Consider the following 72089-nt stretch of genomic DNA (forward strand, 5'->3'; position numbering starts at 1 on the left):
TTATTTGATATTTAATTAACATTTGGAAAAACCACATATGGACAGCAAATCACAGGTAGTAAAAGTAAATCTAGGACACTGAGAATATGGTGCAGAACAGATGAAAGCTTCTTTTTAATGAGAAAAGCAGGCTGTTGGAATGAGGATTGTTAATTGGACTTGCTCAAGGCTGTTCACATACACAAATATGTGTGTTGGAGGAAATTCATCCTTCTCCAAAGCACTTCATATATTTTATCCCACGGCTCATTCTCAGTCTTTACCCGTTGTGGTTGCATTAACTTGAAAACAGAACGACTCTAATAATGCTATATATGGTCTCCTAGCCACCAAATAATCAACTTATCCATACGATTAAGATAGATTTTTGTCATCTGATGCTGAAATTCTGGTTTCCCACCGCAAGTCTGCGCTCAAAGAGTACGAGTAAATTATACACAGCACTTTCACCTTTAACCCCAACTTTAAATATAAGATCACACTAGCTCAATTACCCTAATCCTCATGGGGATCATTCAGTAATCATCAAGACACAAAATAATGAAGCAATGACCACATTCAGATCTATAATGTGCTCTGGGAATGACCTCATATCCTGATTAGCGGTTAAATAATTATGCATCCTTATATCAGGAACATAAATTTCCCCCTGAATGCATGAAAATCTGTAAATCTGCCAAAAGATCCACCGCAGACTCACAAAAACAACAAAGAGCATTAGGATACATCTATTTAATAATCAATGAAAGTGTCTTTAAAGGTGTATCTTATTATCAAATGCAACTGTTTTCATAGTGGTTTTTAGTTTGTGAGCTTTATTAAATTTATTAAAAGCATCAAAAAGCAACAATGTTAAAAAAAATATCTCCATAAATGTACTGTTATATGACAGTTTTATAGTAAATAAAAGATTCAAAAAGTCAAAATTTGTTAACTTTGTGTATAAAGAAAAATTCATAATCAGAAAACAACATGTATGTTTTTCTTCAGATTTGACTTAAGAAGGAAGTCTTTGTTATCTTCACATATAATTAAAAATACCTCATTATTGCTGCAAATAAACACAATATGTCTTGATTTTTTAATCCATATCTTGATTAATACACATTGCATTTCTGCTGCCAGACTGTTCAAGTTTCTTCTGACATTTTGTTGTGGTTGGAAACTTAAAAACAGAACCTCTGCTCTGAATGACATCAGAATATTAATGTGATTTTAAGTAAAAGCACCTCTTGTGTTCTTCACGGAGCCCAATTAAACATCATCAGTCTTAACATATCAAACCAGTTCTGTGTATTTTGTGTTTTTCACTAAACTTCCTAAACATAACGCACAGTAAGGAACATAAGATATGAAGTGTACGTCTCTGTACAGTTCTGTCTCCTGGTGCTGGATATGTACTTATCCTAAATATTGTTTGACCTTCCCTGTGCCCGGCTATTACTCTCCTGTGAGTCCCCATCAGCGCCCCCCCCCCCTTTTTTTTTTTTTTTCCACAGATGGATTTTTTGTTGCATTAATCCCACAGATCAGGTGGGTTTTGTCAACGTGTTAAACTTTAATACTTTGGGTCATTTATCTTTACGGCCAAGCCCGGGGTCTGTCAGCAACCAGACGAGCTATTTCCTCATTTGGTTTGGGAGCAAAGTGGTGCAGGAGAGAGCAAAGGAGGAGGAGGGGGGAGGGGGGTGGGAGCTGTGGTGGTGGTGGTGGTGGTGATGGAGTGGGGTGTATTGCTGCTCACCACTTAATGAAATCCTGATGTGAAAAGGGGGAGAAAGACTTGGGGAAGAGGTAGAGGGGTGATCTTGGAGGTCGAGGCACCGCACCATCTCCAGAAAACAGCGCCTCTCCAGAGATGTGGCTTCACTTACTCATTTATTTTTTTCCTTGTTTCAAGGATCAGCTCTGGCTCATAAAAGACCACTGGACGATGTACCCCTCCTTACCTCTCGGACGCTGCATCAGGGACCCGCCGGGCGCCCAAGTGGACAAGGATAGAATTGCAAGTGATTAATTTGTTGAAGGTTCCTCTGGACCATGGTGTGCTCACACAAGCATTTATCTTCATTTGCCAAGATATGTACAGTGACATGAGAAAATAGGCCTTAAGAGTCCTGAACAGGGAGTCCAAGAGTCCAGCAGTGTCCATGTTTTTTTTTTTTTTTTTTTTTCTTGCATTGTGGAAAACAACAATGCAAGTAAATTTGTAAAACAAATTCTGTCAGTTGTGTATTTGCCTCTTCTACACTGTCTCTCATATCTTATTTGGAGGGAAGTGTGTTCTCAGCAGATGTAAAGCACCCTGAGGTAACACAAATCACACAAAAGAGTCGCTTCAGTTCAACATGCAAAGGTTTTAAGACGTACACAACATCAACGTAATGAAGGATGGTTCTGTGGTCAATGTTCCTCATGTAGCAGAGAATCAAAGATATTGCTTTAACAATCTATTCCTGGGGTGTTAAACATATGGCCTACGAGCCAAAACCAAACCGCCAAATAGTCCAACCCGGCCCATGGGATGAATTTGTGAAATGTAAAAATAAAACCAAGATATTAACAATCAAAGGTGTTAAAGTCATTATAGTTCAGGGGCCATATGCAGACCGATATGATCTCAAGTGGGTCAGACCAATAACCTACAAATACTGACAACTCCATTTTTTTGGCCTTTGTTTTAGTGTAAAAAAGTGAAATTACTCGAAAATGTAAACTATCCTTTTATGAAAAAAAATGTGAATAAGTTGAACAAATATGAACAACATGAAATGAAAAGAGAGAAATAAGGGCTTTTTTTTTTTTTTTTTTTAACAGTATTATACCTGTTACTAAATGTTTTGTGTTTTTGTAGATCCACTGTGATCTGTAAATGATAAGCTGAGGCATAATATTGTTAAAATTACATGTATTTTTCATTAGATATTTCAAGTTGTTCATATTTGCTCAGGTGATTTGTATTTTTTAAAGGAAAGGTTGTAGATGTAAAATATTTACTTTTTCACTCTAAAACACAAAGAAAAGTTTGGAGTTGACAGTATTTATAGGTTATGAATTATTAGGGGTGTAAGAAAATATGGGTTCCACAATATATCACGATATTTCATTTCATGATACTGTATCGATATTAAAAAGTACTGTATCAATATTCTTAGGTATTTATTCAAATGCAGATATTGTGGAGGTTCATTTTAGTTTTTTTTTTTGTTTATATTTTATTTATTATTATTTAACACTCTTATTAAATACTATTAGTTCCTTTGTTGGGATTGCACAAAAATAATGTTATGATGTTAGTTATGAACTAATAGAATATGAACATTTGAGCAGGATCTTAATCTGTAATGTCTGTAAAACATAATTTGAGTTTAACACAGGAAAATGTTGTGATATAGCATTAGATCCTGTTAAAAATGCGTTTAGTATTTATGCATATTTCTGGTGTATTTCCTTTCTTCCAGGAAATAATCTTTTAAAAAATAAGCAAAACCAATAAAAAAATGGCCTTTTTAACAGTACTGTGATATATTGTATCGTGATCCTAGTATTGTGATTTGTATCGTATCGCCAGATTCTTACCAATACACACCCCTATTAATTATGTTATATTATTTCACTGGTCTGGTCCACTTCAGATCTCACTGGGCTGTATGTGAACAAACACCTCTGATCTAGTAAATACACAACAGCCCGAAAGTCTTTAGTGAACAAATGGAAAAGCAGTGGGTTTTTATCTGCCTCTATGTTAGCAGTCGTTGGCCTGAACTGAGTATTAATGTTGTGCAGAACCACAGCAGTCTCCAATCACGCACAAAGATGTCTGGATCTGTACACGATGGGTGACAAATTAAAGGAAAAACCTGATGTTCGTGGTCACCTTCAGGATGATAAAGCTCACATCTACAGGGAATGAGGACTCCCTGAATGATGTGGTGTGTGAGTGGTGAAAAGGATATGAATTATACACTGTGGCGTTCTCAGTCACCAGATTTAAACCCAAATGAACACTCATGGAACTTTCTGAGGATGTTAGACAGCGCTCTTCTCCACCATCATCACTGTCAAGACAAAACCTCAGAAGGTCTTTTGCATGAGTGGTGATCATCTGTTTGGTATCAGCTCCGATGTGATCCAGTCTGTTCTGGAGGCATGTGCTGACTGAATTATGTTTTTTGGGTTTTTTTATATATGTATACAGTCGCAGGAAAAAATTATAAGACCATCAGAAGTCATCAAAAACAATGGTTATGCAATCACGTACTAACTCCTGTGTGTATCATGTGACTAAAACAGACCGAAAAGAAAACATGGGATGCCTAAAAGCACTGTTTTTGGTAGTACAATGATGTGATTATTGATATAGGGAATAGGTCAAGGTCAAGTTTATTTATATAGCACATTTAAAACAATGCAAAGTGCTTTATAAATCTGCAGATTCAAATGCAAGATATATTAAAAAGTAGGAAAAGAATAAATACAAGATATACTAAATAAAAAGAGATGTGTCTGAAAACAAAATTATTCCAACTTTATGGGCAACATTATATGTTTTTGTATTTCCATTCAATTCCCAGCCTATGAAAATCATTAAAGCTACTTTTATATTGTATGTCATATGAGATACAATACCCTCCGGTAATACTGGTGGTTCAGGTTCTACACAGATATAATTACTTAGGCTGTTTGTTAATACCTCCTTATAATCGTCTTTATTAAAGATACAGTTGCAGAAAAAAAATATTAGACCATCAAAAGTCACCAAAAACAATGGTTATGCAATCAAGTACTAACTCCTGTGTGTATCATGTGACTAAAACAGACAGAAAAGAAAACATGGAAAGCCTAAAAGCACTGATTTTGTCAGTACAATGCCTTAGATATTGATGGAAGAACTGAAGTGATTTTGGTTATTATCAAGAAAACCATAGAAAATGGCTAGATATCAGCTCTGAAATTAAACTATTATGAGCTATTTTTGTTGATATCATTATATTTGTCCAAACAAATGTACCTTTAGTTGTACCAGGCATTAAAATAAACAAGAAACTGAAGAAAAACAGGGTGGTCTAATAATTTTTTTTGAGACTGTTAATCTAGCTAGCATTAGCGGCAATGTTTTGATATGTGTATTACTGCTATGAAATGGACAGAGTTTATTTTGATATATGACAATGTTATGGAATGGATAGAGTCTGTTTTATAGGTATTGGATTTTTGTGTTTTGTGCAGGCTTTGTCAGAAAATATCTTGATAAGTATAATACTTGTTGTTACTTTGGGGAGCTGACATGGGAATTTATAGCCAGTAAAAAGATAGGGTAAGGAGGCAGGAGTATATAAGTTGAACTTCATCCTGCTCCTTTTCGATGTGTTTTTATTTCTTTTTTTATATTGATTTTTCTTGTATTGAATATACAGGGTGGGGAAGCAAAATTTACAATATTTTGAGGCAGGGATTGAAAGACAGTGTATAACCAATTAGTTTATTGAAAGTCATGAGAATTTAAATCTTCAAATCATATTTTACTGCATTTCTAACGGTCTTGTTGTCTACCTCAAGTTCAATTGCCATTTTTCTCATGGATTTGGTTGGATCCTTTAGGATTTTGGATTTGAGAGCTTTAATAAAAGCTTTGGTACGTTTTTTGTTGCTTCCTCCACTTCCAGACTTTCTCATAATAGTTTTGCTCATAGTCATTTTCTTCTTTCCATTATAAACAGTCTTTATGGACACTCCAACTGTTTTTGAAATCTCCTTTGGTGTGACGAGTGCATTCAGCAAATCACACACTCTTTGACGTTTGCTTTCCTGATTACTCATATGGGCAAAAGTTTCTGAAAAGGTATGGATAATAGTGTTAGGTATGATTATGACATCAATATATGTTTGGTTTCAAAACAATTGACGTAGTGCCTGCTGAGAAAAAACAACTAAATGTTCATTGTACATTTTGCTTCCCCACCCTGTACGTATGTATAAGAAATTGAAGAAAACAAGGGGTGGTCTAATAATTTTTTTCTGCGACTGTATCAGTACAATGAAAAGGATATTGAGTGGTTATTTAAAAAAAGCTTTAAATGTTAGCTGAAGTAAAATACACAGTTGCTTAAATGATAATGGCAGTGGGGTAACAGCAGTTATTTTCCACAAAGAGCAAAAACATGTTTGATGGAAAGATTCACTTTTATATTTCTTGTTTCTTCCAACACTAAACCTCAACTATTAATCCATTTTGCCTTAGATGATTGTGATGATCTAAGTAACTTGAGTAGGTTTAAGGACTTCCTTTTATGGCGTGTTGGCTTTGTGCCACAAACAATATGAATCTAAGTGAGTCTTGTATCAGATTCCGCACCCTGTGCCTCCAACCACCGGACTAATTACACAGTAATGATGCTAATCAAGAGTTAAACAAAAGTAACATTCAGCCTCAGTGCTGTAATCCTGCTTAAAGCCTCCACATATCCTTCTTTATGATCATAAACGGACCCTGGTGAGCCATTAGAGAACAACAAGGACAACCACCGTCCACTCTCCGGAGACACTCGGCTGGAGTTTCAGGCTGTGGAACAAAATTAAGCCACAGAGGTCTACTGTGATGTTCAGAGGTGTGAGGGCCCAGATGATCCTCTGCACCTCCTCTGGGCTGGAAATCCAAATGGTGCATAGAGAAAGGAGATGAGTGTTGGGTTTTTAATACAATCACATGAACTGTATGATGGAACAAATAACATGTGCTAAAAAAGCAAGTGTTCTATTTAAAATGTAACTTCTGCTGGTGATATTCTTATCTTATTAATACTGAACACATTTAACCCTGTACTAATCATACTCCTGTGAGTTCTCAGAATGAGGGTTAATTCTGAATTTTACAGATGATCCTTTAAACTATTTTATCTCCGTTTTTTGCAGTTTCTCATTACATTATAGAACATTTGTGTCCACCAACTCCACATTTGTTCACATCAGTGTTATCAGTGGTGATCAAATAAGCAAAAACCTTTCAAAAAAAATTCATGGGAAGGAACGCTTCTCGGACCAAAAAAAGAGTTTGTTCGAGGTGCTCTTTGGAAAAAGGGATTCAAAAAGTAGATATCAACTGAAAGAAAAATCCAACGCATTGAAGGGTTTTTGGGTCTAGATATGACCGTGCCATGTCAATAAAGGCATTTTAATGTTTACAGAGAGTGCCTTGGATTTTTCTTTCAGTTGATAAGCAAAAACCTTTATTATTTATCTCAGAGTGTTGAGGTGTAAGTAATACAGATAAACAACATATTTTTGACATTAATAAAGTACAGTATTAACATAAGCATTTGCATTTTTATGTGATTTAATATAATAAAACATGTGGAAGAATGGTACTGTTTTTCTTGATGCCATTATGGTTAAATAGTTGTTATTGTGTTTTATTGTTCATTGTGTATCATGCATGTGTTTTATGTTGTTTGGACCTTGTATGGCTGCTACCTTGGCCAGGTCTCCTTTGCAAAACAGATTCCTAGTCTCAGTGGAACTTTCTGGTTAAATAAAGGTAAAATAAAGATAAATAAAATTTGATGCTGATGCATGCAATGGAATTAACCCTTTCATGCATACTGGTCACTACAGTGGACAGCTATTCTTCTCTTGTTAAATTCATGGGTTTTGTTGTTTTAGTTTCATATCATCCAACATAGTGGACACTTAATGCATCATCCCATACACTGCAATTCACACCATTACTGTAACTTTGTTGTTCTTGATAAACCTGATCTGCAGTAACATGTTTTAGTGTAAATCAATTGTTAATTGTTATAAGACTAATAATAAAAGTTGTCTTAATCAAAAAGTTTTTTGTTTTTGTTTTGCATATCATCTCCATGAAGTCAGTAATAACTGGTATTAGAGTATGTTAAAATGTGAGAAAACATCAGTTACATGAAAAATGTTATTATTTCATAGTTTTCACACAGTATGTCACTTTCAGATGATGGGTTTTAAATACATGTTTCTTCGCTTCAAAAATTAAATGCATGGTGTTCAGCAAAGTGGACATTTTTGTAACTCCATGAAAAATAAGTTCATTAAAAAAAAAAAAAAAAAAAAATCACATCGTTTTTACATGCCTAATGAGGAATAAAAACAGGAAAAAAAAAAAAAAAAAAAGGAAAGAAAAATCTCTACTAAGGATCTCATAATTCATGTATGAAAGGGTTAAATTAATGCTGGACTTTTACTGTTTTATGTACAGTATAAAAGTCAAATTGCCTCAATATGAAGGTGTACAAATATAAGATAAAATGTTATATATCCACCTAAGATATGATGAGATTAGACGAATAATAATCGTAAATCTATATCAAATGAACCTCATCAACACATTTTTAATCTTCCCAAAGCCATACATTAAAAAGACAGATCTGAAGGGGGATGAATGTACAGGAATGTTTTTGGATGGAAACCAGCGACCAATGAGAAGAGACGCCGTCAAGTACGTGACCGACGCATCAACCCCCCCCCCCCCCCCCCCCCCCCCCAAACAGAGCGTGAAGCCGCTGTGAGACGGAACACCTGTGCGTCTCAACCGATGGAGCGGCGTCAAACTGTTAGGATGCGTTGGAGGACGACGAGGAGAGAACATTCTCCACGTGTGACACCTGCATCCACTGTGACGCTCTTGTAATTCGATATTGGCCTGATTTTAGACGCGGGGGATGCGCGCAAATACGCACAACACAGCAGGTGGATGCGTCGGATGAGAGTGATGCGTTATCCTCCACTTTTACGCACAAACACACTGTTATTTCTTGGTATTTTTTTTCCAATTTTGTTGGATTTGGAGGAAAATATAAGCTGACGTGTCATTATTATTATTATTATTTACTGATCAAATTTAGATTATTTATTGCTGTTCTTTCTATCCCTGTTGTGTGTGTTTTTTTTTTTTTTATTTTGGTTTGCTCCATTACGCCACAGTGAAACCTCCACGTCTGCTTCAGAGGCTACTTGGGTAAAAATAATACCCGTTGTGCGCACGGTCAATGCGCACGGCCCAGTAATTTGACAACAGACGCGCTGTAGCCGTTCATCAACACACACCTTCATCAAACACTTCAATCAGCTGCACGGTTTTTACAGTGGAAACAGGCCGGACAAGAATGGAAACAAACACACCCACAGCGCCCTGAGCAGCCTTCTCCTGTATCATGTTAAACTGAGAGGCGTTTACAGCTGTTTTGTTTCATAATACAGGACGACATGCTGCGCTGTGAGAGCTGCCTCTGTACAGCAGCGGTAGAGACGAAAACACAGTCTGTAGAAGGCCTAGAAATATGAACCTATGGCTAATAATTAACGCACACCTCTAATTATTTATGTTATATCTAAGAATTCCGAAAAGTGACATGGAAGCTTCTGAAAACACAATACAGGCCCATGTGATGGATGTGATGGAGTCTGCACCTATTTTATTCCTATAATTGTTCTTTCTGTTATTGATTATTTAATTTATTAATAAATTCTTTAATTAATTCGTTTGGAAATATTTTTGTGATTCATAATTAACGTGTCAAAACCCGTAAACATGATTCCCTCCTGTTTATTTAATGCAACGCAATTTCTTTTTAAAGATTATTGGAGAAAGATTTTTTTTTTTTTTTTTTAATTTCATATCAATAAATAATCTGTGAAGGAATATATGTGTGCATGTTTTCGCTGCCTTTCACCCAATAATGACGGAATATTTAGAATAAAATACAAAAAAAAAAAAAATCGGCCTATTTGTATTTTTTTCCACAATGTGAAGTGCCAAAAATATAACAAAATCGAAATGAAATAACTCAATAATAAGGTGTCTCTCCTCCGCTCCAGGAAATTATTGTTGTGGAAAAATCCACCTGCGTCTCGGCCGAGCGGTAACGCGTTACAGCACTGTTACAAATTACATTTTCCTGAAAATTATTGCAGTTGTTACTTTTGTCATCACTTTGTCTGGGTGTCCAAATGAAGGCCGGGTTGGACAGACTTTACGCATTCCCCGGTATCCGCCGTGGAACTGCTCTGAATTAATTTGGTGATTAATGGCACCGAGGCTGACCTTTACCGGGTGGGAGTTTTCCCACTGCTGTGATTTTATCGAACTAAAGGATGAGACGAACACTTCACATTTGGCCTTTCTGATTATTAAAAAGGAAAAGTGGGATTTTAGAGTGGAAGGAAGGAGGAAAAGTTGTGGTCTTTGTTGATAAATCGCCCCCCCAACAGAAGAAAAAAAAAAAAAAAAAAAAAAAAAAGGATGATATTCCATTTGAAGTGACTCAATCATGTAAAGAAGTATTTTTTGGATAAAGGAGCTCCGTACTGATAGGAGGTAAAAGCGAAGCGAATCATCCAATTAAATCCCCCAAGAGCTGGTGATGGATGATGTCAGCTGCTCTGCTTCTAATTAACGGTTAAATTAAACCAAAAAAAAAAAAAAAAAAAAGAAGGAGAAAAAAAAAACAACTTTCGGACCTGCGCTGCCTCACTAAGACCTAAAAGCCCTTTGGATCAGAACTGAGAAGGTAAAATATATTAGAAGATACAGCTAAGGGTTGTTTTTTATTGTAGTGATTTAATATAAATAAAAATAAAAAAAATTAATATATAAATAAATAAAATAACCAGAAAACAAAATAATGTAGCATTCGTACGTCAAACCAGGTCAATGTAGGGTAAATTAATTTCCCTCAGTCTTAAAGTCATCATTGCTCTGCTTTTAATTCTCACTTTTTAATGATCATTTATTAGGATAAAGTGCAAAATAATACTCCTAAATACCCACTGTAATCTGAATTACAACCCCTCTTTTTTTAATGTGGTTGTAATTCAAGTATAAATGGCACATGACATGATAATCACCGTGGTGTTATTCTTTTCCAGACCTTTTTACTTGTATGTTTCACAGCTGAATTGAACCCCCCAAAACTCCTGCTTGTTATGGAAAAATATATATTCAAAGCAGCCACAAAGGGTGGACCTCCAAGGCAGTTAATAGAATGTCCTGCTGTTTTATAACTCTGTCCCTAAACCAATGTCACCATATGCTCCTGTTGGCACAAGACTCTCCGGAGCGGCTTCCTGGGCAGCAGGTTTTATCCAAATGGGTCAGAATGAGCTGAGTGCATTGGAAAACACAAAACATACTCCATGTTTTTTTCATTCAAAGCTCATTAAATATTCAAAATATGCACATTTTTTTCAAATCAAGGAGAGATGATGTTTTGTGCAAGATGCAGATTTTAATCTTAGGTGTTTTGTAAAATGCTGCCATGCTGGAAAAAAAGAAAAAAAAAAAACAACCTCTTTATTAAAACAGTAGTTAGTTCTAGTAGCAGTTTATGCGTAATCTCTAAAAGCTTAAAACGAAATTGGATCCAAAGTGGCGACAGGAGCCAAATATAATAAATCTGACAAGTCTTAATAAAAAATAAATGAATAAAAAATAAGAAGTGCATTTCCTCTCAATAAACATACCTGCTGCTCTCCTCGGCGTTCATTCGCACCCGTTTTCTGTCTCTAATCCGTTTCTGTCTTTACATCCTAAACCTCCTTCTGCAAAATTCACATCGTGCGTCCACGGAGTCTGAGTAGCAGCACGGCGTCACCTTTATTTGCCGCTTGTTTCACGCTACAGCATTGAATTACACTGTAACTCTGCCTTTACCTGCAGGGTCACACTGGCACACGAAACAAGGAGAAAACAATAAAACACCGAGAGAAAAAAGAATCATAAAAAATAAACAAATCACAAGAAGAAAAATAAATAAACACCACAGACAAATCCAGCCCTGGCATAGGCTACATACAGTTTTTGTTCTCTTTTTTTCTTTTTCTTTTTTATATAAGAGCCTGTGGTTACAGTGTAAAATAATCCGAAGCAGGTTTAATATCCCTTATGAAAACGATGATCTGTAAAATAAACATATAAACATGAGCCTCGTTACCTTCTCCACATATTCAGTCATAAAGAATAAAAATCCCTCACCTGATTTATTAAACAATGGATCAACCTTAAACACTTGTCTTTATGTTGACAAATATTTTTAATAAATTTTCAAAATGGGTCCGTAAATGTGCTCATGGCTACTCTCAAGTCAAATTCCCTTGGAACACAGTGCATATAATATGCACATTTTTTGCATAACGCTCTGTGCGTAATTACGCACGAAAACGGCTAAATGAATATCACGGCTGGAGCCCATTGTTGGCTCGGTTTTTCCTCCAAACTTTCCCATATTGCAAAGATGCTGCTGGCTGTATTTTAATAGCATTCAACTTTCCCTTTCTAGAAGAACACAACCAGCAGAGGGAAACAGATGCATAAACATTTTGAGGCATCTCTCTCCTCGGCTGCAACAGACTCCTCCTATCCCTCACGTCCAATTAGTTATTATGGTCCGGCCCTTTAAGACGCAGCAGCGGGTCAGCAAGTAGTGTAGTGTTTCTCTAATTGAACTTCGCCCAATCAACAATAACTCGTTAGCAGTCGCTTTCTTTTTCTTGTTGCTTGAGACAGCTTTTTTCCCCTTGCAGGGATTCACCCCCTCCAGTCTGTTATTTCCTAAAGATCTACATGGAGCTTGGCAGAGGAACTGCGACTCTCTGAGGGGAATACAGTCCGGCTGCCTTTACAACTACGCCCGAAGCATGGTTATTTTGGAGGAAAGCTCTCAGGCGAGCTAAGTTGCGGCATTCGGTTTTAAGTGACAAAATACAGAGGGGGCATACGAGAACACCGAGCGCCGAAGGAAACACTTGTGGACGCTCCAAACTGCAAGTTGAATGAAATAATCAACTTTTTTTTGCAAGTAGCGATTCTTCGGGACTGCGATGACCTCCAGTAAAGACATGAAGGCAGGTTCTGTGTTGCAGTCCAGCAGCGAAGAGAGGAGGCGGGCTCCCTTGGACCAGCTCCCGCCGCCAGCCAACTCAAACAAGCCTTTAACGCCTTTCAGCATTGAGGATATTCTAAACAAACCGTCGGTTAAAAAGTCGGTCGCCAGTATCTGTCCGCCGAGAGTGTTGGAGAAAGTGACGGGCTCCAACTCGGCGCGGAACGGGATCACCACTCCCTCGTCGCCGCTGTGCGCACTGGAGGAACTGGCCAGTAAAACATTTAAAGGTCTGGAAGTCAGCGTTATCCAGGCGGCAGAAGGTAAACACACACTAGATTATGTGTATTTGTGTTGGTTTTATCTATCAGGAGAAAAACCTTCAAGGCAGAGGAAATGATATTAAATAAAAATAAGGGAGAATACTGTGAGCTGGGTTTGTTTTGCATTTGGAGTGGATATAAGAGGGCAGCTTCAGGGGGAAAGAGCAGAAAATACGGCTTTTACGCACGTAAATCTGCATGCAGATGATTTCCAAATGGTCATAAATAATAAAATTCCTTTTGCATATTGGTTAGATGTCAGTGGACTGTTATGGCCTGGTGTGTGTAATGTTCATACAGACACAGATAAGAGTCAAAGTGTGAAATTCTGTTCCAGTTCTGCTACTAAAATAACCCACTGCACAATAATGTTGAATTATGTTATCTTTTGGATGGAAGATCTGCCAGTTGGAGGAGTATTTGTATTTTTTTTTTAATGATAGATTCACATTTATAGCAGAGTTAAATGCAGAAAATGGCTTTTGGTAAAGTTTGTCACATTGGTCTACGTTCAAGTGAAATTAAGAAGAAGAAATGCAATGTTTGCCTCAGAGAAAACCACAACATCCAGCTTGTAAACAGAAGACAGGCCTGTTCTGTAATGCACACTGTTGCTGGTACAGTTGTAGGAAAGTCACCCTGTTGTGTGTCTTCTTTTTCCCACCTCTCCAAGGTCGTGAGCATCTAAACGCTTTCGGCCAAAGACAGACGTCGAAAAAGAGGAGAAAGTCACGGACGGCCTTCACGAACCACCAGATTTATGAACTGGAGAAGAGATTTTTGTATCAGAAGTACCTTTCTCCGGCCGACCGTGACCAGATTGCGCAGCAGCTGGGTCTCTCCAACGCGCAGGTCATCACCTGGTTCCAGAACCGCAGGGCCAAACTCAAGCGGGACCTGGAGGAGATGAAAGCGGACGTGGAGTCACTAAAGAAAATCACCCCACAGACCCTGCAGAAGCTGGTCACCATGGACAATATAGACGATCCCCAGGGTGGAGACCCAGGGGCGAGATCACCCAGTATCTCCCCGACCTCCCAAGGACACCGGGCCTTCCCACAGTCCCCCTCCTCGTCCAGAGACCAAACCACGGATGAATTCTCGGAGGACGACGAGGAAATAGAAGTGGACGATTGACAGTCAGGTGGCGTGAGATTTTCATAACCAACAACAAAAAAGAGTATTAAAATGGGGGCATTTTTCTTCCCAAACTTTTGCACGGATATTGTCAAAAAGGAGAATATATACATATATAAACATTTCTGGATTTTTTCCCCTCCTCCTTTTCTCAATTTTAATTTATTATTTGGACTTGTAAAACCACCAGTGTTCACCGAAATATTTGAGGAATATCTGGTTTCCTTCAGACAGACCCAACAGTTATGGTACAGGAAGACTGAAAACTTGTCTAAACATTTTTTTTTTTTTTTTAAGTATTTTACAGTCGTTTAAAGAAGGGGTTGGAGATTTGTGCAATTATTTTGTTTTGTCATTTATTCGCATTCTTCTGTAAAAGGAGTCAGATTTGCCAAATTAACCCTTCCCACCCCTTATTCTTTTTCCTTTTTTTTTTTTTTTTTAACCAGTCCGTGTTAAATCCTCTGGTTAAACCCTAACTTGGGGTTAATGTGTCAGTCCATCCCATCTGAAGTGTATCATTAATTCTGTTCTGAGCGGAACGTGTGTGTGCAGAGTGTGCAGGCCGTGTTCTCCATCCCATCCACAGAAGCATCACTTTCAAATCTCGACTGCAAACTTCTTCCACACGCTCTGAGTTTTTGTATATAGCTCAAACATCCTATGCGATAATTTTATTGTAACATTCTATTTAATCAGCATCTATGTAAATAAAGGTTATATGAGATTTCAAGATGCTTTCCACGCTACTGGCTGTGTGATTTTGCAGAAAAAAGAAAAAAAAAAAAAAATACAAGCCATGAAAATTTAAATTTGATCACAAAACAATTTTTTTTTATTATAGCCTTTTCACTATTAAAATAAACCATTCTAAGACAATTAAAAGAACACCACAGGACTGAAAATGACCAGTAATCCCAATAAAAAGCTCCACAGGCATGTCGTGAATCTCCACAGTGAGTGTCACATGAGATAAAAATCACTGCACTTTCCTTAATTCCCCATTGGATTCATATGAGGATATTATTGCTCATACTAATATGTTATGGGAGATAAAACCTGAAATGCTCGCCCTATAAATCTGCTCTACTTGGTAAAACGGGGCCTTTTGAATATTTGACCTCTGCTTTCAGCCCTGAAGTGCCTTGACTTCAATTAGCAGCCGTCCACTGCTTTTATTCCCATTCTTTCTCCCTGCTTTGAATGCATCTTGTCACAAGAAGGTCCCGGTCTGGGTGCAGTGTTCAGAAAAGCCTGCACCCAGCCCTGCGCCATATGTTTTCTTCCTCCTCCTCTGAATCGTCTTTAACACAACTAGTCGACATGATTGATTAGGTTAACCCGCCTTTGCCTTACATAAAACAGCTTCCAGCGAGCGTGGGCAATAATGGCACGCATCTGCCACTCTTAACTCGGGTTTGTTTGGAAAAGGAGAAAAAAAAAAAAAGTCTCCCATGAATAGCAAATGGGTTAGTGTGAGGATCCTAATGAATAAACCTCAATGGGAAGCTGTGGAAATGAGACGTGCTTCTGCTGTTGACACACCATTTGCAACAGTTTAGTGTGTGTGTTTGTATTATCCGATTTTTTTTTTTTTTTTTCCATATTTATTCTATAGTGGCTTTTACGCGCAATCCAACTTTATTTATAAAGCACTTTAAAACAACTGCAGTGGACCAAAGTGCTGTACAGAAGACTGTGTTTTATAAAATAGCCCATGTTTACATTTATATAAAAATCTTTATGCATTATTATTATCAGCTTGATTTTTTATTTAAGGAGGATCATTTTAGTCTTGGAGAAATTTTTATTTATTTATTTATTTTAACCTTTTTGCGTTAAATTACGCACCTAACTTTCTTATTCATTAACCCTTTCATGCACGAATTATAAAAACCTTAGTCGAGTGTTTTTTATTTCTCTTTAGGCATAAAAAAAACAATGCAGTTGATTTTTATTTTATTTTTTTTATGAACCTGTTTTTCATGGAGTTACAAACACGTCCACTCAACTGGACACCATGCATTTAATTTTTAAGGCAAAGAAACATGTATTTAAAACCCATCATCAGAACGTCATATACTGTGTGAAAACTGTTCATTCATTCATTATTTTTGTTTATTTCGAGCATTTACAGAATACATGCAAATTCAAAATTCCAAAATCATTCATCTACACTCGAAAAGGAGCTGGAAGAAGAAAAACTATGAAACAAAAACATTTTTAATCCAAATAATCTGGTGTTTTCTCACATTTTAACATACTCTAATACTAGTTATTACTAACTTCATGGAGATAACATGCAAAAAAAAAAAAAAAAAAACAAACCTTTTTGATTTCGAAAACTGTTAATTATAGTCTAATAACAATTAGCAATTTAAAGCATGTTACTACAGATCAGGTTTATCAAGAACAGCAAAATTACAGTAACAGTATGAATGTCAGTGTATGGGATGAAGCGTAAGTGTCCACTGTGTTGTCTGATATGGAACTAAAACAAAATAACCTATGAATATACAAGAGAACAGCTGGAGAACAGCTGTCCACTGGAGTGACCACTATGCATGAAAGGGTTAATTCACGTATTTAGCTCTGTGAGATCCTGCCACCAATCCTTTACATTTTTAATTATCTACGAGAATAGATAACACTTATTTAGAGACTGACTAAAATAAATGTATTGGCATAGTCTGTTCTACAATTTACCCTGGAAAAAAGTAAAATCATAGTGCGCACGTATAGTTGATAATAAAAATACAAATTAAATCCTAAGTCAGAGAGTGAAAATGTAAAATATAACTAAATGTCTCGTTAGAGTAGTTTTTTTAAAGGGGGGGTAGAGGAGGAAAAGAGCAGACTGGAGGACACAACAGAAGTAATCGGCTGGAATCGTGGAGGTTGAAAAGTCAAGCAGGCCTTTTATTATGAAGCCACTTTGGACTGGCAGCAGGAACAACACAGTGCGTGGGGTTTAATTAAAAGTCAGAGAACATACGATGGAAGTCCTCTATCTGGAAACATATGCAAAGAAAAATCTAAAATCATTATTATGTACGTTATACTTCTGTTATTTCAGCTTTTTCCTTAGATCATTGGGAAATGATCCAAATATAAGGCACTCTTCTATTATTATCATTATTATTATTATTATTATTATTATTATTATTATTATTATTATTATTATTAATTTATTTATTTTAATACTTTCACAGCTGTCCCTATTATTATTTTCCATCTGATCTTAAACTGGTCTATAATCTCAGGTGGTGTCCTCTCCACCTCATCCACTCCTGATGTTCCAAAACTGTCAGCAGTGACAAACACATTCCCACGTTTTTGTGGCCCAGAGGTGCCAAAAATGACAAGTTGCAATCCACCAAAACAGTCCAAGAGCAACCTGAAATATTTTGATGTTGGCCTAAAGGTCACAGCTTTAGGGGATTATTGTTTTTTTTTTTTTTCTTTTTTTTGTTCAGTGTTCTTAAACATAAGAGTACCCTGAAGGGACAGGCTCAGGGTTTGTCCATAATAACGCCTGTTTGTGCTGATTGTGTGCAGCTTTTCTGTGAGTTCATTACATTTTCATTTGGAAACATGGCCACAGGGCTGATTTGGGAAGGTTGGTATTAACATCAGGATGTTAGTAAGGTCACTGAGGAAATATATATGCATATAAAAGCTGTAAATGGAACAGATATTGGCTTTCACATACAACCCAGTGCTGTCTTTATCTCAACTTCAGTCATGAGATCTGGTTTTGCTTTAAGTCTTGCTGCCCTGTTCAGGTCACTCACCTCTGAAATGAGAGGAAAAACTGATCTAGATGGCCTTGATGGAAGGTCTGCGTTGGTATGAAATCAAATCTCTAAGGTACACTTTGACCTTTAAGGCACATTAACAGAAGGTGCTAATGTTCAGAGTGATGTGGCACAACAGACAATACAAACAGTATCTATCTGAACAAAAGAACCGCTTGAAACTGTTTCCCCCTGTGACTTGCCCATATTTTTTTTTATCTGTTGGTTATCCAATAAGCTCTAATGGAACTCAGTGAAATGTTGGTGAAATGTTTTGGCTGCAGCAGCACAAGCTACTTAGAAAGATTAGACACAGAATAAGATACAAGGCTTGTATACATTATCAGCCAGTGTCAGGTTATCAGAATCTTTGCTTTCACTCTGGACAACATCACACATCAAAGCTTCTCTCCTGCTCTTCATGTCTGGAAAATAACAAGTGCGCCACCTAGTGTTCATTTAGGAAGCTCGTCTTTGCAAAGCAGAGCAGTTACTGAGGCTGTCAGTGAAAACAACAAAAGTCAGTTTAACCCATACAGACCCAGTGCTGCTTATGTGAATATAGAGATGAATTTTCCTCTATATTTAACTTTTCTTAAGTGATTTATCGCCATTTATTGTAACATTATCCTTTTTATTTTGCGTTTTTCAGTGTAAATCATGTATATTCCCATAATTAATTCACTGATCATGGAGATGTTTATAAAAGCTCAAATTTAAATTGAGGGTTATTCTATCAAAAACAGAGAAAACGGAAGAAAAAGTGACTTTTTCACCAAATCTATCATTAACTGAACATAAAAACAAGCGTCTCCATCCACTGTCATTGATCCAACTCCATGGGTTTTACTGGTGAATCAATGTTGTAGAAGATGACGGTGTTTCCACGGTAACTACGGAGCCTCTGAACATCCAAATGGGTCATATGTGATGACCATGAAAGGATGATAAACTGTATTTTACGCCATTTATTTACTTATTTATTTTATTGATTTATTTAATAGGGACCATGCACATTTATGAACACTGCTGTATAACAAAATACATCTATGTAAATATGCCAGAATTAGTAAAAATAACTACTTTTCATCTGCAGTCCCTTAATTTACATGTATTGATAGGATTAATGGATCAATAGGTATTAAACAGTTTAGATCAGTAGATAGTTTTGGTCACCAGTGGCTGTTTGGGTCTTTATGGGTTAAGAAAAGAGACAGTTTCAGGGTCTGAACGGACACATTATTCTAATTTTTTTCTTTCCAAATTCTTGAACAGAGTCTAAAATGAGAACCCACGTAAAGCCTAAACTGCAGTAATCCACTGAAATTCTTTTTTATACAGCTTTTTTTCCACAAGCCTCTAAAACGTGCAGTAAAATATCACCACAGTTTAAGTGTCACATAAACATGTAAAAGACTAGGTGGAAGGCCAGTTGGCTTCACTGCTCTTACATTATGAAATGGTAACTACACACTGCTTAGGTCAAGAGAAAAATTCCTGTCATTGCCGTTTCTAAGTGACGTTTTAATTAAAGCCATTTCAGAAATTTAACTGACGCAACAATACTGGAGTTTACTGAGCATTGGCTACATGGGTTCTCAATATTATTTTTAGTTTAACTAAATGTTTTCATGGATCTTTTACATGAAATAATAAGAGGCTTTTCTCATTTTTAAGTGGAAGCAAAAATGTTAAACAAAAAAATGAATAGATGCGTTTTCTTCTAAATCTATTGCTCAGTGCCTTCAAAGTTAATCAAGTGAAAACATGTGGGTCCATAGTTTCATGGTTAATCACTAAATGACTATTTTACCAGAATATTTAGGATGCAGACAGTCCAATAGTGCATTCTGAGGCCAAGTATTAAAGATGTACAGCTGTAAATCTGCCTCTCAGACAGATGTTGGATTATCTGTGAGCACCAGTGAGACAGGCCACCAAGAGACTTGTGTAGACAGTCTGAGGTAGATACAGGGTTACATGGTTACAGCTGTTGCTATGGTGATTCACCGGCGCAACTTTATGGCTGCTGGAAAAATTCACATCATGCAGGCTCGTGTTTGCAAGTGCAAGTGGGAGCAAAGTAAATCAGTGTTGTGTGGTATGCTAAAAAGCAAAGGTGAACTTCATAGAGACACTGTGTAATCCAAACACAGCCCATCGTACCTGCACCGTGGAGCCGATCCTCTGCTGCAGAACCTCCACGACCCAGGGGAGCGAAGGGCAAAACCATCACAGAAAACCAGAGAAATCCTGGAGGACACCCTGCACAAGCACTGAGACTTGGAAAAAGATATTTTCAGCAAAGCTCCAGAACATAAAACCAAAGCCGCACACTTACAACTTCAATACGACGACGACTGGCCAAGTCACAGCCCAGACTTAGTGGCAGGACGTGTAAATTACTGTTCACTCAGTCCCTGTGCAATCGGACAGGGCCTGAACAGTTACAGAACAATAGGGAAAAATGCAGTGTCCAGATGTTCTGTAAACAGACCTATCCACACAAAACCCAGAGCAGGACCTACAACCAAAGGAGTCCAGTTATGAACTGATAAGAGGCAAATACTTATGAAAAAAATCACTTATTTTAATGACGTTTGCAGATTCTTTGTTGACTAGTTGATTAGTATTGACAGTACACTGGAAAAAAAATCAAAATCTTCCCAAGTATATTTTTCTGTTTTTCTTGTCAAAATATTTCATCACACTTAAAATAAAGACGTAATCGCCTAAAGAGTAACTTTTCAGTGAGATATAAGAACTTATTTTTAGATTATAGACCTTGAAAAAAAAAAGATTTTTTGCTTGAATTAAGCAAAAAAAAAAAATCTTAAATTAAGCAAAAAAGTCTGCCAATGGAACAAGTGAAAAATCATCTTGTAAGATTTCTTGAAATAACATTTTTAAGATCTATTGTCTAAAAATAAGTTCTTGTATCTCACTGAAAAGTTATTTTAAGTGTGATGAGATATTTTGACTAGAAATGAGAAATATACACTTGGTAAGATTTTGATTTTTGCAGTGTAAGTTTTGGCTGAAGGTTTAAGTATTATAAAACTAGATCTAACGGAATTAGAATTAGGCACTTAGAAAAAAAACATACATTTTATATGATAATGCATTTAGCCATTATCTGTCATTAGAATAATGAAATTAAATGGTTAAATATTTACTTGGTATATGCCCAAAATAAGTTTTCATAAATCAGACAACCAGGGACACTGCAAGTTTTCTAGAAGGGAAAAACTTTTTCATTTTTTGGCTATGGAAATGCATAATTCACCTTCAAATATGGAATAGCAATGCAGCAAGTATTAAAAATATGGATTTGAAACTTCTTAAACTGCTAAAAAAAAAAAAAGCTAGTCATACTAATGCTATTTACAGTGTCATGTGGTACATAGTGTCACCATATTGTTTCAATGTTATGTCTTTTTGTCCATAAAATACTTAAATGAAAATGGACATCAAGTAGCACAAGCACAATGTTTCCCATTTAAAATTTATTTTCAAAAATACAAAACAAGGAAAATAAGTATATGTACACAAACACTATTAAAATAGAATATATATTGTACAAAATATGTACAGCTGTCCTCAGACTGAAAACAAGTCCTATCTGGTCCTTTTGTCCTTGATGGTGTAGTGAAGGACTAACGGCTGGGCCTGTAGGAGAGGAAATAAACATGTAAATATACAGATCCGAAAATGACACGTTAATGCTGAAAATGTTAATATCAAGTCAAACATTTCTACCTGGTATTAAACATCTAAAATGAATACTTTTAGAAATGAATTAGAGCACAAACAGCAGGTCTTCAAGTGTAAAAGAATGTCTGACATTTGTTGGCAGTAGATGACAGTGGCTGTACGTACCTTGCCAAACCAGTGTGAGAGCCATAACCGTTTCATGGTCATGTGATCGGGCAGAGACTCATTATTGAATAACATCTGGACCTACAAGGATTAGCACAGACCACACAAGCAGATGTGAGCAAAGACCAGACTGAACACGGATGGTAGATGAGAGTGAAACCTGTTACCAGTCAATAACACACAGATCTAGAGTACATTTACTCCACTAAAAACAGTTTGAATGATGATACGGGCAGAAAATACTCTTTTTAATCCGTGTTGATAATCAGTTAAAATTTCATTACTAATTAGCTCCGAATGTCTATAATCTATACCAGGTGCATATTTAAAAAAATAAATAAATAAATAAAAAAATCCTATAATAAACTGCACCAAAGCCATCCTGTAACTGTGATTCACTGAATGCTAACTTAACACTGTACGTTTACAGCACAGTGATGAATGTAAATCAGAGCAGATTAGGCAACACAATGACAATCACACACATTTGTTAATATGAGCAAAAGCAAATGAATACAGTCAACAGAAAATATTCACTGACCTGGTGTTTTTCCACGTTTAGCCGATGGCAAAGCACTTTCCGTAAGTGTCTGACCTCTGCTCGGACTGAACAGCGAACAAACTTCTGCTGCAGAGACAACGTACAACAACACTGTAAAACTTCAGCACGGCTAACTGATCTGGAATCAGCTCTGACACACATACAGAATAACATAATGATCTGAAGTAATTTACAGCTCATAGCGTCATGTTTTTGGTTTGGTTGTGCGCACCTAAAAATTCCTTTCAGCAACGCCAGCGTCTGACAGTAGAAGTACAGGTTACGGTGTACGCTGCTGTTTTTAATTTTGGCATCACAACGTTAAGTTTTAGAAATGTGGCTGTCCCAGTCACATGCTACTGCAGAACACCTGCTTTGGAACGCCAGATCACTAAACACGTAAAGAACAGGGGTGTGGCGTTCTCCTGTTACAAACTCAATTTACAGAGACCCAAATCCCAGGCTACTGCTGGACGCCTTCAGATCCTGGCTGACTTATTACACACAAAAACAGGAACACATTCCACACACTGTTCATTGTAGGCAGTGTGTCTTATAAGGCTGAGGCACAAGTTCTACTACCCCTGAATGTCCACCTCAGAGAAGACTGAGTGAGACTGGCAAACTGAGAGTTAATGTGACAAAGAGCAAAGGACGACATGGATGCTGCTTCAAACACAACATGTGTGAATATATTTTTTTGGTTGTTTTTTTTTTTAAGTCACATTTTTATTCTAAACAGTCTCACAACATATTAAACAGGACATCTTTGATACAAAGTACACTGTTTACTTTTTCTTTTTGGGGAAAAAAAGAAAAAGGGTTGTCAATATTGCTCATAAAAAGAAAGAAAGAAAAACAGAAAAAGTAATTTGTGAATCTTTGTTGCATGGATATTGTCATATAAATATAGACTTTCCAGTGCAATACAAAACAGAGGAGTAATATGTGAAAATCAATGCTTTTCATGGTCATCCTACCTTGGCAGAACAATAACTTGAATAGTAATAAAGATTATGAATATATATTTTTCAAAAGACCGATAATGCTTCTTAAAAACACACATATCTGATCCATTTATAGTTCGCAGTATTTAATGTCAAAAAAAGTATAATTTAGTCAGGAAGTACTCCACTTACATGTGTGTGAACAAGATGATAACGTATTCACACCTAAAACTGGCCACTATGTGAACAAACCGATTTTCAAGTGAGAATTTGGACTGTGATTAAAAGGCTCGTAAAACTCATCCACTTAGAGATACTGACTGGATCATGGACAGTCAGAGAGCTCAACTTTCCAAACGTGGGAAAACAACTACACTCATACCTTTTTCTCTTTATAAATTAAACTATTAACCATTTTTTCAGTTCTTCAATTTATACACAATAAACAAGTGTTGCTTACAACCTATACTCATCATTCTGTCTTAATCATTTCAACGTCAATACTCAGTGTAGTTGTATATTCAAATGCTGCAGGTTTAGCTAATTCTCACTAATGACAACAGAGTGACAGCTGTTTGTACTTTAAAATTTGGTACAAATACTGAATTTATCCATTGACACTTATTTTTCAATTCAGTGGCTGATTCAGCTTCACACCTTACACTTAACTCTAGCCAAAAACCAAAACTGAAAGAACCTTGACGTGAAAGAACATATTTGTTAAACAAGGGCGCCCTCTGCTGGCTGAACACAGTCTCTGCAGCAGTGCTTTAATTTCTTCTGAACGGGGCATTATGCAATCACACTGTGCTTTGTTACACCTACATGTCTATTAATTTAATACAAGGAGGGGAGGATTCATTGAGGGAAACATCAGAATCAACTGGTAGAGTAGGCTTTTGCTTTTCACTTTTATGAGGCTAAAATTATTATTTAATATTCCCAGCACCTGCACATTAAACTCCATTAACGCAAATCTACAATTACAAGCACATGGAAACGTTTGGAAAACAAATACACTGTTCGATACGGCTCAGTTCACCTCTGAGGAAACTAGTGACATGCAATAATTAGCACCTCATATATGCTCAAAACAAATTTGTCTTTATCCCTCTAACAGATCTGCTGTTTCCCACCAAGTATGAGAGCCTTGACAGTGAAACATTTTTGCGTCTGTATGCTAATTTAGAGAGACAATTTGTCTAGCAGAATTTTAACAGTTTAATAACTCAAAATGGTTTTTAAACAAAAGCTGTGACTGATCTGTTGTTCACTACCCTGTAATGTAAGCCTGCTGAGGGCGTATACGCATAAAAAAGCTGTTTGTGTTGACAGCCTTCCTTAGGTGCAATAAATCAACAGTAATTATGACATAAATTGGGTTAAGCCTCTATCTTAAAGCTTTAACTTTCTCAAACAGTTACATAATCTCATACTGTGGTTTTGTGGGGGGCTGATTATATGCTTCAGTAGTGTACACGTCCCACTTATCCCTGTCTGTTTGGGAGAGTGAGGCTTCATCAGTAGCCAGAGTAACCGGCTCCCTGTGCTGACTTCTGCTGTTGCTGCAGATGTCATTGTGCCATGTATTTGCTTTGCAGTTAAGGGTAGAAAATTGCTTGTTAAGGCTTCAGAAATGCACCCCTGGAGACATTTTTCCACAGCGGAGCAGACCGTAACCAGCTCAACACTCTCACTGTGTACACAAACTTTTCCTAAAATACAGCGCAGGGTGGTTTAAAGGCTTGTATGGCTTACCTGGAGAGTGAGTTTTGTCTTATCCTTCCCAGCCAGCGATGAACTGTACAGATATAGTAAATAAAGATGGATTTTTCACTTAACAGTCTATTGGGCATTTCACTGTGTAAACAACACTTTACAGCAGATCCACCTGATACAAATGCTTACCTTAGCCTTTCTAAACACAGTGAAACCTGCTCATCGTATCTGTAGAAGTGGGCTTTTGAATGGTCGAAGCTTGTGTATGGTAAACCTGTGGCATCTGGTACAGAATCTGTTGAGGATAAAAAGCAGTTTTCATAAATGAGTATGCATATAAGTCACAGTGTTATTGACTCCGAGAGAATTTACAAAGCAGTGAAATGAAAATAGTAAGAAACTGTCAAATGTAGGAGGTGTTTGACTGGTAAGGAGCAATACATGCCTGCCTATCTATCCTCCCATCCATCCATCCTCCCACCCACCTATTTATTTATTTATTTATTTATTTATTTATTCATTTGGGACAGTGCATATTAATGAACATCTACAACAACTGTAGCTGTAAATATGCCATATTGTACTAACAGTACTAGTTTCCATCTGTAGTCCCTACGCAGGTGACAAGAAAGACAACTGACAAAAGGCAAAACATCATAAAAACACACAAAACAACACAGTGAGGACAATCTACTGAGGGTCACAGGCTGAGTTTTCCTTCATCTAAAGTTTATGTTGTGATTTGAAGTAGGCATATGATTGTGAGTCTCTTATGCTGAGTGGTAAACTGTTCCAATATTCAGTCCCAGTGACTGAAACCATAGTTTGTCCAAAAGTAGTGCGCCTACATGGCTGCTGCCTGACTGATACGTTTCAGAACTTAAGTAAAACCATACAAAAAATATTAAGAGATTAAACCTCTTAAAATTAAGAACAAGACGGTGTAGTATTTGCAATGTTAGTATTTACATTCTGCAGTTGTTCACTTATTGATCAAAACATAAAACAACTGGGCTGCTCACAGTTAGAACATAATCACATATCACTGTACCTCAGTCTTCCTCTGATGAGTTCAATTAAAAAAAAAACTACCACTGCAGTCAAATATTTCAGTAAATGGGTTTTGTATTGTATATTTCAGTTGTGCCACTGTTGCAGTGTTCAATAGGGACACAAAAACATGCTCAAACTGTCTGCCAATAAATAGCTTTTTCATAATGTGAACATAAATAATCAACTATGATTAGAACTCTACTACACTGGGTGCATAAACATAACAGAAAAAACAATATCAATAGTCATAATTATTTGTTAGATGACAAACTATCACACAAATTTCAATATCACATCAGCCCTGGGGCAAATGCCAAATCTGCACATTATAATTAAACCCCCAATCATGACTAATGTTTTCCTGTTTTTTGTGAGTTGGTGATATCATTAGTCATGGTTCAAAAATAGTGGTATACTTCGCACTGTAAGAGAGGTCCAAAGATTACTGTCGATAGCTCGGGAGAAATGTCTGAGTGGAAGAAATTTGGGATGATGTCACATTTTCACTGCTGCAGCAACCTATATGTATTAACCAACCAAAACGCAGCATGAAATGAAGCACTGATCAATGTGACACATACATATATACACAATTTGGCTCTCCCTGTGCCACATCATATCTACCCTCTCCTCCTCTTCTCTGATTTTTAAAAAAAATATACACATAACACACAAAAAACTCTGATAACGGTGTGATTCTTAGTTTAGTTTCTTTGTCTACCGTGGATAGTTTGTAATTGTAATGTTGTGTTTATAGTCAGTATCATACATCGGTCAGCATGGTTTGAAGAAAGAGTACAGGCATGGAAACTAAGTAATATGACGTTGAGATTGAGGCTCTCTTCCAGCAACGCAGGTAAATAAAATGTATTTATATAAAGCACCTTCCAAAACCTGAGTTACAAAGAGCTTTATGAAGAAAAACACAACCAGAAACAGATCATATGTGGTAAACACTTAATTATATAATCACATTGAAAGAGTTCTAAAGAAGTGATATTTTGCTTTTTTAAATGTAATTATGGATTTTAAAACATTTCTCTGTGGTCTACATAAACTGTAAATGCTACGCTTCGGTCTGAATTCTTCATTGATTAAACTCTACAGGCCCATCTTCATCACCATTGTTGAGTAATGACATGAAAAAGGTTGTTTTGAGCGCTGGCCCTTTAAATGCATGACTCCACCCCCTTCCAGGTTGTTGACCGTGCGCTCTGTCCCATTTAGTGTTCATTAATACAACCAACAACTGAATATTTTAGGTAATCGGCTCGAAGTTTGGACATATTTTCAGTTTTAACTACAACCGCTACTGCTGATAAACAATTATGGCGTACTCAGAGAAATGTTCATCGGAAGTTTTGATCTTATATGTGCAAATGTCGTGACGTAACTAGTTATAAAACACAACAAATTAAAAAGGAATTGAAATGGGTTGTAGAAATCCACTCGATTTTTGCCGGAATGAATATAAAGACAGCTTTGCAGCATCTGGAGGGTTCAAATTCAAACTTTATGAACTATTAGGGTCCAAATGAACCAAAGACTAATAAAAGTGGGTTTAGTAAAATATGACCCCTTTAAGGTTTGGGTGTTTGCTGATCGTACCCACAGTTGCAGGCTGTTTCATAGCCAGGGTCAAAGTTCAGTCTCCTCCTGTTTTCAGTCTAACAGGAGGTAGAGTGAGAAAACTTTGGCCAGATGACCTAAAGTTCTGAGCAGGAGTGTAAGGGGTAAGAAGCTCTCTAATGTATTTTGAACCAAGACTGTTTACAGCCTTAGAGATGAAGAGGAGGATTTTCAGTCTGATCCTGAAATAAATCAGACACCAGCATAGAGCCATTAAAAAGTGATGTGAGAGTTATACGAGGATGTAGTGAGTAATTTTGCTCTAAATGTAACCAGTTGATTGAATCTTGACTAATACAGGAAAAGGAGTTGCAGCAATCTAAACGGGAGGACAGATAATCGTGGACGATGGTTTCTAGCTGCTGGGAGGAAAGGAATGGGGGTATTTGAGATTTTTTTTTGTAGGTGGAAGTAACAGGACAAAATAGCTGAATTCATATGTTTAATGAATTTAAGTTTATGATCACACAGTGGAGACAGTCTAATGTACATGTGACTTCATTTTTTAAAGGTTGGTCTTTTTTAAGAAGTTAAATATAGCTTTGCTGCTGCCTCTGTCCACAGTAGTCCACTGTTGTACTTCTGTGCAGGTAGATCAGACACTGAGTACCATGTTTCATAAAACCCACTTCAACTAATTCCAAACTAGCAGTTAAAGTAAATTAAACCATTCAAGAAATATTAAATATAAACAAGAAGATCACATATATTTGTGTTCTAGGTCCATTTCACTGTCAACAAACTGAGGTGGAAGATTTTATAATAGATTCCCTTCATTTTAATAACAGAAAAAAAATTATGCAGAAACACATAAAATTCCTTTAACGATAAAATTAAACTCAGAATGAATAACTTACCATCTCCAGCAGGTTGGATGACTCGCTCTAACCCACGCGACTGATAAAATTCTTTTATTCTTTTGTCTTCACCTGTTAAAGCATAAACACAAACAGCTTGATAAACATAAAAATCTCAGTGAGGTTGACAGTTCAACATTGTCTACTTGTAAAGTAAGTGTTAGAAGTCACATAAGCACCAAATACAAATACTGCCTGTACTGGAAACATGCACTCTGGGTAATTTTGACGTACTTTCTTGAAGTCCAGGCACCAGTTTGTAGACGATGTCTTGCATCACTCGATCCAGTTTGAGGTTGAGTAAAGGCTGTGTTTCATGGATTTTGATGTTGCACATTGGACAATACTTGCTTGTTTGCAGGTATTTCACAATGCAACTTTTACAGACTGAAACAAAAACAGAGAAAGGAAGGATATTGAATGGTACACCCAGATGTATATAACAAAAGGAAGACATCTATATAAGTAGTACATGACAAGGAGGATATTTCAGTGATCAATTCAGTCAATACTCACAGGTATGCAAACACTCTGTAATCGTAGTGGCATCAATGAAGTAGCCCGCACAAAGGTAGCAAACAATATGTTCGTTCAGGTCCTTTATCTTCAACTTCACCTCCTCCTGAAAAATAACAAACAGGAAATTACGCATTTGTTTCATTTTAAAAGTCACAGTATCCTGCCTTTACCCAATGTCAGACAGGACACACACCAATCCCCGAGACCCCACAGAGGGTGAAGCGGTTACAGAAAATGAATAAACAGATAAATATTTTAAAAGTTGTTTAAAATTTAAACAGACAATTTCTCAGCACCCACTGACCTGATCACAAAACATCTAAACTTTTTCTTCCTTTACACCGAGAAAGACATTTAAAAGTACTGAAAACTTAAACACTTCTGTCTCAATGTTCTTTTAATTCTTGTCCAAATCGCAACATATTCTCCTTCCAGGTGTTTGACCTCTGTGTACTTGTTGACACCTGAAAGGTCGTTAAAACTAACTGTAGACTGTTACCTGAAAGTCATGAGCGGTGGATGGTTTCTTTAAACTGGAACAACCATCCCTATATCTGACAGGTGGTCTATGGCAGTGGTTCTCAACTGATCTGGCTTCAGGACCCACTATCACCTCTCAATTACAAGCTGTGACCCTAATTGGTTACAGTTAAACTTATCAAATATATTTAATAAAAAAAGATGGTACGTTTTGAACCTGAGACAATACAGAAAATCACAGTTTGAAAACACAGAAGACACGTTTCATGATAAACCAAACTGACCAGCAGGTGGTGATGTAAATATAGAAATATTCCCTTTAATAACAAATTAAGTACATTTTAACCAAAACTAAACAGTGCACTCAGTTAATAAATTAAAAGTGCATTCAGTCACATATTCAAGCATTAGACCAATTAAGGTTTTTGCCCTCAATGTAGATAAAATCATATCTGATGTGGTCGCTGTCATTCCCGAGTTCCGCTACTGATATGAATAGAAACTTTTGGGTCTTCTTTTATGCTTTGAGATGTCTGGTGTTAATTAGCATTATGGTACATTACCACCACCTACTGTTAGGGAGTGTGAATGGGTGGCACTCAGCTCCATAAAAAATAAAGCACCGGATTGGTTTCTTAACCTTACTTCATGCCCAGGCAAAGATCCACAATCCACTGAAGATGGGTTTGCGACCCAGTTATAGGTTATGACCCACCAGTTGAGAATCACTGGTCTATGGTCACTCACCTATGCTGCAGTCAACAACCTACATTTACGCCTAAAGGTTGTCAGTTCCATATTTTTGACCTCCTCTGGGCTTGACGGTAATCGGGGAAATGATCTTGGTGTAGCACCTTGACAGATGTCTCAGGTCCCTAAAATGCACATTGACGACTGAGGAGGCTGGCCAGAGGACTTATCACAGTCAGAGGATAAAGAGGTGATTCCTCAGCCGTAACTTTGTGGAGGACTTTTCAGTAATTGAAATGTGTTAGAGAAGCAAAACACAAATCTAAAACTATACAAACCACAGCAGGAGACGGACTTAAAAAATTAAAGTTCTCTCAATCTAAAACTGTATTAGCAAATGATCACATGTGTGATGTGTATGTTAAATAAACAACATATATGACATCCCTTTATCTCTGATTGACACGTTAAAGCAGTGTATGACTTTCATCACAAATTTGCACATCATAAGTGAATAATACACAGCTGTTAGGTATGTCCAATTTAAACATCTTTTAAAAATGTCTAATGACGTTCAAAGCCTGTTTCCTCGGCTCTTCACCTCAGCTCGACACCACTTGCATCTCGGGTTGAAGGAATAATTTAGGTGAGGAGTGGAGGTGAGGACCAGAGGAGCTTCAATTTGAGAACTGAGAGGACGAGCTTGTGTGTCATGCACTGAACACACCTCAGCTCCTCTCTCTTTCTCTACACACTCACTAGGCCTATATGGAGCTATTGTATGTAATGCCCTTGCACAAATGACATGTTGGCTTGTGCCAGCAGTAAAAACACAGGTGACCCTCGTAACACCGATGATGGATTTGTTTTATTTGTGTCCCAGAGAGCTATGCCAGTGGAACAGCATGCACAAAACAAAACCCTGGAACCGATGTGCCGAGATGGAAAGCAGCCATTCTTAATAAAAGTAATTATTACACCTTCTGTCCCATTCTTTTTCTGCCATAAGTCAAAATGCCCGCTGTGGAAAAGCTCCATTAATTAGGTGTCTTCTCTCTCCTGTACATTATACCTTTTCCTCTCTGTTCTCTCCCTCTCCGGAGTTTTCTGCAGGTATCTCTACCACTGACCTGCCAACCTGCACAGTGTTTATTTGTAGTTTCTCCTTACTCTTCTTTTTTCCCTCCGGTCGGGGCAGATGGTCGCCCACCCTGAGCCTGGTTCTGTCTGATATCCCTCGACTTTAGAGGGAAATGCCAACTGCTTGTTCAAGGGCGATTTGTTGAGGTTTTCTCTACAATAAGGTAGTGATGAAATGCAAGGAAGTGAACTGTACTTTTACATTTTCTGCTACTTTATACATTTACTCCAGCACATCTAAAATGGAAAATACTTTACTGTCAACTAAATTTCTGATATTTCTTTTTAAATAAGTTTAACCCCTGACAAACTGCCAGATGATGGCTAAAATATATATAATTATATAGTATAATATTCTATAACAATACAACACTTCGAAAGGACCTATTCTCTACAATCAGTATGTCAGCTTTCCATACTTCAGAGCACACTTTAATTCATGAAAATAGGCTGAATATATGAAACTGCTAAAAGCAAACTGGTCACAAAAGTCACAATATCCAGTACAGTGCAAAAGTCTTAAGACAATAGGTTTGTTAGTTTAATAAAAGTTCTAATGACCACACATATTCATTTCTTATTCTCAGCATTAAGATCCAACCTGGTTATATGGGAATTAAGCACAGCAAAAAAAAAGTTTCTGGGCGGAAAAAACACTTCTATAAACCAAAGCGGCAGTATTTAGTGTGACCTCTCTTTGTACTTAACCTATCTTTAACCTTTTTGTTCAAACAATGTGAAATTTATTGCATTAATTTTCTGATGTTTTAAAGCAGTTTCATTCAGCAAATGTCAGATGTTTCTAATTGTGTGTGCTGCTTCTCGTCATGGGGTCAGGGGTCACAGTAAATAGTGATTTTAACCTTTACAACCCATTTAGTTCAGTTTTTAGTGCGTCTTCAAAGGCTGTGCGCATATTTGCTGTTTTCTTGCTGTGTGAAGAAAAGAGAATGAGAAATTAACATGTATGGTCATTTCAACCCTGAAAAAGCAACAAAGCTGTAGGTGGCCTAAGACTTTTGCACGGTGTCGTACATACAACAAATGTATTCAGTGCTTTTTATTGTCATGTGTCTTATTTCCACTTTTTCACTTTATTGCGCAGACTCGGCCTGTGGTGCAATTTATGACCTATGGGCCATGTACTTTGTAAGGAGCCATTCTGCCTGAGTATGTCAACTTTACATACTTTAAAGCACACTTTTACACTTGTAAGGTATAACTGTACTTTTAGTTTAGTAAAAAGCATGAGTACTTCTTCACTTTACAGTGTAAAGTGCCTCACCACGTTTTTCTTGTGTATTTTTGTATTCTCAACTAAATGTTAGGTCTGTTTATGTGTGGTATGGGGGAGGGGGGGCGATCATGCATGTACAGACTCCGATCAGCTTCGACCCACGGGTGACCCCATGGACCCTTCAGATGTCAACAAATGCCCGGAGGTTGAGCCCCCACTATCGGTCACTTAGACCCGACGAAGCCTTACGGACGAGACGCATTCAAGGACCTAGAAGGTGTCCGGCTGCGTCCTCCGCTTAAACACATGTCGACTACACGAGGACTTCAACTTCTATGGATGAAAATGTGACACTCAAACCGGGAGCAGTCAGGAAAAACAAGCCGTTGTTACTTCTTTTCACTGCGCGAAGAGAAAGAGCCCACGGACGGAGCGCAGCGGCCGTTAGTTCACTCACATACCGCGTAAAGTAAACTCCGACCTCAATTCATTTATGCTGCTCAAATGTGGCACGAAATGATGTAAAGAAGAAATATAGAGCAAAATAAACCGAATAACAGTTACTTGTCGGGATTTGGCCACGCTGCTCCACTGTTGAGGCAGAACAACACGGGTGGACTCCCCCCGTCTACGCATGCTTAAACACGGCTCTCTTCAGCATCGCTCTCCCTCTCTCCATCAGTGTCGCGGAGACGACAACGCTCTCCCGTCCCCGCGTGCTTTTTACTCGGCTCTGCTCCGGCTTGACTCCCCGTCTGCTTCTACCCCTGTCCGAACCAGCTCTGGTAACATTCCCACTCACCTCATTCCGCAGCGGGTCCAGTTTGTAGACGGACTGTAGCTGGTTTCGTAGCCGCATCGCTATGGCCATCGGACCTTGCTCCGCCATCTTTGGGAATTATGCTTACTTCCGGGTAAACCGGAAGTGGTATTTCAGCATGCTGGAGGAGGCGGGTAAAAACGCGAAATGTAAAATACAATAGGAATGAACAAAACGAGAAATAAATAAATAAAAAGGTCGAACTCCGATGAACACGTGTTTTTTTTATCATTTCTGTAGGTAAATAAATAAATAAATAAATAAAAAAAATAGACAAATAACTTCTGTTCAAGAGGTACATGGAAGAGGGTTTGTTTGTCAATGTGTGTTAGAATATAGATCAGGGGTGTCAAACATGCGGCCCGAGGGCCAAATGCGGCCCGACAAAGGGTCCAGTTCGGCCACTGGGATGTTTTTGCCAAGTGCAAAAATTCCGCAGTCTTGAATTGAAATAAGCAAAAAAAAAAAAAAAAAAAAAAAAAAAAAAAAAAAAAAAATTCAGCTTGAATTAAGGAAAAAATTTATTCAATTAAGCCAAAACAAAATCTTCAATTAAGTAAAAAAAAATGTTCAATTAAGCAAAAAAAAAAAAAATCTTCAATTAAGTAAAAAAATCTTCAATTAAGCAAAAAAAAAAAAAAAAAAAAAAAAAAAATCTTCAATTAAGTAGAAAAAACTTCAATCAAGCCAAAAAAAAAACCAAACTTCAATTAAGTAAAAAAAAAAACTTCAATTAAGTAAAAAAAATCTTCAATTAAGCAAAAAAAAAAAAAAAATCTTCAATTAAGTAGAAAAAACTTCAATCAAGCCAAAAAAAAAAACTTCAATTAAGTAAAAAAAAAAAAATCTTCAATTAAGTTAAAAAAAAAAATCTTCAATTAAGTAAAAAAAATCTTCAATTAAGCAAAAAAAATCTTCAATTAAGTAAAAAAATCTTCAATTAAGCCAAAAAATTCTAAAATTTAGCAAAAAATCTTGAATTAAGCAAAAAAAATCTTCAATTAAGTAAAAAAATCTTGAATTAAGCCAAAAAAAAAATCTAGAATTAACAACTTAATTTTTTTCTTTGTTTTAGTGCAAAAAATAACATTAAATTATGAAAATATTTACATTTCCAAACTATCCTGTAACACTAAAATGTGAATAACCTGAACAAATATGAACAAGCTGAAATGTCTAATGAAAATTACGCACAATTTTAACAATTTTTCTTCCTGTTCCTCAGTGTTTTAGTGTCTTTGTAGATCTGATCCATAATGCACATGGAGAAATGATAAGTTGAGGAATAATATTGTTAAAATTGCACTAAATTTTCTTAGGTTTTTTTTTATTTAAATTTCAGTTGTTTTTTTTTTTATAGTTTATAAAAGTAAGTATTTTCATAATTTAATGCTGTTTTTTACACTAAAACAAAGACAAAAATTTGGAGTTGTCATTATTTATAGGTTATTATGTTATTATTTTACTGGTCCGGCCCACTTCAGATCAAATTTAGCTGAATATGGCCCCTGAACTAAAATGAGTTTGACACCCCTGCTATAGATAATGACAACATGTAAATGAAAAGTGAAAAAATAAACTTTTTTTTTTTTTTTTTGGCAAACGATGAGTTGCAGCAGTAAGTGATGGCAGATGTGATTAAGTGGTTGATTTCACAATTCTGTTTGAAATTACTACTGTACGTACACATGTATTTTGTTGAAGAGGAGCAGAAAATTTAGATTGTTCTTGTTTCTGCTCTTTTTCATTCATAATGTGGTCAACTTTCTAACATGTAAAAGCAGTCTATTTCTGTGCCTTTCTTTTGTCTTATGAATCAAATAGTAAAAAACTAAATTAAAACTTAGAAGGAGGAAAGTAGACACAACATGCAAAATTGTGTATTTTCAACTGATAGAACCCATCAGTATGAGGAATAATAAAGTTGTAAAGGTAACAGATTGTAATTATAATACAGGTCCAAATAATAAGCTTTAAGTATTTTTAATGCCTATATTTTGTGATTAGCTCATCTGTAACAGTAGCCTTATTATTCATATTAAAATTTTTAATAATGGCATATATCTTATTTCCACTTCTTCACTTTTTTGGGTAGATTAGGCCTGTGATGCACCTTATGCTACAACACACAAACAATTGCTTCTGATGACCAGTTTGCCCTGAAAATATACAAACATTTGTCAAATTCAGATACTTTTATTTGTATAGAAGTTCCCTCATACCCACTGCCATCAGTCATGCAATACCTCAGTTTAATGAATCATTCTTTCTTTTTTTTATTTTATTTTATAAGTCGGATTAAGAAAATAGTCAGATCACTGTATCTGTATTTTATGATTCATGGTAATCGCATGAAATCACAGCAGTATAAGTCTATGACAAGCAAGAGGAATTCATGATAAAATACATCTTGCATAATTCAACATATTAGATCAAGAGATGTGCATTACCATTATTTAAATATAGCACATGACTTGTACCCTTAAGTAAGTTTTGACCATTTCTTTTATGAGATATTATTGATTCTAAGTAGCAATGATTCTGCTTTCTTTCTTATTCTGGCACAAACATATTAAGCTCAGGCATAAACTCAGGTATTAAAAGTTTACATTTATTTTTTTCATTCTGGATCTTCCTGTCTTAGCCACACCAAACCCCAGTAACTCATTTTGTAGGAAAGCAAATATGGTTGGGATGTTTGTTAGTTTGTTTTGTGGGCAATAGAGGGCACTACAGGCACACATTTCAAATTATACCACAGACTTTTTTTTGTTTTTTTGCAGCATTTGTCCTTTGCTGTTTTATTTATCTCCACATAAAGTTATGTCTGTCATATGTACATGCATGTTTAATATACTGTAAGTATGAAAAGTAGAATGGCACTGAAACAGTTGAATTAATGATCAACATGTTCACTGTGCCAAAGTTTTGACTTGTCCTTAAATAGTACATGCATTCAAAGCCTTATTGAACCAGTATACCCTCTGGTATTAAATTCTAACGACAGCCTATTTGATTTATGTATATTTGATTACAGCTACAATCATACTTTAGGTCTGTAGGAGTTGATAGGCTTATACTTGCAGCTATGTATAAAACTGACTCTTTTTAAGCTTTGTTAATTGCAATACTGTTTCACTGCAGGTGCATTTAGATGTAATTTTTACTCATTGAAGGAATTTTGTGGGGAGTTTTTATGACTTAATCCAGAGGGTATTTTATGTTGTACAGACTGCAAAGTCTGCTGAAGCATATTATAATTTGTAATATTGGGCTATATAAATAATGAAGTGATTTGACTTGACTAACGATATTATACTTTAAGATTAAACTTCTGCAGAAGAACAGTATAAGCAATAAAGTGGCTTTAAGTGATGTCAGATTAGTGTTCGGTCCTCAGCAGCGCACAGAATTCAAAGGATTTTGTAACCTGAGTCTCCTGAGACCCTTAAAAGCACCACAGACAACAGGTTCTCTAAGTAGATGTGATCCCAGCAGACCAAGGAAAGAATATTCAAAACCCACGTTTATATATGTTTAATCAGAAAAATGAGTAGTTTTATGCACATAAAGAAATGATCAAATAAAAGTAATTGTAATCCATTAAAACTACTAAAACAAAAGAGTTACACTGGAAAACTTATTTTGGCTATAAAGTTATGAAGCATGTAACAGCCAGCAGACATGTCGTCAAGATAACAACATCTTTCAGTGCTCGAAATTCAGTATTTACCCTCTGATATACCTTCTTTTATGTTGGTTTAAATGCAGGTTTTTTATTGAAAAGGGCTGAAATGTAATAAGATACTGTGATGAAATAGATTTGTCACCTATTACAGGTTAAAAGCAACCTGGTTACTACTGTTTTTAATACATTGTTGCCCATAATGTTGGAATAATTTTGTTTTCAGACCCTTTCCTCTTTTTATTCCTATTTATGCATGTCAGAGCCCACCTTTGACAAGTTACAATGATTCTATACTGAGTTCCAGTTACACTTTATCTATCAAGAATAAATCACATTGTCACAATCAGCTCATGAGAAGAGGTAATAATATTTTATTCAAACGTAATGGGCAATAGTGTTATATGTAACCTATTATATCTTAAAAATAACCCTGTAACCATTGTCTTTAATAAAATCAGACCAAAAAGGTAAAACAATTAACTGAAGAAATGTCATTAAAAAAGACTTCTATAGGCTTTACGTGTGTAATGTTTACAGCAGGGACTCTGACTATAAGAGCTTGAGGCTGAAGTGTCTGAATGCCTGCACTGTTGAGGACTGAATCAGAACCTCTCCCCCTTCCCTCAACAACCACCACTGGAGGACTCTTGAGAAAACCATCAACTTAGTGGCCACAGATGAAACAGTGCGGTTGTCCTGGGCATCTCCCAGACCTAAATATCTTCAAATATGTGAGTATGAACCAGTGTGTTGAAATAAGTGTGTGGGCCCGGCACATATTTACCTAAAAAATTATGTGGTTTATGTATTTGTGACAATATTATTTAAATCAATAGTTTGTATTGTCTTCTGTGTGTTCTTGGTGTTTGCTTTGGCACGTGCAGGAATGTGATGTCTTCTGGTTTTATGCATGTAATCCACTTGAGGTTTTTACCGAGACATGGGCGAAAATCAGTTTATTTTTCCAAAAATTACTAACAATTATTTCATTATGCTAATACACAAAGTAATAGCTTTCTGGAAAAATAAATTTAAAGTAGGCACGACTTGGACATGGAAACATTGGAATAAGCGTCTACCGTGTTTCAACAGGTTGATGTATCCGTATTAAACATGGAGGTCTTCTTGATCCCTCCCAGAGGGCGTCCAACCTGTGGACCACCCAAAAGCTCTCCTCCCAAACAAAGACCTGCCCTTCATTCATTCTTTTGTAATTTCCCAGTGTAGCAAATGACTGCCAAGTTTGTCCCATTCCTAGTACTTCAGTCAGTCTTCAACAGCTGAAATGGCCAAAAAAAAAAACAACAATTATGAGACCGTCAAATCTGGCATGAGTGCAGTGTTTATGGGTGGTTATCATATATCATCAATATTTGTAGTAAAAAATGATCTAAAAATGTAACAGCTCAAAAATGTCAGCTTGAAAAATGGTTAAAAATGCTTCACCCTCATGACATTTTGCAGTTTTTCTACTTGTATCAAGAGAAATGATAAGCACTTGTCCAGCTCAGGCTAAGTCAATATAAATCAGGTGATACAAAAGGCACGATCAATGTGTTGTTTTTTCTTCTCTTTTTTTTTCTTCTTGGCAGCCGTTTTTAGTTTGAAGAGCCGTTGTGATCAGTCTCGCTTCACCGAGCCTTCATAGTCAAGCCTTGTGTCCCCCGCTGTCTGCCATTTCCTCTTTCCATGTAATGTCTTATCTGCTGGGTCTGCTAGGTCACTGGTTATCTGATTGACAGGGCTTTGACTCCACGCAATATCCAAATAACCTGAGGGCTTAGAGGCGCAGGAGGATCACAGCGTGGTAAAAATCCACTGGTCGGGAGAGGAAGAGAGAGAGAGAGTGAGTGAGTGAAGAGGCTTGTGAGAAGAGAGAAGATCAAGACAGATCCCTGCCTTTCATTTAATGTCATTACTTCATGTCAAAATCATAGACAAAAGAACCTCTATTTTCTCAGATTGTCTCCAAATGTGCCAGTTATTTCTCCCGTCATTCACTTTTATTGGAAATTATTAGTTTATCTGATGGATCAAACACCTGTCAGGACAACAAAGGCTGCGCAATTATGTATAAATTGAGGATCATTTTTCATTGAGTAAAAGTGACAAGTGAGAACGGAGACCACAAATCTCACCTTTGAGTCCCTCCTTAGGTTTGATGTTACTATTACCCCACCTAATGAAATCATGCATGAGGGAAAGTCCTTCAAACCATGGAGATGTGAAGCAAACGAAAACTCACTGAGCTGATGGAGACCCCATTTACCTCTGTCCCGTACAATCTGTGCCAAAACCAACCAAACAACCACGCTGCAATGGGAATCTATGTTTTACCATGCCAAAAGGAGGCCCACATCCCTCCTCTCCCTCTCTCGCTGTCTCTCTTTCCCTCTCTCTCAAAGCAATCAGAGCATGGAGGGGTGGACTACAGCTTTTGTCTCCTTTGCTCCAGCAATTGGCCGCCAAGTGGCAAGCTAATGATGAGAGCCCTCTTGGAATGATTCCAGAGAACTACAGCTTGTGCTGCTTGATGGGCAAGGGCATAATGAATGATGTAGGGCAAGCCCTTAGGCCTCCCCTGGCACAAAACCCAGTCTCCCAGTACGACAATCTGAATCACTTCATACACAGGAATTTGTCTCATTGAGAAACCAGTGCCAGGACAGACTTACAGAACTGGATATCATGTACTGACACATACAGTACATTCAATAAAAAACAGGAGTCAGGAAGACAGTCGATTTAACCAACTGCACAATATGCAATTCTCTAACTTAATGTGTAAGTGTTGGGACAGTTATGTTAGAAATGTAATGGTTGTAGATTAGTTATCCTGTTAAAATGCAAAGATTAATGTAAATAACAAATGCTTAAAACCAAACAAAAGAAATAAACCTCACAACAGTACTCAACACTGATCACTGTTGAACTTTATTGACATGAAACTTCAAATAAGACTGAACACTACAACGTTCTTTTTAAGATTTCAGGAATAAAATAAGGTTAAAATCCAGTCTTTTTTTGATGAAATGACCACTGTCTTTGATGTATTCAGCTGTTACAGTATACACAGAGAGTAGGCATTTTAGTGACAAAATATACCCACTCATAAACCCTTTTTCCATCAAAAAATCCAATTAGTGTTTAATTTAATTGCATATTTTACATATCATATTATAAGAAGTTTTGTTTTCATGCTTGTCATTTTCAAATATTTCAGTGATCAGCACAGTCTCTCACTATTAATAATAATAATACGTATGAATGCAAAAAATAACCTGCTAGATTTAGATTACAATTTTTTTTATTGTACATTAGAGGGAAAAAGGGGGGAAAACCACTTAAACCACATCAAGTCTATAGGAAAAACAGAATAAATGCAGAGGAAAGTCTAAGGAACTGACTGAGGAAAAACAAATAACTTTAAAAAGAAATGTGAGAGAGTCAAAGAATCTCATAAGAGTTGAGTAAATGCAAATACAGTCGCGGAAAAAATTATGAAACCATCAAAAATCATCAAAAATAATGGTTATGCAATCAAGTACTAACTCCTGTGTGTATCATGTGACTAAAACAGACAGAAAGGAAAACATGGAATGCCTAAAAGCACTGTTTTTGTCAGTACAATGCCATAGATATTGATGTAAGAACTGAAGTGATTTTGGTTATTATCAAGAAAACCATGGAAAATGGATAGATATCAGCTCTGAAATTAAACTCTTATGAGCTATTTTTGTTGTTATCACTATATTTGTCCAAACAAATGTATGTTTAGTTGTATCAGGCATTAAAATGAACAGGAAATTGAAGAAAACAAAGGTGGTCTAATAATTTTTTCCGTGACTGTATATCACTAAAAACAAGCAAGTTATCAAAAGGTAAATGTGTGAATGCTGAATATTATCAGAACCATGACTTATGATATTATGGCCAAACAAAATAATCTGTGCTTTGCTTCTCAAATGAATTTATGCTGCAGTGTCTAATCTGACTTGGTAAAACTGTTCCAACAAAGAGGCCGTCATAAACTAATAGAAAACTGAAAAAAAGTTGTTACTGTTTTAATCATATAATGTAGTGAATAGCAAAACCATCAAACTATCACCATAAAAACAGTTAACGATGGTCTGTAAAACCGTATACAAGACAATAGGCACACTAATGTTACTGGGTTTGATACAGATCCCACAACTCTGATAATGTCGTGCCAGCACACACCAGGCCATGCTGAGGTTCTCTTATACTTGTCCAATATCATCCCGCATGGTGTGACAAAGCTGTGCAAAACATGTCTACATCCCTCATCATCAGTGCAAAAATGTCCTGCAGGTTTCATCTGAGATACTGAATTGTGTTGGTCTTTGCATCACCAAATGTTGCTCACTCTGCGGTCTTTGTGTTATCAGTGCCAAGTCTTTGACACAAGCCACTGTCACATGCTTTTATTATTTGCACTGGAGTAAACATATCACCCACGTGTATAAAGATTCACTCATTCTGACCTAATGCAATAGTAATAAACACTAACTGTTGCTTTCACATTTCCCTTACTTGTGGGAGTTGGGATGCATTAAAATCTGTAGCTCTCAGTTTAGATAAGCAATAAGCTAGAGGCCAAATAATGAATGACACGATTGGAAGAGTCTAAGATAAGGCTTGTTTGCCAATAAGAACAAATTGGCCTGCCAGTGTCAGAGAAAAGCAAAGCTCCATATTAAATCTTATTAATGTGGCACAAAAGAGCTTTGTCAGTCATCGGGTGAATTTTATCACTCACGTGTCAATGGGTGTGTGCAGCGTTGTGGAGAGTGTGTTATGTCTATTCGCTCAGGGCTGCGTGGCGTGTGTGTGTGTGTGTGTGTGTGTGTGCCAAGTGCACAGATGAAACGCACTGAACCATGATAAGTTTCAAGCGTTTTGGTTATTTTAGGATTACTTAAAGACTCCAAAGAAAAGACAACAAGACAAGAATTCTCTCCTCTCTGCATAGGCATGGGTCTATGAATTGTTAAATTAATGAAAAACACTGCATTTACCGCTGATTGATGTACTATTATATCCATTTCAGCAGTAATGAAGCCAAGAGTTCACATCTTTTGCTTCAGAAAAAGTACTAATACCTAATAAAAATACAGAAAAAACTTTAGCATAGATCTTATTTTTAGAACCTTTATTTAACTAGGAAAAAAGAGCTTATTGAGATTAAAAATGTCTTTTTCGAGAGTGTCCTGGCCAAGACAGCAGCAGCAGAAGTTACACAAAATGACAATCACAGTCATACATCCACACTAAAAACATGCATAAACACAATGAAAGTTAGCACTAAAAACAAACTTAAAACTGATAAGAACATACATATAAAATGTCACCATTATTTTAAAATGTACTAAAAGTATAACAAAAATGTTCCTTAAAAGCATGTCAAAGCCAAACCCAAAAGCCAAAAGTGTGTATTTGTGTCTGTCTGTGCTATAACCGTTTTTATATGTTTTAGATGTGTTTATGTTTTGTTTCTGTTTTTGCTAATGTCTTTTTTTTTTTTTTTTTTTTTAACTCCGTGACTAAGGGAAATGCACAAGAATTCCAGTGCACCTATACTGCCATGTATCTGTACAAATGACAAATAAAGTCTATTCTATTCTATTCTATTCTATTAGAAAAACATCTACATCCACATTTGTCCTTTTCCCATTCATTTAAAATGGCTTTGAATGTATTAAAAGAGACTTATTAAATAAACAAATAAAAGTATTATCAGCAGAACGTAAAATGTACTGGAGGCATGAAATGTTACAGTAGTCTTTGTCAGTGTTTTTCGATTAAATATGATGCTTTTGGTTTCTTTTTACTGCTGCATTAATGTGTATGTTGCATGTTACTGCTGTACATGTATATCACAGTGCTCATTTGAACTATTTTATCCACTGTTGGCATTTTAATCTACATTAATGCATCATATTCTATAAAATCATAATGTCTGTAACATTGTCGAGAACCATATATCTCTAAAAAGGCAACATTTCGTGAGTACAGAAAAGCAGGCCTGTGTTGAGCTTTGTTGCAGTGGTTTCTCAAGCAAATCCAAGTGGGTTTTAAAGAGTTTATTTAGTGGAAGAAGGAGGAGAATTTTCTCAACCCATAAAGGAACAGTTAATCCTTCAGTTTATCACAAATGCTCAAAATCAACACATATGGAGATATGAAATGTTAAAGTAAAGCTGTCAGACAAATGTAGTGGAGAAGAAGTACAAGATCTGCCTCTGAGATGTAGCTGAGGAGTATGAAGTACATCTGTCTGTGTTTTGTTTTTTTTCTTACTTAAGCTGTAGGAGCCAAAATCAAGAGGAAACTGCACTAGAACCTGAGAATACACACCTTCCTTCAGCAACTCTCATCTTAGAAAAATCATAGACTAAATCCACAGTTACCTATGAAGTTAGAAGAAATATTTTTACCTTTTCCCATGAAATGACTGGGACAATATGATTTATTCTTCTTAGATGACGTGTAACTGGGACTCAGAATGTGACCATTGCACCTGGAAAAAGGTGATTACTGATGTGTAGAAATAGGAATAAAAAGAGCAATGTGTCTGAAAACAAAATTATTCCAACTTTATGAGCAACAGTTTATAAAAATATAGCTGACATGGTGCCGTTTCACATTTTTCTGAAATTCTATCAGGTAGAATAATCCTCTCTGACTGAACCTGATTGGATCTGGTCTGATTGGTAATTACAGCTGTCAGTCATATATTTGACCTCCACACCTGTCTGGAAACGTCTGTGACTGGCCAAAGTCTGTTTCACAGGCTAGATCAGTGGTTCCCAATCTTTTCTGGCTTGTGACCCCATTTTAACATCAAAAATTTCTGGCGACCCCAGACATTCAAAATGGAGACTTTTTTTTTTGCTTAAATTAGTTTTTGATCATGTAATAGTTTGCTATACTATGTTGCAAATAAACATTAATTTTAGATGACATTTAGTCTATATAATGTATAATATTATGGGTGGAGACAGTAAAGCCAGGTGTAGATTATTGCACAAAGTGAGAATTTTATTTTCCTTGGTCAGGGTATGTACAGTCAGTCCAGCTTGGATTTACAAGGCTGACAATTAATACTGAACAAACAAGAACTCAAACTATGAATTATGAAAGAGCTGCAGCATCTGAAACCGACCACAATGAACATTTGACAGATAAACAGTACCACAGTGCTTAGTTTCAGCTTCACAGTTCGTCATGTCTTTTACAGTATATTTTGTGATTGTCTCTCTCATATTTTTTATTATTACGTTTTTTTTCTATTTTCATCAATTACTAGAAATTTCAGGCGACCCTATGTGGGGTCCCGACCCCAAGGTTGAAAACACTGGGCTAGATGTTCTATTACCTACAAACAGGAGTGAGCAGAACTATGGATTTTTACCCTCAATAATGTTAAAAAAAATTGCTAAGTACTCAGTAAAAATGTAGTAAATGTTAATTGCACTACTGTGTTTCAGTAGAGGAAAATCTAAGCAGCAACTTTTATCAGAATAAATCTGAATTATCCCAAAAACTCTTAAATATGCACTGTTGAATGGTTAAACTGTTCCTCTTTCAGTTACTTCCTTTCACACAAATGCAGAGTAATGTGAAGATATGGTTGTTTGTTTTACGTACTCATAATCAGACATGAATGTTTCGGGTTATGTTGCGTAACAGTCGTCTTTTGAGATTATAAATTCAGTAAACTTCCGTGATTTTTTTATCTCTCACGTGATGTAACTAAGATGTCTCAGAGTTTGCTATTCATGCAAGATTTCAAACTCCTCGCGACACAGAGATCTTTCTTTGAAATTTGAAGAGCAACAAAAAGCTGAGGCACACTTGCTCTTCTCTTCTACTGTTCTATGCAGGGAGATGCACGCTTATTTATCACACAACCATCTTATCTTCATGGGCATTTAAGAGAATAAGGGTGAAGGGATAACAAACTCAGCAAAGAGGAAGCATTGGCCAAATCCCAAAGGAGGATGCAGGCTAGTCGAGTGCTGCTGTTACAGACTGTCTGCAACACTGTCGGACCCAAATGTTGAATTTGGTTGGAATTAGAATCAGTTCTTTTTACTGATGCTTTAGATCAGGGGTGTTATGAGGCCACATTCAGCCCAATATGATCTGAAGTGGGCTGAACCAGTAAAATAATAACAGTGAAAAAAGTACAATTACATTATGAAAATGTTTACGCCTACAAAGTTTCCTTAAAATTGTGAATAGCATGAACAACCTGACATTTCTTCAGAAAAATAAGTGCAATTTTAACAATATTATGCCTTTTCTTATTATTCATACACATGCATTACACATTACAGATCACAGTGGATCTACAAATACACAAAACATTTAGTAACAGGCAGAATATTGTTAAAATTGCACTTACTTCTATAAAGACATGTCATATTGTTCATATTTATTCAGGTTATTCACATATTTTGTGACAGGATAGTTTGTAAATGTAAACATTTTCATGTAATTTTCCTGTTTTTTTGCACTTAAAGAGAAAATTTTGAAGTTGTCATTATTTATAGGTTATTATGACAGTATTTTACTGGTCTGATCCATTTGAGATCGAATTGGCCATTGAACTAAAATGATTTTTAATATGTTAAGTGTAATTTTTGCATTTTACATAATTATCTATGGGCTGGACTGGACCCTTTGGTGGGCCGGTTTTGGCCCATGGACCATATGTTTGACACCTGTGCCTTAGATTGAGCTATTACTTGCAGGTTTCACTTAAAAATAGATTTATTTTAGTATTATTACTTTGTGAAACACTAATTTTAAGATATTAAAATGAAACAATCATTTAAAAGGTACCATGTGGAGGCACCCCCCATAGTTTTAGGAACTTTAACGGCCTCAACATTTTTCCCTCGTCACAGACATAATGAGATGGAATTTGCTCACAGCTATAGAACGTGCTTTTGTAAATGCTTTATTCATCCATTAGACTTATTCTTTTAATTACCAACACCTCATGCTGTTTTCCTTTTCATACCATCTGCACAAATATCGGTATTAGCGTCCTTTCACTAACTAAATCCTTAAAGTGAGGTGGCCCAGAAATACAAGCTTGTAACATCCAGATAAATGCACATCAAAGACCTATGCTGTTTCAAGATGCCCCCAAGAATGTTGTGAGCTTATGTATGTGTGTGTGCATGTGTAATTGTGAGATAATGGCAATCCTTTGATGGCCAAGAGTGATTTCATTCAAGCTCTCTGGCGCATTATTTCCCTCTTGGCCTCATGTAAAGAACTTTGATGAGGACCCCAAAAGAGAAGACCCTTATTGCCTGCACTTACTGTGTCAATAATGGGATTGTTTTGGAGACTCCCTCGTCTCATCTTCTTCTCTTCCAGCCTCACATGCAGGCAGTCTTTCATCTGTATTTGCTATCTTCTTCCGTAGCATGCAACTGCTGAGATCGCCTGCCCACCTTCTGCTGCTGGAGGAAGCACAGCTATCAGCAGGAGACGTCTACTTGACGCTCAGTTCACTCTCACTGACGCACAGAATGGACTCATAACCAGCATGTCATGATTTATGTTTTATGTATTATCTCATACATGTCACAGAATGATTATCAATTATTCTATGTGAGAGAAAGAAAAAAAACTAATGATGGTGAAGGAAATCTGTTTTTAAAGTCTTTAAGCTGATAAAACAAACTGTTGATTTAAAGCTGCAGTGCATCACAAGGAAAAACATCCATATGTACTTTTTTAGGATCTTATAATTAATGTGGTCAGAGATGACATGATGCTTCTACTCTTATTCCTTTCCTTTGTTTTCCGGCTGAATAAAATCTACTCTATCCTTAGTGATTCCTACAACGGTATATTAGGGCCACATAAGAAAATAAAAACGCTTGTCACTATGAGAATAAAGTTGTAATATTTCCAAAATAAAGTCATAATAGAATGAGAATTAAGATGTAGTTTTAAAAAACTCATTTAACGAAAATAATGTACTTTTATGAGACTAAAGTTGTAATATTTTGACAATAAAGCCATCATATTACGAGAATACAAACAGGTGGCAAAAATATTCTAATTTACGAGAATAAAGTCGTACCCACGCTTCGCATACGGGAGAACTTGGAACATTTTGTGAGGTTATACTTTCATTTGGGGTTTGTCCGGTCCTACAGAAGGGAAAGTTGCTGCTTGTAACTGGAAACTCTGTTGAATGTAATTTCAAAATATTACAACTTTATCCTCATAAATGTACGACATTATTTTCATGAAATAATACGTTTTTTGAAAACTACGACTTTATTCTCATTATATTAAGACTTCATTCTCAAAATATTATGATTTTATTCTCATAGTGACAAGCGTTTTTATTTTCTTACGTGGCCCTAATACGCTGTCATAGATTCCTGATCAGATTCATCAGATGTCATGTGAACATGAATGTACTACTCTACCCTGTGTTTCAACACAAAAGCTTGGAAATATGGCTTTAGTTTTCAATAACGGCATGAAATTATATCAGGTCATCTGTTGATTTGGACTGAGAGGAGACAGTTGCACAAAAAATGTGTGTATTTTCAAGTTCTGGTATTTTTAAGCAAGTTTAATTACATTACATAAATACCTACAAGATGATGTTCTCTTTTTATGCACCAAAAAGAAAGAAAACAAATAAAACAGTGCCTTAAAATGAAAATGTAATGTTTCTACAGTATGTCTCTGTGAATCATGAATACCCCAAAAATTTATTTTTGGGTGTGTAGTTGGATAAGTAATTCAGTGAGCTTTACTCAAAGGTTTAGACATAAACTCATATTTTGAGTTTTCTTCTTTTCCAAATCCTACCAAAAGCACTTTGATTTCTTAAAGCTAAAAACCTGCAGGAAGTGAAAAGTGAACTCTACTCTCTAAAGTCCTGGATTCTGCATATTGATCATCTATCTTTATCACATCCCACTATAATATGTCTGAACATTTTTACTTCACAAATAAATTCATGCTTTGCACAAAAACTGGCACCAACTTTTCCAGGATACAGGTTTGAAAAAAGTCATTTGTAACGCTTGTGTTCGATATGTCACTACACCTCTTGGTCACCATTATGTGTATGAACCAGAGTGCAGTGCCTAATCTTTTCCAAAATTAGGAAGTTGTTAAAGGCCATTCATCATTTTTCAGTCCCCGCTGAAAAAACGCGGCTGCTTCGAGTAATTACAGGGAATCAAAGACTAAGTGGTGCAAGATCAAAGTAAGGCATTCTTCTATAATCCTGGGGTGTTGCAAATCTTTTGTAATCTGGTTGCTGCGTTCCACCACTGTTTGACATCTATTTACTGTATAAAAAGGAACGGTGCCATCAATTATGGACCTGCTAGTGCTATTGTTTACTTTTGCCAAGCCCTGAGTACCGGGCCAGCTTTGTGAAATATAGATCTCCCCTCTCCCCTGTTTGCTCTGCAGTGGAAGGTGTGCTCTCTTACTTGCCCTTGGCTTTGGGTTGGGGGTTGTTTGGCTATTTCCTGGTCTGTGATGTAGGCTCAGAGATTAAGGGGGATAGAGTTTTGCCGGCTTGCAGGTTTCGCATGTTTGTTCAGTGCTGAGATGTGGAAACTGTCATGTTCCTGTCTGTCAATTTGCAACAACGGCTCCATGACCACCTGTGAAACCTTCGGTATAAAATTGACATATATATTTTTTTAAATCTGCTGAAATGCTGAAATGTAATGTGAATCTTGTGCTTTTGTCTTTAAAGAATTCCACCTTGAGATGCGTGGAAACCAAACGTATTGAACATGTTCCATTAATAAATATCACCGGTCTAGAATTTTTTAGTGATAATCTGCCTCAGAGATTAAATGTGTGAAATCTTACTATGATGAATTGGAAAACAAATGACAAAACAGCTGATGTTTTCAATGTCAATGATAAAATGTTGCTACACATATGTATATCCTGGATTATGTACATTTATACAATGGATTTATAAATGTTCCACTAGAAAGAACCTGTAAAATGAATGTATTGTAATGTGCAGACAGTGTTTTGAAGTAGGTCCGGTAACTCTGAAACAAACATTCCTTTTCAGTAAAACTCATTCTTTAAGACTGATCTCATGAAATCACGTTGTATGTCACGTCGGTTTTTATGGCATTTGGCATGCTATACATACATATTTTCATCCTTTTGTGTGTTATTCAACACCATTTGATCGCGTGTCAATTTATGTCAAGATCTCCGCTTCACATATCCGTAACCCCAAACCTAACCCTCAGTGCGTGGCGTGAACATACACACAAAAAGCTTATAATGCATACAGATAACACGCCAATCAAAAGCGGCGTGTATATTTACGCGATTTCATGATAACACGTTGCATTCTTTCATTAATTCTCACAATTTTACATTTTGACCCAAGACTTTTGTGGAAACTACAGCCAACCAACATTATTGACTTCATTTTTCTGAATTAGTGAGTCAAACTTGCTAAAGCTTTATTTGTTTTATTCTGAAGGTATTTTACTTGTAGACCAGTATATGTTGTTGTCAGTGTTGGGAGTAACAGGTTACAAAAGCAATGGATTACAGTAACTGATTCCTTTTTGCCATAATACAGTAGTGTAAGGCATTACTAATCAATTTTAATAATAATAATAATAATACATCAGTTTTATATAGCGCTTTTCTAAGTACTCAAAGACGCTTTACAATAAACAACCAAGGGACAAACATACATCCAACGGGTAAGCAGATACAAAGTTAGTGCTACATGGTAATCGAAGAACAAATACAGAGACAAATACTGACAAAAGAAAAACACACAAAAGAAGGTAGGTGAGAGTGGAGGAGGTTGAGCGGGCAGTCAGTTTTCGAATGATGATCTGAAGAGGTGGGATTTGAGTTGGCTTTTGAATGAGGTGATTGTGTCGGAGTTCCGGATGTGAATGGGTAGAGAGTTCCAGAGGGTGGGGGCGGCGATGGCAAAAGCCCTGTCACCCAAGGTGCGGAACTTAGTCTTGGTGCGGAACTTAATTTTCAGTAATATTTTACTCGGTACATGTTCAGTAACACGTACATTACAACACACTTTTCGGCCATAATTTAATTGCTCAAATAAAAAAATTAAAAAAGGCAAAACAGCAAGACCATGAGACCTTAAGGAATCAAAAATGCGTCAGGAAAGTTCTATTTCCTGTTGGTGTTCAGCCAACAGATGAAGACGGCAGAAGACAGAACATTGTCCACATGGACGTATGCTCATTACTAACCCTAACCCTGCTTTAAGTAGCTAGTCAGCATGATCCCTGTGATCAGCAATGACAAGGTAAGCTAAGGTTTCTATGACTAGTTAGAATTTTTTGTGAAGTGTGGATTTACCTTGGTGCTGCTGTTTGAACATGTAAAATGTTGAAAAAAATGCATGCGTTCCTGCTGGAATTCCAACATTGTAGACCGTAGCGTTACTTACGGAGCTATCTGTCCACATGTACTTCAGGGCACAAATTTATGCGTCCCAAGGGTCTCCTATGTCTGGTATTGGGGGGGGGGGGTTCTACTGTGTGCCATCTATGCTGAGAGTCTGTATGTAACTCAAAAGTAATACAGGAGTCATGTAATGCATTACAATTCTGAGACAATAATACTGTAAGGTAAGGAATTACTTTTAAATAACAGTAGCAGGTAATCATTAATGGATTACAGTTCAGAAGTAACTTGCACAAGACTGGTTGTCGCTAATCCACACTGCATTAAATTGAAAATATATTTCGGAAAATAAGCAAATCAGCTTGAACAGATTTACTACATGTCTTTTCCAGTTCAGAAAGTCCGGCTGATATGCGATCCCGTTACAAACCTGGCTCTGAGCTTTGCCTGTTTCCACCTTATTACTGTCACATATTATTCATATTTCTTTTCTGTCTGCGTGAAATTCAATATAATGGTCTTCAAAGGAGACGTTTGGCTGTGTCGGCTGAAATGGAACAATATAATCACAACATCCTGGGTTCAGATCTGCACTTTGATCTTCGCTGCGTGTCATCTGTGTCTCTTTTAATGATCATATAAACTGCTCTTTTATTTGATATTAAAACTATGTTTGTCACAGGAAGATGGAGTGATCAAACGATGACAGAGCTGAACTGGGCCTGCGACCTGGAGTCAGACTGGGTGTACCTATCGTCTCCACTGCAGCTGCTTTAGTCCAGAGACAATCAGTCCACTGCACACATTGACCGACTAATGGAGAATTTGTGAGTTAGAGCCTTTAATTTTGTGAGAGGTGGGTGGATCAAAGATATGATATGATGAAAGAGAACTAAAATAGCTCATGTAATGTGAAATAAGTGGACAAGGGATTCTTTCACAGGCCTCATTACTTTTTTTTTTTTTTTTGTATGTAGTCACTATTTCAGCTCAAAGTCACATTTAAACAGGTGATTTTACAGTTTCAAGCTTAATTTACTTTTCTTTAACATACACTCAGTAAAAGATGATTTGTTGGATTTTTTTTAATTGATTTATTTTGAATATGGAAATGATACAAGCTTCCTGATTGCTACTAATTGACTTCTTTGCACAACATAATATAGAAATGAAAATTCAAGGAAGCAAAAAATTATAATATGGGGTGTAATAGTGGATAATAAATTAACATGGAAGTCACATATTGTTTATGTTAAAAAAAAAAAAAAAGGTGTCTAAAAATATTTCTGTATTGAGTAAAGCAAAGTATGTGTTGGATTATAAAGCAATGAGAATTTTATATTGTTGACTTATTCTGCCATGTTTGAGTTATTGTATTGAAGTATGGGGCAACACATATATGAGTAACACAAAACCATTGTTTTTATTACAGAAAAGAGCAATAAGAATCATGTATAATGTTAATTTCAGGGAACATACAAATGACTTGTTTATTAAATGAGGATTGTTTAAGTTTAAAGAGTTGGTTGAATTAAGGACATTGCTGATTGTGTTTAGAGCAAGAAACGAACTTTTGCCTGCAAACTTGCAAAGATTATTTGTTTTCGTATCACAGGCTGAAGAACATAGAAGGAGGTTTAATTTTAAACAGCAAAGGGTGCAGACTAACGTGAAGAAAATGTGCATTTCTGTTGTGGGTGTCAGGATGTGGAATTCTTTGGCAGTGGAAGAGAAGAGCTGTACAAATACTTTTCAGTTTTAGAGGTTGTATAAGGAAAGAATAGAGAAGCTTTATAAAAGCATGTAATGACATAATTCAACTTATGGATGTTGGATTTGTTTTATTTACACTGACTATCAGGTAAACTGTTTACTGTAATAACTGTAATGGCAATGTATCTGATGTAAGCAGATGTTTCAAGAAAGGGGCAGGTATTAAAAGTCTTCTTCATCCTGCTCCTTTCCAATCATTTAGATTGGAATGAATGAATAAAATGAAATGAAATGAATGAAATAATATACACAAAAAAAGAAAAAAGAGTCATATTCGAAAAAGCATATATTATTAGCTCTCACCCCTTTGATTTGATGATGTGTGTTACTTCTATTTGTATCAACTCGCTTCCTCTACTTTAAATGAACAGAGTTAAAACCGAACATACTGTTTAATGCTGCAATAATCAATAGGTTTAGAATTCAGGGAATAAATCTCCTGCTGAAAGAGCTGAAAGATCAAAGGAGTTTAAGCGTTCAGGTTTCAAGTTTCAATTTAAATAATCCATAAAGACGCAGAAATTACAGTGCTCACATCCTAATTAAGGTAGAAGTTTTCTCATTTACATTTTGTTGACATCACAGTTTGAAGTCGGAGTTTCGTGCCGACATGAAGACTCTCAGGTTTCTAGCTTGGGGTGATCCTTTTCCAAATTAGTGGTCTTTACAAACAATATAAACTCATGCTTAATTAACTTAACTTAAATCAAGGTACATTCCTGTTTAAATCAAAGATCCCTAATCAACTCCCCTGTGAGGACGTTGATAAAACAGAGGATCCAGTCTGCTGAAAATGGAATCTCGTGGACTGAGCGCTGAATCATTTGTAGGTGGTCTAATCATCTCAGTTGCTCACCCAGACTCATCCTCACTGGCATTTCTTCCCTGTGGTGACCTCTCAAGAGTCCGTGACACACACAAACATACACATCCCACATATGTGGTGCTGCTGACCCAAGAAGACAAATCAGAAAAGCCTCAGGGCTTGGCCTGCCCAACCAAAGGGATGAGGTCATCCGACAAAACCTCATTTTCCCTCAAATTGCACCTCTGATCAGCGCTGTGTTTCCTGCAACAATTACACTGACCCCAAGTCCTCATTAGCAAATGGTGAGGAGGAGAAAAAAAGACAAAGACCACTTGGTTTGTGAAGGGCAGGATGTTTTACTCAAAGAGGGTTGCAGATTTTTTTTTTTTAATCCCTCCTCTTCTTTATCTCCCGTCATGACTTGAGGCTTCTTCTCAACATCACCTTTTGATTAGTGAGTTCTGCATCATGGGCTGGAAATTTGAAGATGAGAGGAGTTACAGGAATGTGGGGGTCATCACACTGCAGCCCTCACTGGAAGGTTTGGAATAAATGGAAAGACTGATAGAAAAAGGAGGTGTCTTTCTTTCTTTCTTTCTTTCTTTCTTTCTTTCTTTCTTTCTTTCTTTCTTTCTTTCTTTCTTTCTTTCTTTCTTCCTTTCTTCCTTTCTTTCTTTCTTTCTTTCAAAATACCAATGCTGTTTAAAGAATAACTCTGTGGCAACTTCCTGATGAATTTCTTTCTACATTTAACATTTCCCAAATGGTATATCACCATTTATTATGATCATATTATCTGTACTGTACTTTACGGGTGTCATGGTGGTGCAGTGGGTAGCACTGTCGCCACAGCAAGAAGGTCCTGAGTTCGATTCCAACACTAGGAACCTTTCTGTGTAGAGTTTGCATAAGTTGTCTCTGGGTACTCCTGCTTTCTCCTTAATTGGTTAATCTGAATTGCCCATAGGTGTGAATGTGAGAGTGATTGGTTGTTTGTCTCTATATACCCAGGTTGTTATTGAAAATGAGAATCAATTCTCAACTAACTTACCTGGTTAAATAAAGGGTAAATGAAAAACAAAAAAAAGGTGAAAAGCTGGTATTTTCCTATATTTAGTTTAAATAATCATGAAGATGTCCATAAAAGCTCAGAGAAAGTTTAGTGGCTACAGTATCAAAAGGGGACTTTTTCAGCAAAATATATCAGTAACTGAATGTGAAATCAAGTGTGCACTACCACTGTCAGTTGTGGGTTTTACTGGTGAGTCAATGTTGCAGAAAATGATCGTGTTTCAGCGTTCACTACAGAGCCTCTGACTGTCCAAATGGGACATATATGACTATAGAAAAGCTAACAAACTGTATTTTACTTGAATTATTTCAATGTATTTAATAGGGTTAGTGGCTCTAAAGTTACTAAACATTATAAATCAGTGGATACTTTTGGCTGTGGTTATGATTAAGGAAGATTATATCAGACAGACAGCATGAGACCATGGGGCAATTTGTTCTACAGTCAGCAGTATCACACAGACAACAAACCAACAATAAATACAATAAATAAATAAATTAAAGACAATAGCACCAACATTACAAAGAGTTATTCAGCAGAACAATGGCTGCTGGAACCAAAGAATTCCTCATCCTATTGGTCCTACATTTAGGAACACTGTATCTGCGGCCTGATGGAAGCAACCTGAACTCATCATAAAGGGGATGACTGGGGTCATCAAGGACTGACTGAGCCAACTTCAGAGTCCAGACTCAGACCTCACCCAGACCCTAACTCTAACCCTAACCCTTACACTAACCCTAGCCCTAACCCTAACCCTAACACTAACCCTGACCCTAACACTAACACTAACCCTGACCCTAACACTAACCCTGACCCTAACACTAACACTAACCCTGACCCTAACACTAACCCTGACCCTAACACTAACACTAACCCTGACCCTAACACTAACCCTGACCCTAACACTAACACTAACCCTGACCCTAACACTAACCCTGACCCTAACACTAACACGAACACTAACACTAACCCTGACCCTAACACTAACACTAACACTAACACTAACACTAACACTAACCCTAACACTAACCCTAACCCTAACCTTAACGCTAACCCTGACCCTGACCCTAACACTAACCCTGACCCTGACCCTAACACTAACCCTAACACTAACCCTAACACTAACCCTAACCCTGACCCTAACACTAACCCTGACCCTGACCCTAACACTAACCCTAACACTAACACTAACACAAACACTAACCCTAACCCTTCATGACCAGTATTTTTACTGGTTCAGGTGGTGAATGACAATGGTCCAACTTTATGTTGGCTGTAACCTGCTCTAAAATGTAAACCAGCAGAAGTCCATTGTGAGCTACTGCAGAAACATGGTAAACCTCAGGAGACAGCTGTTCCCTCTGTGCATATCAGCAGCTCATTCTAAAATAACTAAAAACACATATGATATCTACAATTACATTCTCTGAAATCGGCCTGAATCTTACACATGGGACCTTCAGTCGTGTAAATCACAGAGGTGCCTGATATATCAAATTCCAATTTAACAATGGTATGCTAGATTTTAGCACTGAGTGAAATATGCATTTTGTATTAACTAAAATAAAACTAATATGTCATTAAATGCACTGCATCAAACACATTTATCATATTTCATGAATCTATTTATTGTAATTTCTTTAAGAAACTCATCAATTGTTTATGGAAACAGCACTGTTCACAAAATTTTCTTGCGCTTACTTGATGGTTTTTGGAGAAAGAATCACTGCTTTTTATAGAAAGTGGAAACACATTTTGTGAGTACGTTCTAATGTAGTGACTGTTTATGCAAGTCATGAGGCTGATGAGTTGTTTCCTCTATCTTCCAGCTTTTTCCCATAAAACATGAAAACATGGCCAGTGGTAGAAACAGGTACATGTAAAGTAATGACCAGATTAAATCATTCCTCAGTATTATTCATAGAAATTATATCAAAGTCATTATCTTCGGAAAACAAAACAAAACAAAAAAAAAGAGATTCTATTATGTTATGTTTATGTTTATGTGTGACCTACTTCCACCCTCTGATGAAACTATGAATTATAATGTATTTGCTCTAAGCCAGTTCTAACTCTTCTTCAGTTTTTTTTCTCCCCTCTATGACATTTCACATATTCATAATTTTCTTGACAATTATCAGTTATATACAGATATAGATATGACTATTAGGGAGTTGTAGGGCAGTTGAAGTCCATGGGCCCAGGGGTAAAAGGGCAGCGGGACAGTTGCCAACTTTACCTGCCTGGCACTTCGGCATTACATCGCACTGAATCTACAGTTCTGAAAACATGCTCTAAGATTTCACATCTAATTAGGGGACTCATATTTCTCCTTAATACAGTGTGCACACACACACACTCACACATACAGACAAACACAAATACACACAGACACACTCAAAGACAACATGCACCTGGTGTGTTGGAGGTCAAATACAGGACGATTAAGGTATGTGTTTATTACTGTTCACCTTCTAGCAGCAGTTTCCCAAATTAGTTTTTGATGATGGTAACGTTTCCTGGGAAAATATTAATTAATGTTTCATAAAGAGAATGAGCTCTATCTACTAACATAATGGCTATTCATTTATATAGACGCGGAAAAAATTATTAGACCACCCCTTGTTTTTTTCAATTTCTTCATTTTAATGGCTGGTACAACTAAAGATACATTTGTTTGGACAAATATAATGATAACAACAAAAATAGCTCATAATAGTTTAATTTCAGAGCTGATATCTATCCATTTTCCATGGTTTTCTTGATAATAACCAAAATCACTTTAGTTCTTACATCAATAGCTATGGCATTGTACTGACAAAAACAGTGCTTTTAGGCATTCCATGTTTTCTTTTCTCTCTGTTTTAGTCACATGATACACACAGGAGTTAGTACTTGATTGCATAACCATTATTTTTGATGATTTTTGATGATTTCATAATTTTTTCCGTGACTGTATTTGCATTTACTCAACTCTTATGAGATTTTTTGACTCTCTCACATTTCTTTTTAAAATTATTTGTTTTTCCTCAGTTAGCTCCTCAGATTTTCCTCTGCATTTATTCTGTTTTTCCTATCGATCTGATATGGTTTAAGTGGTTTCCCCCCCTTTTTCCCTCTAATGTACAATAAAAAAAAATTGTAATCTAAATCTAGCAGGTTATTTTTTGCATTCATATGTATTATTCAACATTGAGAGAATGTGCTGATCACTAAAATATTTGAAAATGACAAACATGAAAACAAAACTAATTAATAATTTTGTTTTCAGACATGTCTCTTTTTATTTAGTATATCTTGAATTTATTCTTATTTTCCTAGATTTGAATATATCGTGCATTTGATACATTTACAGCACTTTGGGCACTTGCATTGTTTAAAATGTGCTATATAACTAAACTTGACCTTGACCTATTCTCTATATCAATAATCACATCATTGTACTGCCAAAAACAGTACTTTTAGGCATTCCATGTTTTCTTTTCTGTCTGTTTTAGTCACATGATACACACAGGAGTTAGTACTTGATTGCATAACCATTGTTTTTGATGACTTTGGATGGTCTAATATTTTTTTTCGTGACTGTATAGTTCATTCTTAAATCTTGTCATGTTAATGAAAATAATAATGGTTGCACAAACACAATTCATGAGTGTAATCTTATATGCATTGCCTTGTTTTCAGAAATATATGATTTTAGGGCTGAACGCAATGTAATTTGTTTGGATGGACAGTTTGGCCATGTAGGAACTTGATTCATCCCCAAAACATGGGGCCCTCCAACTAAGAGCTGAAAACTGTTATAACTCATTCATGCAGCTCCAGGCCAAACAGCTCCCACTTGAGTCAGTATGATCTACGAGTGTCTATGAGCCCCAGACACGTGTAAATGTACACCAAACTAATTGGTTCTGTAAGACTGAGGGGTTTTAAATCAGCCATTATATCACCTGTTGGAATGAAAGAAGAGAAACACCTTTTGAGATTATTTTATGATTTGTTTCAGTTTCTTAGTTTTCTATCTACTTGACTGTGCGCCCTGATTAGTCTTTGCAAGGTTGTTTTCACTGCCGTTACTCTTTTAAAGAATGAGGTACTGGCTGCCTCCAGGAAAATGAACCCACAACAGAAACACAGTGAAATAATGTTCATATGTTAATAACCAGTAGGTGTTATTTATTTAAACTCTGAGAAGAAATAGTAGTAATACAGATACACTATATGGCCATTTTTTAAGACACGTCAAAATGGTTTTAACCTGAATTAAGCAGATAACTGCAAGGACATTTATAACGCATTCATGTATAAAATATAGATTTTGATTGTACCAGAGTCTTTGTGCGTATTAGGCGGGGTAGAATGCAAAGACCCTGCAAATGTCCCTAATAGTGTAAGTTAACCTTTAACCTTTAACCCACAGGTGTCAAACATATGGCTCATGGGCCAAAACCGGCCCAACAAAAGGGTCCAATCTGGCCTGTGGGATGAATTTGTGAAACGCAGAACTTACACTGAAGATATTAATAATCATTTTAGTTCAGGGGTCACATTCAGCCCAATATAATCTCCAAAGGGTTAGACCAATAAAATACTATCATATCATGTTTTATTGTAAAAATAAAAAGTTAAATTACATGAAAACATTTAGGCTACATTTACAAACTATCCTGTCACAAAAAGTGAGGAAAAACCTGAACAATTACGAACAACATGAATAGAAGTAAGTGTAATTTTAACAATGTTCTGCCTGTTATTTAATGTTTTGTTTATTTGGAGTATGATGTCTTAAATAACAGTGTCAAAAGCCTTCGATAAATCAAGAAAAATTCCTAAAGTGTTGTTTGTTTGTTAACACTTCAGCAGCAAAACTACTGCTTCAGTTCATACCAAACTGTGTTTATAGATTCCCAGTGACCAACAACAAGTATCTCTACATTTTGGGAAAGATAGGTCAAAGTTCAAATTTTTTACGATTTTTGTAAATCTTCCCATTTACTTCTAATGGGTGAAATATGTGCGGGGGGTGGGGTTTGTTGTGCCTGGCACCACTTGTTATAATATTGAATTTCCCAGACTGGAGTGTGACTGTGACAAGGAAGAGTTTTACTAGCTTAGATCCAAACGGACTTGGAAGCAAATGGTATAAAAAAAAAAAAAAAAAAAAGATGCTCAAGAAAAAAAAAAAAAAAGAAAATTGCCACATCAGCAATTTGTATGACAGCGAATGGGGTTCTGTGTTTGAACATATGATCCAGTCTCAGTTCATCCACAGTTCTGACAGCCTTAATGGACAGATGTTTGATCAGCAGAGACGAGTCAGTTTCCCAGCTCATAAATTAATTTCTTTGCCTTCCCTCTTATCTTTTCATCCCTCATTGTGTTCATCTGGTTTCTTTTTCCACACCAGAACTAATTCACAGTATTCTTCATCCCTCAGGCTACTCATAAGTCAAATCAATCATTACTGCAACCCACCACCATTTCATAATATTTTGCCATTCTCATTACTGCTGCATTGTTATTGTTCGAGTTATTGTATCAAGACTCACCTCAGACAGGATTTGACCCAAAAATGTAAACGCCTGTCAGACATAGTATGTTTTCATTTATCTTTACTGTGCAAACTTGACACATACGGTACCTCAACTGTCATATCAGAAATAGGTGGATGGGTGTGGGGTGGGCGGGATTAAATATTTGACCTCTGCTAAAGAAAATATTAACATATTTCTGTAGTGATCTTGTGCTGGCTGCCATGCTCATCAAAGACAAACAGAAACTCTCACCATTTGTTTAGATGACGCTGGATTTAATGTCCTCATGTGGCTCTTTGATGTCCACAGTTTGTGTTAACAAAGTATGTAGAAACAGCTAATGCAGCCCATTCAGACTGTCCACGCAGGAAAGATCATATAGGACATTAGGAAAGGCCGGCACAAGAATGGTCTTAATATTTTGAGACTCACACAGCTACATGAACTGCTAAACATCAGACTGTTGAGCACAGAGGGTCTGCAGGCTGCTGTTTTTTGCTTATCTCTTGTAAAGAATGAAGGAACAGTTATCAAGTTAACAAAAAAAAAAAAAATAGTGAGTTAACCCATCAGGTAGTGACTACAACAACAGTGTTGATATTAACCCATAAAGACCCACTATTATTTTGTGAAATGTCCCAAATAAAATTTTCTCTAGATTTTACCTTTCTTAAATGATTTATCACCATTTATTACAGTATTATCCTCTGTGTTTTGTGTTGTTGTTTTTTTTTTTACATGAAAACCACGTATTCTCCTGTATTTAATTTACTGATAATGTAGACATTCATAGAAGCTTAGATTAAAGTTGAGGGTTATTATATTAGAAACAGAGAAAACTGAGGAAAAAGTGACTTTTCAGCAAGATATCAATAAGTGAACATGAAACCCAGTGTGTCCATCCACTGTCATTGATCCAACTCTCATGGCTTTACTGGTGATTCAATGTTGTACAAGATGACGGTGTTTCCATGTTCACTACGGAGCCTCTGAACGTCCAAATGGGTCATATCTGATGACCATGAAAAGATGACAAACTGTATTGTATGGCAGTTATTTACATGTACTGATAGGATTAGCGATTCAGAAGTTACTAAATATTTTACATCGGTTGATGGTTTTGGTTGCCAGTTGCTGTTTGGGTCTTTATGGGTTAAGTGTGCACAGTAAAACAAAACGACAATAAATATCTCGATTTAAAGACACATTACATGCATCATGTATTTCATGAATTACGTTTTCTTGTGTTGTTTTTGAAAACCCTTTGCAAATAAAATGGCTTGCATTAACTGATGAAAAATTGAGGACTTGATGATCTGATGCATCGAGATGCATTGAGAACCATTGCGTCTTTGAGATGCACCTTTCAGATTAAACAATGAGGCCAGTCACAATTTACACTGTTGATTAATGGTTAAAATAAGTTCTCATTATCTTGCAGGAAAAGCCCTTTAAACCCTGGAATGAACGGGTGACATGTATATGGCATACCCTGAACTTTTAAGCTTTTAATGTGTTGTATTTTTATTGTGCTGTTCTTTTATTGTTCAATTTGTACATTTTAATTGTGATGTTTTTTTTTTGGTTTTGGGGCTGTTTTAGGGACTACGAATGCAAATTAGAATTTTCACTGTAATGTGGTATATTCACATCTTATTGTTGTTCAATACAGATGTTCATTAATGTGCACTGTCCCTACCAAATAAACTAATAAAATAAAATAAAACACCCTGCCTACCATTGGTGGCTGGGATAGGCCCTCACAAGGAAAAAGTGGTTCAGAAAATGGATGGATGGATGGATGGATGGATGAAAAAGCCCTTTAAACAAAATCCACAGATCTGCAGAAACTAAATCAGGCTTTTATTAACTATAAATTCTTCTTTAGTCTATCATCAAATGAATACACTTAATGTGAAATCATATAACCATTCATACTCATATGTGTTTATGCATGAAATCTGACCTGGATAAATCTGGGCTTGATTTTTCAGAGAGCCTGTATATCCATGCAGACAAACAAAGGAATGTCTGGAGATGCCCCAAAAAAGCAGATTTAGCTAATGGGTAACAATAATGTCTGAGCCAGTGATATGTCAAATAAAAGAGCAGACAAAAAAGAACATTCTGAGCATGTGTAGTGAGCCTTTACCAGCCAGTAAAACAATAGAATCTCATTAGTCATTGATTTAGAGTTATTTGAGAGTCATTTCTTATAAAAAAAAAAGGTTCTATGTGTGTGGAGTTGTTCCTCAGCGTCATGTTACAATACGAGGCTGGTTAAACAAAGCAGAATCACTGGTCGTGCATGACCTGTGACCTTTTGTTTTCCCAAGTCTCTGCTTTACATGTTTCTGCATGTACTTAACCTTTTGTAAAATCTGCACTTCAGAAAAAAATCTCCAAAAATCGCAATTTGACTTACCTACAATGCTGCTTGCATGTGGATATAATGCAACATTATGGTGGAAAATATTTGTTTTCCAAAATATCCATATTAGATTAGTGTTTCTATTTCTCCTCTCTACTGCAGATATTCTAAAAGTCCAATCCTATCTTATCCGGTTCAGATTTCATACAGAAGCACATCTGAGTATGAATGAAAATAGGATTTCACAATAAGTTTTTCAATTTCATGATAGATTAAAGAAGAATTTGTCGTTTATAAAAGCCGGCTGTAGTCTCTATGAACAGTCTGTACCAGAGGAGCTTCTGTAACTCTGTTATTGCAAGCACTTCTCCATGGTGAAACATACCTGGCTGATACTAAATATATGCTGGCAAATGTTTGACAACTCTCAGCAAGTTTTCTGTTCTTGTATTGCCTTCTGACAGGACAAATGGTCTATGAGCGGAACAATACAAATGCCCAAATGAGTTGTCATAGTCCAATGAATATGCTGTGTTTCAGTCAATCATCTTGTCAAAGTAGTAACTTTAGTCCTCCTACGTGGCAAACTGACACCACTTTCAAATTGTTTTTATCCTTTTCTCCACAACTGGCACATCAGTCCACTGGTGTACTGATCAGGTGCCTCGCACATGCTCGTGCTTGCTCCTCGACACACGTTGAAGTGGAGTTGCCAGCAAAGACAGTGGTGCTGTCACTGCAGACACCTGAATAAAAAATGTTGCAAATAGTTTGCAAGCAGATATGTGCTGGCTCGTTTGCTGAGTAGCAGAGCTTTTTTGATTCAACACAAGGCAACTGAATCCAGTCAGTGTGGAGAGTAAAGTACTTTAATGCAATAACAAACAGTGAAATGAGGATGGCAGAACTGCTGGCTTTTATGGCTTAAATGTAATTGTGTTATTGAAATGTATATGAGTTCTTCTATGAAACTGGGTTCATTTTGGTATCTGGTACTTTGCCAGCTTTTTAGATCCAATAATAAAAGAGAAATTTAGACATATTTCCCCCCAGGATGTACCTATTGATAACCTCAGATAAATGCAAAAAAAAATTATACTCTTGCTCTGAGCCGTCCCGAAATGAATGAATTTTTAATAAAATATTGGGACCAAAAATAGGACCAAAATTGGGACAGGAAAAGCTGCCTAGGTGTCAGTGCATTTGATCTAGAAAACATGGCTTAAAATGGTCTTATATACTGCTATAAATAAAGACACTGTGTTAAATTTGACAATCCTAGTGGTTTTTCTAATCCAGACATGTGGGTTTTTCATGAATCTCAGTCTCATTCCAGGTTTCATGTGTAACCCATCGTGTCCACTCGCATTACATGTGGAACCTGCCCATTTAACATTTACATTTATGCATTTGGCAGACACTTTTTTCCAAAGCGACTTACAGGGGAAAACCAATCAAATCACTCAATCAATCAAATTTTATTTATATAGCGCTAGATCACAACAAAAAGTTATCTCATGACACTTTATATATAGAGTTGGTCAAAACCAGACTCTAAGCCAATTTACAGAAACCCAACAGAATTTAAATACATATAAATTGTGAGTGATTTTGCAACAGCGGTCATTTTTGTGAAACACCCTGCCTTGCATAATTAGTTCAATTCCCAAAATGTACCTGTGAGAGAATAAAAAGATATTTGAAAAAATAGTAGCATGTCATTTCCGTGTCCTTTTTACCATGCAGATTTTTGCATAAAAATGATATAAAAATGTGGTTTATCTGAAAAGTACTTTCTTTTTTATCTCAGTAAATATTTATTTTTAAAACAGACCTAAAGTGCTTCCAAACTTGCCTCATAACATTAGTCTACATCTGGTTTGAATTTTTAGCCCCTCTGTCTGGTTTTTCAGGACCAGTTTCATAGAAGCACCCATATGGATGTCTAAGAGGTTGCAAAAACAGTTTATTGATGCACCTTTTTTTATTAATATGTGAATAGATATACAGTACTGTGCAAAAGTCTTCAGCCTCCTTTAGGTTTGTTGTTTATGCAGAGTTGAAATGAGCATACATCTTTTTTTTTCAGATATAGCCAGAAAATGCTGAATTAAATGGTTGTAAAGGTTTAAGTCACTGTTTAGTGTGACCTCTGACCCCATGACAAGAAGCAGCACAAACAGTTAGAAACATCTGACATGTGTTGAATGAAACCTGGTTTAAACCGTCCGAAAATTAATGGAATATAACTCATATTGTCTGAACAAAAGGGTTAAAGGCCTGTTAAGTGCAAAGGGAGGTCACACTAACTACAACCACTTTGGTTTATAGAAGTGTTTTATTTTCCCCTGAAACTGTTTTTACTGCTGTACATACTTCACATATATCCAGATTGGATCCTAATACAGAAACTGAGAAATGCATATGTGTGGCCATTAGAACTTCACTAAACCACCAGACCTAATGTTGGACTTTTGCACAGGACTGTATGTGAAAATTCTTATTTCTGATAGTCCATGGCTGAATGGAGATAACGAAAACTTTTGATCCTGAGAAAGTTTATCAAGGACAGAAAGTCACCAAAATATTTGATTAAAAAAGTTATGATTTATTGGTTCGACTGTAGTGAGACCCCTCCTTTTGGAAAATATATTTTATGTTTATGTAATTGTTCTTATTTGTTGTTGTTTTTATTTGTACAGCTTTTTATGCTTTAATCTATTCTTGTATTTTATTGTTTTATTTACGTTTTATCTATTCTTCTGTATTTTTTTTATTTATTTTTAAATTTAAAATTTTATTTTTACAGTTGTTCTATGTCTTTTAATCTATTCTTGTATTTTACTCTGTTATTTTGGTTTTTATTTATTTTTCTGTACAGCACTTTGGTCCACTGTGGTTGTTTAAAGTGCTTTACAAATAAAGTTGCCTTGGATCGGATTGGATGTGCAAGAACATTAATGCTCATACCTTCAGATACTGGTTTGAGGAAGGTTTCTTAGATTTTTTTGTCAGTTAAACTGCAGTTGTTTCACAAATATAACAGCAGCTTCCAGTGTCACAGTGAATTAAGATTTACAGTACGTTTGTAATTAGACCAAAAGACAAAGAAGAACTGTTTTCAGGCTTTGTTGTGACTACAGCAGCACTGTTGTTCTCTTCTCAAATTGGAAAAAATCAGTTGTCTGTTCGAGGAGAATCACAATCCTGCAACCTGACGAATCCAAATGAAGGGTAACGGTCTGAAGTATGCAGAATACAAACACTTTGGGGATGCTCAGGGAGAAGATATCTGATGCCACCCAAGGTCTATAACAAATGACTCAATATTTCTGAGCATCAAAGACTGAAGAGTGCAATGTGGCGTCTGACCTGCGAGGTCGCTGGACTCCATGACATCAGACCAAGTATCACGTCATGGTCAACCTAAGCCCCCTGAGTGCTAATTAACACCAGACAGAGGGATCATGGACAAAGCCCAGGGCATTACCATTCATCACCGAGAAGCTTAGTTTGTTTATTTGCAGATGTAGAAAAGAGAATAATAACAGACTGTGAAAATTAGACGAAAGAAAACCCAAGGGATATAATCTAGCTGCAAGCGGCGATATTCAGGGTCTACGCACACTATGTGATATGAGTATAGTGTATATGCTAAAAAGCACAACTGTCACTATTCAAGGAGATTAAAACACACTGACCATCCAGTTATTGACACTTTTTCTAATCGCAGGTAACTACGAATCCACTCATATGTTTATTTCAGGGCCGACACTGATTATTGGTAATCACAGAGATCATTAACTGATAGTTGAAACCAGCAGTGACAGCTGGTCCATAGAGGGCGCTAAAGCTCTGCCTCCTCTTAAAATCAATTGGAGAAGAAGCGCTAATTATGTAAAATACTAACCCTGTAAAACCTAAACCATTAAATCATTGACAGAAAATTTCAGTTCTTTGAAACTGGAGCCTTTATTGGTCCTTCTGAGCAACCAAAACATTTTTTTTTTCCAAATATCAATTTTCACATATGAGTTTCAGTTTTGTATCATATTTGATACATCGGGTCTCAATGCTCAAATATTATTATTTTTGAACAAACGAAAACATAATATAACACAAATATGTCTAACAAATATGTAATTCCTTTTCAAAATTGGCAACGTTCTGCCTCCTTCCTCATTATTGACAGTCTTGAAGTGTCACTGGAAAGCCCCCCCGTGGATTATCTGTGTATTGTATGCATTTAATTGTATACATCAGGTTTTTCAAGAAAAAATATATCATTGATCATATAGAGGGCTTCAAAACTCATGTATCAAATATGATACGTTAGGCATTATAGGGTTAAACATGTAAGAGTACAAATAAAAAATATGTAAAACTGTTATAATAGTCATACATGTTTAGTAGCTCATGTTAACATTTATTGAAGTTGTTTTTTTTTTAAATATTGACTTATTTCTGTGTGATTATGTTCACTCCTTGATTGTGGGGCTCTGGCTACATGAATGTGTATGTGGATCTAAAACTTTGGGGGAGGAGGTGACCTGAGGTTGTGTTCTTATCGGAGGATTCAAAATGTTTGTGTCAGTAAATCTGATTTATTTACTTTTTATTTATTTATTTATTTATTTATTTTATTTTTTTTTAAATTTTCTTGTCCTTATTTAATAATAATAATGACTTGGATTTATATGGCACCTTTTATGGTACCCAAGGTTGCTTGACAAGAAAAGAGGGAGGGGGTGATGGGGGGGGTTAGGGGTCAAAAGACTTGTTGAGGAGAAATGATTTGAGGTGCTTTTTGAACATGGGTTGGTATTTGATTGGATCCGTTCTGCTGTTTTGCCAAGTTCCCTTGAGTGAGATATTGATGCTTCCAGGAGTACAGAGGTTAAAGGTTAACGGTTAACTTGTTTTTTTTTTTTGTTTTGTTTTGTTTTTTTAATTATTGTTTCATCTGTGCTCTGTGTTTTCATTCAGTTTATTCAATCTTTTATTAGAAACAGCCACTGACAATCATACAAATGTGAAAGTCAGATATGTTAATAAATCTGTCTATCCTCACGGTTGATGCTGAAGAGACATTAGTAATTATGACTTACCTAAAAATTAATGAAATGTCATATGGCTAACACATTACATGGAGGTACCTATAGTACAAAGTCAGTTTAATGATCTTTGTAACAGTGAATCTCAGGGTAAGGATGTCCATTTTTGTCCATTAGGTCTGAATTGTAAATACAGATATCCATAACAATAGAGGATTTTTTTTTTTTCACCAAAATATCCAATTTTAACATAAAACCTTAGCCTCCTAGGATTGTTTCTGAAAGCCCACTGAGGAGTCCATGCAGCAACATCATAAACTAAGTAGAAGACAAAAGACCACAGCAGGAGTGGTACTTTTCATAAAAGGCTACAAAACCAGTGTTACTTGAGATCCCATGCATCATATTTCTGTCTTTTTTGGAGCTGTTATGCATTTTTCTCTTACTGTTATTTCAACCATGGCTTTAAGTAAATACAAGGCAGGACCACCATCAAACTTTATCAAGGACACAGCTCATGGGGGGTCCATAGAAAAAGAAAATAATGAAATGAATAAAGGAAAACAAACATTCCACGGTGATTGGGTGTTCACACACAGGCGAGAATGCTCCTCATTCTGGACGTAAGGGGCTCAGTTCGGGATTGGCTGCATCTGAAATTGTGCAGGTTACGGATTATTACAGTAAATGAAGTGGATACATGGACATTAACGTAAATTTGGCTTGCACTGCAGGTTCTTGTGACTTTCAGCAGCATCCTCATCCTCAAATTACATCTTTTCCATCATAGAAAATAAAGCTTAAATAGAGAGTCACTGTACGAACATATACTAAATTTACTTATGTGAGTTTAGTGTGTGCTCTTCAACTACACTTATTTAAAAGAGCAATGGAGTCAAAAGTCAATAGTTGCTTTTCCATTGACCCTCAAATTGCGCAAATATAACTTGCACATAAAAATTTGCCAAATGGAAAAATGATGATTTCGCCTTGTTTTTCAATGAAAAGTTTTTGCGCTGGCAAGAAGTGGTTTTTCAAACTCAGTGAAATCGGTATATCATGCAAAACTACAATGGAAAGACCTATTTCCGCAACTAGAGTCACGTGAATTAAAAAAAACGGATGTTGACAAATGTTACAACAAGCGAAGAAGAAGAGTTTTGAAAAACACATGGCGCGGTATGTGTGGACACACCAGGAAACGGAATAATTTTTTAATTTATTATGGGATAGAAGGGTAATATATAATAATAATGAATATACCTGTAAATCAACGTATGTTATGTTCATCACCATGTTCTTGGAATGACTTCTCATGTTATTTCACGACATTAGATAAACAAATCATTGCATTTGTGATTTAAAGGAGTGATATTTTGCTTTTTTTAATGGAATTATGCATTTTAAAACATTTCCCTGTGGTCTACATAAACTGTAAATGCTCTGCTTGGGTCTGAATTCTTCAGTAATTCACCTCCACAGGTCCACCTTCAACCCTATTTCTGAGTAATGACACCAGAAAGGTCGTTTTGAGCGCTGGCCCTTTAAATGCAAATGAGCCACTTCAGGCCCCACCCCATCCAGGTTGTTGACTGTGCTGTTCTGTCCTGTTCAACGAACAACTGAACATTTTAGGTAATTGGCTCAAAGTTTGAACATATTTTCAGTATGGACTACAACCACTGCTGCTTACACACAATTATGTTGTACTTGGAGAAATGTTTGTTGGAAGTCTTGACATTATATGTGCAAATGTCGTGACGAAAGTAGTTATAAAATGTAACAAATTAAGCAGGAATTGAAATGGGTTGTAGATATCCTCTCGATTTTTGCCGGAATTAATATAAAGATAGCTTTGCAGCACCTGGAGGGTTCAAATTCAAACTTTACAAACTATTAGGGTCCAAATACAAAAATAAATGAACCAAAGACTAATAAAAGTGGGTTTAGCAAAATATGACTCCTTTAATGGAAAAAACCTACATTACACACTTCTGTTTTTTCAACATTTAGTAAATACCGGTAAAGTTTTGCGCAGAAGTCCAATGGAAAAGCCTCTAATGATTCCACTTTTTCACCGATGGCATTTACTCATCTTGCCTCATCTTCCATTATGTGAGAGCAGCGGCCACCAGATATTATTTTAACATCACCTTCACTGAGGTTTGAAGGGAGCAAAAGTGACGCTAAATATTATGTAAAATCATGCAGATTACAGATGGGTCAATCCAGAATGATTGCTGTGTCATGTGATGATGTCAGACACCAAGCCAAGCCAATTTTCTACCATACACTTTAATTATAAATATTTTCAGCTGAAAAAAAAAATCTTAAAATAAGACTTGATTTTGTAAATTATCAAGATTATAGTTTTATGTCCCTTCCATTATTGTGTTGCTCGTAGCTGCATTTACACTGAACATGACCTCATAGTATGTTTACAATGCGTTGCTATGACAACCAGCCTTGCAGCAGCAGAAGCAGCGCTATACCTGCAGTGGGAACGCAGAGTGCTGGTGTCAAAACCGAGCCAAGTCGAGTAAAGTTGAGATGAGTTTGAGCTTATATCATAGGTGGAGACGCAGTGAAACATGCCTTCGATATCTGGCTGAGAGCAGCTGCCAGAAGTGCTTCACCTGGGCCAAAATATCAATCTATTAATGCAACTACTTAAGACAAAACTAAAATCCAGACCCACCACTTTTCTATCTCTAAATGAATGCAAATGAGAGATAAACAGCTGAAGATACAAACAAGTAACATGACTTTTTTTGACTTGTTGGTTATTCATAAAGCTGGTTGTTATAGGGTCAAAACACGGTATTCAAAATCTCTCTGATGGGTCATTTTAGAGACAATTTGACAGATTGGTGTTGCTAAATGACCCACATTTTTACTTTTAAATTCATTTTTGCTTTAGTTGGACCATAAGGGATTATCCAAAACAAGGAGCTACTTTATATTGAAATAAATGTTAAAATGGCAATTAATTAAAGTTCGCTCTCTGATGGGACATTACTGTGTTTTGACCCTATAATTGGTTCATCGAGGCCAATAAAGCAAACTACGAAACCTGTAGTGTTTGGACACTTTACAGATTATCATATAAAAGATGGATAAAGAAACATGATAACATGAAGTGGTATCGGTCTCTTCTAGTGACAGAACAAAGCAATATACTCCAGATGTGGACAGGCCGAGAATACGGGCATAAAACCTTGCACATAAAAGAGATAATGTTTGATTTGGTGCCTGTAAATAGGCTTTGAAAGAGCCGTGAAGAAAAGAAAACACAAGAGGGAACAAGTGAGAAAAACAGACTTGACTAGTTCATGGAAGATCTTTCTCTAAACACAAAGATACCAGTCCTCCCTGTGCTTTTAAACATGAATTAATGTAAATTCCAGACGTATTTTAAGTTTGTCCGTAACGCCTTCGACTCACCGGCGTGGTGGAATTTCGTAGGGGTGTGAAAATCTCGCTGTAATGGGCATTCCAGTGCAACCACATTACTGCTATTTCCCAACAGTCAATCATGGTCAGTGTGTTTCATGAGGAGATAGCAAGAATAATGTGTGTGTATGTGTGTGTGTGTGCGTTTGATAGTTTATCTAATCCCAGATAAGATGTCAGTCATAATATTATTTATAGAACTGAACATATCAACCGGCTAATTCTCTGAGTAAAATCTGAATCTTTAATGAGCCAGGCCTGGAGAGACGTTTGGCCCTGAGGGATGAACATATTTTTACACCAGATAACAGGTCTTATAGGAGCTACAGTAGATCATTAAGTTATGCTAAACTCTATGACATGTACGGCTCAATAAGGGGGAGACATAATACCACTAGAGCTGCATGTTTAACTCCTCCTGCAGCCACCCATGTTAAAAATGCACGCATGATGCTGGAATGGGTGTCATGCACTGAAGTTTATGTTGCATTATCTTTAGAATTTCAGAAAAGCTGCAAACTAGGGATGTCCGATAATGTCAGCCCACCGATATTATCAGCCTGATATTGGCATAAAAATGTAATATCGGTGAATATCGCTATCGTTTTTTTGCCTATCATTAAAACCGATAAAATAATGCCTTGATTTCGCCGGCATTTACCGACACGTAAATGAAGCATTGTTTGTAGCTGAAAGAAATGTGCAGTTTTCAAAATTGTACAGTAGAGTTGCCACACTGTAATAGACTCATGGAGGGAGGGAGAGAAAATAAATAAATATGGCATTTTTTCCACAACTTAAATTGAAGTATGTATTCTTTGCACAGACAGTGTTTACATTTTGAAAGCCTTGTTGCATTTGAGAATGCATCCAATGGGGCATCACAATAAAATTAGGCATGATGTGTTAATTCCATGACAGGAGATATGTGATGTCACCTAAAATTAATTTAATATCCCACATATATCGGCAGCAGTATCGGTAGATATCGGAATCGGAAATTAAGCATTGGACAATATCGGCAAATCGGTTTTTGGCAAAAAAGCCAATATCGGACATCCCTACTGCAAACTTAAACTTGATGCATTGAAATTGAAGCACAGAAATATGGAAAATTGCATGCATTTTAAAAAAAATACACAACAGGTACAGTGGGAATTTTGCATGTTGCCATTTCCTGTTTGTATAAAAAAAAAGGCTACTTTGACATGAGAAAATAGAGTCGAGCAGTAGGAGGCCAGTTTTGAAGAGGTGGA

The 72089-nt window shown here is 36.3% G+C and overlaps 2 protein-coding genes across 3 annotated transcripts; one reads left to right on the forward strand and one right to left on the reverse strand.

Annotated features, from left to right (window-relative positions):
• Positions 1 to 12852: 12852 nt before the first annotated feature.
• Positions 12853 to 14645, forward strand: lbx2 (ladybird homeobox 2). Its single transcript, XM_030145965.1, has 2 exons — positions 12853 to 13177; positions 13851 to 14645. Exons 1-2 carry the CDS (start codon positions 12853 to 12855, stop codon positions 14312 to 14314), a joined length of 789 nt encoding a protein of 262 aa, XP_030001825.1. The 3' UTR covers positions 14315 to 14645.
• A 6956-nt stretch (positions 14646 to 21601) lies between these two features.
• On the reverse strand, positions 21602 to 33699 carry pcgf1 (polycomb group ring finger 1). 2 transcript variants are annotated; one of them, XM_030146416.1, is made up of 9 exons: positions 33605 to 33699; positions 29253 to 29355; positions 28971 to 29123; positions 28737 to 28808; positions 25387 to 25492; positions 25237 to 25279; positions 22532 to 22618; positions 21991 to 22071; positions 21602 to 21780 (listed from the first exon to the last, which is right to left on the reverse strand). In XM_030146416.1, the coding sequence occupies exons 1-9, from the start codon at positions 33689 to 33691 to the stop codon at positions 21730 to 21732; spliced, it is 783 nt and encodes a 260-aa protein (XP_030002276.1). In that variant the 5' UTR covers positions 33692 to 33699; the 3' UTR covers positions 21602 to 21729. The 2 variants fall into 2 exon arrangements, with proteins under 2 accessions (XP_030002276.1, XP_030002275.1); XM_030146415.1 differs by having other exon boundaries at positions 29253 to 29358.
• Between the last annotated feature and the right edge of the window lie 38390 nt (positions 33700 to 72089).

The sequence above is a fragment of the Sphaeramia orbicularis genome, chromosome 10 (genome assembly GCF_902148855.1).
Source record: "Sphaeramia orbicularis chromosome 10, fSphaOr1.1, whole genome shotgun sequence".
Lineage (NCBI taxonomy): Eukaryota > Metazoa > Chordata > Actinopteri > Kurtiformes > Apogonidae > Sphaeramia > Sphaeramia orbicularis.

Excerpts from the sequence above, each read along its gene's own strand:
- lbx2 (XM_030145965.1), top strand. The coding sequence starts at position 12,853 with ATGACCTCCAGTAAAGACATGAAGGCAGGTTCTGTGTTGCAGTCCAGC. Across the intron at positions 13,178-13,850 it reads CGTTATCCAGGCGGCAGAAG|GTCGTGAGCATCTAAACGCT; the intron begins GTAAACACACAC and ends CACCTCTCCAAG.
- pcgf1 (XM_030146415.1), bottom strand. The coding sequence starts at position 33,691 with ATGGCGGAGCAAGGTCCGATGGCCATAGCGATGCGGCTACGAAACCAG. Across the intron at positions 28,809-28,970 it reads GGTGCCTGGACTTCAAGAAA|GTGAAGACAAAAGAATAAAA; the intron begins GTACGTCAAAAT and ends ATGCTTTAACAG. Across the intron at positions 25,280-25,386 it reads CTGTGTTTAGAAAGGCTAAG|TTCATCGCTGGCTGGGAAGG; the intron begins GTAAGCATTTGT and ends ATATCTGTACAG.